This window comes from Hippocampus guttulatus, chromosome 4, assembly GCF_054856545.1.
Source record: "Hippocampus guttulatus isolate MCC_2025c chromosome 4, RoL_Hgut_1.0, whole genome shotgun sequence".
Classification (NCBI taxonomy): domain Eukaryota; kingdom Metazoa; phylum Chordata; class Actinopteri; order Syngnathiformes; family Syngnathidae; genus Hippocampus; species Hippocampus guttulatus.
Genome location: NC_141264.1, coordinates 17042242 through 17101979, shown reverse-complemented (window position 1 = coordinate 17101979; position 59738 = coordinate 17042242). Strand labels below are relative to the sequence as shown.

The following is a 59738-nucleotide window of genomic DNA, read 5'->3' as shown; positions in this document are numbered from 1 at the left end:
GAGGCCGGATGATACGGCTGGATTCACACTGCGGGTCATAGCGGCCACTTCACAGTATTTGGACTGCCTATTTGCATTGATTCAAAAGCATTGTGTCGCACATTTCAGCAGCATTTATTGAAAAACCAAAAGGCTGCGACCGCATTGAAGTAAAGGATAATAAATTAACATTTTCCAAACATGGTGTTGCGTTACGTTGACCCTTCCCCCCTTCGGTTTAAATTGCAAGTTGCAATTTTGAACTGGCCGCACGTTGCAATCATTTTCTTACACTTCTTTCATGCTCTTAGTACAGATGTGCCATTTTGTTTTCGCTCTTTTGACTGACTGTGGGTATTGCGTGCATATTTTGATTATTTCACAGGGTATCAATCTGCCAGTTTACACTGCAGTAGCTTTGGCAGATATCTGTTTTATATCAGACCCCCCCCCCCCCCCACCAACCCTCCCCGTCACACTTGTGGAAGGGAGGAATGATTCGATTGGATGACCGTACTTTATGTTGCCATTTCTGAATATCGGCAGTCATTTCAAGCCACATGTCATTTCCTCCCACAGAGCAACCTCCACAGGTTCCCCTGTCAGGCCCCGGCCTCGAGTTACAGGAAACTGGGCGTCACCAGTGGTAGACAAGGCACAGCGGTAGCCTTCAACACCAACTAGTCACGCCAACTTCGACCAGCATCCGATGTAACTAAACACACTTCATTAGCATCAAAGTGAGCTTTTTTTTTTTTTTTGCCCCTGTGAACACCAATGTGAAAAATAACGGCGAGGACACACTGGTCGAAATGTAATGAGCCGGGTTCTGGTTCAACGCAGGCTCAACGGAGAGGACTCCTGATTCACAGAATCCAACATGCCCCAGACTGAAGGCTAAATCATCGGTCCTGATTGCTAAGTGGAAGAATTCTGTAATGTTTAGGTAACGTGATGACATTAGTGCTGGAGTGCAGGAAGGTGGAGAGTATACATTGCAGGGGTGTGTCTGTGTGTTACCCCCCTGGAATAAGTGTATCCCCAGAGTTTGGGCGCAGGCTGACACCAACTGACTTTTTTTTTTTTTTGCTGAACTCCAAAATATCAAATTTGTGATGTGAATGAAATTCTGTCATGACATCATAATTACCTCAAGCGAGCACTTCTTGATACAGGGATTGTTTTGGGTTACCTATAAAACATGTCGAGTGTGACATTTATCGGCAGGCTTTTCACCACTTTTGCGTTAAGAATAACACATCAAATTACAGTACTTGATTGTAAGAATTAAACAGAACTTTCAGTTTCTGGATTTAAACTCACAGGATGCGTTGGATGAAACTGTAAGTGTGGTTTGCTCGAATTCCTATTTCGGGATGACCGCTTGATTGTCTCGTTGGTCCACCCAGGCGTGCTTTCAACTGCAGCTCTTTCCGTGATGATACTACTGAAAGGTTATTGTGTGTGAATGTGAACGGTATGTATGGTATTGTTCTGTTGCTTGTGCATTTGTTTTACGTATGTGTCCAATAATGGACCTCCAACGGCCAAACCATTGAAGTATTACAGTGATATTGCCAAATAATATTACATTGTGTTCAGCATTATTTCTGAAGAAAATGTTGCTCCGGGCTGTTTAAATTGCTTTCTAATTTTTCTAATGGCTTCAAGCTGTTTTTTTTTCTTTCTATAATAACCAAGTATTTCTACTTATGGTAGCGATTTTATATCATGTGCCATTGCAATAAGTTATTGCACTTACAATTTTGAGAATTGTGTGTTTCTACTTCCACTGGGACAGAAGTCTCAGGTTGTTCTGTGTCGCAAAAAAATTTTGCTTTAAACCCTCCCGATTTCGCGCCGTGACACATCTGCTCAAGGTGCTGGACATTCATTTGTACAGTGGTAACTTGTTTTTCATTTGATGGATTGAAGTGATGATGTAATAAAATCCAATACAGTCCGATCAAGTTTCTTCTTTAAAATACGGCATTCGGTACATCTTTTTTTTTTTTCTTGTACAGGCTACATGATAGAACGTTCACAATGGTAAGAGGCTTACTGTTATGGTTGAACAACATTTTCAAATTGAAGGCAAACAAGAGTTCCATTATTGAATATGTCACTACATAAAAATACGATTGAGTGCATGGCTTCTCCAGAAACTACCGGTATATTCCCTGAAAAAATTAAAATACCACAAATCAAAGCATCCATGATGGTTGAAATTCCATTGACCAAACAAGACAAGTATCAAGTACAACTTTATTTGCTAATAAAGTTGTACTTGATACTTGACTTGATTGAAGACAAAACCTGCCAAGCTCCCCATTGTGAGCAGACAGCCCTTTACCAGAATTGCACAATAGTCTAACTGGAAAGCTTTATTTTATTTCTTGATGTGTTTATTTATTCATTTTTAAATACTTTTTGCACCATATGGATGGAAAAACTCCAATCTGCTGGCGAGATGACATCCGTCAATCATTAATACCCTGTCCGCTGTGCGGTTGATCAACAAATATTACAAAGAGTGTGCCGTGGAGCATCCTAATGTTTCCAAAATACACACACACACACACACACACACACACCTGCCCTAACCCTAACATGACAGAACTTGGCATTGGAAAGCAACAGTTTTTATTTTTGAGTGACATCAACATATAGTCATGGTATACAGTTCCAGTCAAAAGTTTGTGGAAAAAACCCTTCAAATTTAACTGCTCTAAAAACACTCGAAGAGGTCAAGAAAAATGACCTTTGAACTCTTGATAATGTGCAGCTATGAAGTGAAAGTCATTCCATAAAGCATCAACCACATCATCAAGTTGATTGAGAAAATACCGAGATGTGCAAAGCTTTTTCTGTTCTTTGTTTTTTTGTTAAAGAGTCCAGATTATTGGCACATTTATTAATCCTTTTCAAATCAGGAATTTCTTTTTTGTGCATCACCATGACCCTAATTCAAATTTAGCAAACTTAATGAAATTTAGCAAGACTGAGTTCGCCGTGATCAGAGGAAATAAAATCCCAAACCCTAGAGTAATACGCACACAACTTAAAACCCTGAGTACTCCAAAATGCGGGTAGGTGACATAAATAAATAGTCGTAGAGGGCAAGAAGAGCAGCCCGCTGTGCCCTGGACGGCTCTCATTAAAGCTAATGGGTCACACTGCCCCAGCTAGGCTCCACTGACACCCTTAATAGAGGCCTGCACGGTTAAAGGACCGTGCGGACCATTAGGACACTTCAAAGTTTAGTCGATACATTAGGGTTGTACTGATATGGCAAAGAAGGCCAAGATCCAACTGCTCATTCACATGCTTTATTTCTCCATCGATGGACCTGTCAGTCAGCATGCTCCATAAACAAATGGAAACTTGAGCTGCTCATTAAAAGACATCGTTAGCAATGTCAGGGTTGTAAATCGGTGCTAAAATCAAGCATTTCAGCAGACGCTTTTGCTTACTTTGAACACTTCCTTGGTTTGAAAACGGAGCCCGACACGTTGAATCTAATTCCTCCGCTTCCTGTTTGACCAACGAAAAGGCTCCCTATCAACGGCGTTGCGCCCGGGAGTCAAAAATAGACAAGTGAATTCATGTGAACCAATGTTACTGTGAAACTAAAGTCCACTTCTGTCTTAGAGCGTCAAATAACTTCTTGCCATAAATCAAACATATCCAGTTGAAGTTTAAAAGCGCGTATGGTGTCCTAGGGGACATTAAAGATGAATCAGCCTCCTGCGGTGGCTATAAGTCAGCAGCACAAAGGAGCAGGGAGCTGAAGAGGCAGAAACATAACGGACAGTACGTCACAGAATCTGGCAAACCTTTCTTCATTACAAGCTAAGAATGTCATCCAACGGCTCACATTTTGGCCAAGCTGAATGGATCGCTGCTTTAACAGCAGAACTAACATCTGTTGAGCAACTTTACGTAAAGCAACCCATCGAGTGAACAAGATGGGATGGTTCTGCGTGAGCAAAAACGCGAAAGTGGCATTTCTCAGTAGAGATGAACATAACGCACATTTGCATGTACTGTATAAAGAAAGAAGAACTGAGTCAAACTTGGCATTTCTAAATCGGCTGTTTCGTCTGACCAACTGACCATGCTGTGTCGCATTTGGATTCTCTCTCAGACATGCTATTCTCAGAATATTTTTTACTTTTTAAAAATAAACAGTCAACAACGGTTATTTAAACAGCAATTAGTTGCCATATCCTGAAACACTGAACTCGTTTTGCTCAATCTCGATCAGGACAGGCCACTGAATTAGCTTTGCAACAGCTTTAGTTTTTGTTTCAAGCACACATTCGATAAGGTAGTGGAAGTCTGCTTTGTTTTTTTAATTGACACCAATGCAAGTGTGATTTCAAAAAGATATAACGTTCACTTTTTTGTGAAGATAAAAAAATATTCACTCACCTCACCTTAAGAGATGACAAATACTTATTAAGCCCATTAATCAATGTACTGTATATGGATTTAGATGAACTTTCTCAGGTGCTAACTTGATTTTGTGAGTTGGCATCAAAGAAATAATATTAATTACATCAACTTAATTTTGCCTGACATGTACACTCAGGCAACTCATTCAGGGTGTCCCCCGCCTACTGCCCAGAGATGGCTGGGATAGGCTCCAGCACCCCCCGCGACCCTAGTGAGGATCAAGCGGTTCGGAAAATGGATGGATGGATGGATGTACACTCAGATTTCATTGTTGGTGGGCTTTAAACAAACTTGAATTTCGCATAACTTCAAACTTGGCTTATAATAATAATAATACATATTTGTAAGCGCCTTTCATAACACTCAAGGACACTGATAACTGATGACTTGATAACTCAATTGTTCTCAACACGGACTTTCCCATTTTAAGTTCCCTTTTCCTGCAGCAGGCTGAAGCAAACGTTCATAGTTTGGTAAAATGTATTTCCAAATTGTCAACTGAAGTCATGGGTTTCAATTTGTTTCAAGCTATTTAATTTTGATAATACTTCAAATGGAACTTGTTTAACTCTGACTATAGCTAGCCTACAGCGCTGATACCACGTTAGCCGTGTTCTTTCACTGACCTTGTTTTACAATGACTGCTATCAACAGCAGCGTTACCGGAGTACCACAGCCACACTTTTTTTTCCTCGCAAAAATATATTTAGTTCATTCACATGTGTAGCTGTGTTCTTTCTCTAAGCTCGCTTAACTGCGTGACTGCTAGCTAAGTTACAGCACCCGAGTACCAGGGGCATGCTAGCCATCAGGGAAAACGCTGTGATTTTCCCAAATAGCCGGTCCATTTCGCGGGCTTGTCCAACCCATAACCCGTTGATGTACCGGTAATGCGTTATGAATAGTTAGCCAAATACTGTAGATTAGACCCCCGCCAGAAGCAGCCCCACAGGCTAAACATGAGGGCCTTAGCATGTGGTCATGAGGGTACCACTGTTGTGATCACTGTTTTGACAAATAACTACCCTTTATACTGCAAATATTTGAGAGAAATGTTCAGCTTTCATTTCGGATGTTTCAACAAAAACAAAGCATTCGCCATTGAGAAACTACATTTCAGGCTGCGTAAGTCAATTGTTCCATCTGTGCCTCTTCCTGTCTTCACTTTTGTCATCATTGTCAAATACATCTGTAATTGCATATCTGTGGGTGTGCGGTTACTTTTGTAGAATTTGATTTTGAGATTTTTTTTTTAAACCATAATGGGCCAGTGGTTAACACACATGGGTAGCAGTTTTGAGGTTGACGGTGCAAATCCAGTTTCAAGCTCACTTAAAACCCTAGCAAGGATAAGAAGCTGAGAAAAAGAATGATTATTGGTTTGGTCTCTTTTTTTTTTTTGCGCATAATACAGCTTGTTCTCGTTTCATTGTCAAAACCACTGCTTTGACATCAAACGAACAGCAGTATTGCGGACCTTTCGGGATGGACAAGCTTGGAAACAATTGGCTGTCAGTACCAATAGGCGGTGGTGCTCACAAAAACAGAATCGGTATTGAATAGAGAACAGTCCCTCAACAAAATCTCCAGCCTCTGACTGAAGCGGGCTTCTATTCCATTCGATTTGCCCAAACGGGGTAATTGAGCCCACATGTATTGATATATTCATAATCTACTGTTTAGCTTCCCAGTATTATCATATTACTCGTAAACTAGCATATTAGAGTGTATAATATGTATGCTACCCGAATGTTGAGGAACCCATTATTTTAATTCACTCTCCTCTATCAACAATAGAAATGCTAAAACATGTTCGGACAGACTTCTGTTATCCTCCCTTGTTTTACTCCTGCCTGTGTTTCACGATTTAAAATTTAAGAGTTGACAAACTATAACCAGCAGACCGACTGCTGATTCCCTCTTCGCACCAATCAAGTTATTATCGGGATGTGTCCCCCTTGCTGCTCTTCACTCCAGAGCCGCATGGCATCTCTCTCCTGGCCAGTATGTTTTTAATTACGAAGCTTGTGAATACGGGCCCGGTGGAGTATCGCTGTGATTTATTGCTCACTTACGTCTTGCTGTGTTTGGCGCATTTGCTCAAGGAGCCCGCCTGCTGCAGAGCTCAAAAGGTCAAAAATATACAAATAGTCCACGTTTCACAGACTGCGCCGGTGAACAATGCGCATCGATTGACAGGCAGACATGAAAAGTCAGTTGTGAGGAAAAGGTTCCTGACAGGGTAACCCTGGAAGGATTAGAGGAGCCGAAAACAAAGAACTAATGAAGAATCTCTCGCAATGGTGGTCATTTGGAGGACAACTACACGCTAAACATGACTTCTTTGTAACCATGCAACATTATGCGACCGTCACACATGGGATCATTTATTTGTTGTCAACTGAATCCAAAAATGCTTGGCCTGAGAAACGTCTCATCCCAACAGACTAATTTCCTGGCCGACCCTGCTCACTTCCTGTTTTATACCGACTCATGGGCACCACATTGTGCGTCATAACAGCTACCCCGAGGAAGCATGCTTATGGCTGCCGTGGGACTATTTATGCAGAATTGAGCAGTTTTTACGTTTTTGTGTTTAAGTGCCACATTTGATTTTCAAAACAAAACCTGGACAGTGTTTTATTCAAATAATATTTCATTTCTTTTTCCAATTCATTGATGGTTAGCCACATTACATTTGACCAATGATCTCAAACTGTGGATGTAAATCAGTATTACTGCATTATTTAACAAATTCACTCATTTCCAAAAGGGGGATTAAAGAGCATTATTGGTTGCACGTGACCCAAAAGCCCACACTTTGCCCACAACTGATCTTGACGGAGCATTAAGTAGCCCATTTTGTTTCACAACATGTGTGCGACAGCACAAGATTATACTTACATTTTCACATCAGCTTGTAACACTCTCACCAAAGAAGATGGGAATTGCCTGGTCCTCGGGGGGCTTCTATGGCATGGCCAACATCTAACACCTTTCACGCAGGATAAACACAGAGCAAGGAAGAGAGGTAAGTTTTATGTTAAATACATTCAGGAAACAAGACTTGTTCTAGTTCTCGTGGGAGTCCATTCAGTCGTAAATCATCAAGCAATGAAAGCTTCCTCTCTAAAGAGGGGGGCTAAAACCAACTGCCCCTCCTCTGTTGACCCCCTCCCCCACACTTGGAATTTTTATGAGGAAATAAGAGATGTGGTGCTACAAGACTTCTCTGGAGCAAAGTGGTACACAATTTGACATAAAGCCTTTGTGGAAGAAAAAAAATTAAGTACATTTATTTTAAGGGCTTTTATAAAACATTCCTTTCAATAGCAGGAGGTATTCAATCAATTCTGCTGCATGCTTTTACAGTGTGTGGTATACTCCAGCCAGGCGAACAACAGCACATCAACTACGTGCCAACCAACAATTTCGGGTCCCATCGCTAAACCACAAGATTTTCAGAGTACCAAACTTGACCTGTGAGAGACAGCCTAATGAGTAGAAGAAAGAGAAGAAGCTAACTGTTAGCTTGTCCAGTAACTAAATTATGGTTGCAAACTGCCTTGTCATTTTTTATTGTGTTTAATACTTGGGAGACATGTTTTACAAGCACTCAACGGCTTCTCAATTTGCCCAGCAACAACGCAAGATTCAGGCCGCATCCATTTTATGTCACAATCACAGAGTGTGTGGCGATGCCAGCCCCTGTTTTGACTACCAAGCGCGCGCGCGCGCGCACACACACACACACACACACACACGGCTCTGGGCTGTTTTTGACTTCAAGGGACAGAAAATGCCGAAAATTTACCCAATGATGTTACTGTTAGCCGCTAACTATCTAGCTAATGTCACTTCCCATTTAATTGATTTTTATGTTAAAACTTAGTTTTAGCAGTGCTGCATGTTATGTATATTGTCTATATAGTTAATGCAGCCTGTGTGGTTAAATATGTTTTATGGCTGCAAGATATTAACTACATAATTTAACCAGCAGTAGCACCAAGCGGCTGTTAAAGTCTCAGTCACAATTTGACCTCAATCTCTGCAAACACTCCGCACTGAAACACTGATTCTGGTTGGACATTTATTGATCAGCAGGTCAAACAGAAAATACCCTAAAATCCTTGTAAGTAGTTTACATCTGCAGGCTTATGGTCATGTATATTTTGGATAAATAAGACCTGGTCAATGGTTTAAGTCCATGGAAAGGCACAGTGATAAATGCAAACATATATGAGCCATTGCAGAATTGGAGGACATTTTGTCACCCAAATGAAATATCAAGTACAGCGGGAAGATAAAGCCACTGTCGCAATATTTAAAATGTGTTTTGTTTTACAAAGGATGTCTGCAAGAGTTCTCACAGAGATTTAACTTTTGTCTGTAGACAACACTCATTTAAAAACAAAACTTTAGTTATCGCACCATATGAGGGAAGTCCAGTTCCCAGTTTTCTGGGTGATGTCATGTGACATTTCACATACAGCGGATGAGTTTCTTTCAGCATGCAACTGCAGCTGTATTAAAAGCAATTCCAAAATAAATACCATTTAATGTAATCACTGGAATTGCTGTGATTAATCAACAGCTAATCAATTATCAAATTTTAGGATTCTATTTTTGAATCAATAGATCATTTACGTCTTTTTTAAACGTATCCAAATGCTCAGGATTTTAGGTTCTCAACAGTATATAGCCAATTTCTATACTTTTCAATGAGATTCGAACCACTATCTTTGTGTGGAATCACAATGAAACATTTGCTTTTACTTTGGCAAACAACAATCAACATTTTTGCCTCTTCCGACATGTGGTGGAACCAGAAAATGAATTGTTTTTGTTTGCGCATTTACTGCCCGGGATAAGCTCCAGCACACGCGTAACCCACATGAGGACAAGCGGCTCGAATAATGGATGGATGGATGATTTTTTAATCCACTGAATCGATACTAAAAAGCAATAAATTATTTTTTTAAAAATCATTCGTTGCAGCCCAAGATCCAATTGCTCGAGTGTCCTTTAAAATGGCTTCTCCTCCACTACAACCAAGATGCATATCATGAAATACAAAATAAATATTTTTTAGCACAGTTGTTGACATTTGTCTTAAATAGATGTAATTGTTCTCTCAAATGGTCTCTTATCATTTAAGCACACTTTCTTTTCCAACTAAAAAAATGTCCTAATCTACACAAGATTAGCAGGGAATTTGAGGGAAAATACTTACATTCGCCAACGGCGAATTAATATTTGCACAAAGAATTAAACGAACAGCTACAAAATAAGTGCAATCAAGTTGACCTGGCCACCTGCAACAATACACGACTTGATCCTACTGATCCTATCTGATTATTATCAGACTTCCGTGTTCTGCTGGAAACTCCGCCCACCAACGACCAGGAAGGAGATTCACCTGAACCGATTGCCAACCAATGGCAGGGCACACATAGACGAACCACCATCCGCACTCACAATCATAATCATCGGCGATGTGGGAGGAAAACGGATAACCCGGAGAAAACCCATGCAGGCACGGGGAGAACATGCAAATGCCACACTGGAAGGCCGCAGCCGGAATCGAAACCCGCACCCCTGCACTGAAGTGGACGTGCGAGACAGATTCAGACTAAATTTCATTTAAAATCAAATGTAACTAATTGCAGGTGATTTATTCAGTAATAGTTTTTATAAGTATATATTTCACGTGCCGATACGTAGGTGATATGAAACGGGGTCGTGCTGAAGTATACTTTCCGTTCATTGTTGCTGGATCAAACACAATATGCGTTGATTGATGACGTTTTATTTATTTTTTTTAAAGTGTATGGTGCCTGAATTGCCGATTCTAAAACGACCCGCCGGAGAATTACCTTGTGAAATTAATCATAGTAAACACCTTTTGAACCATAACAAATTGGCTATGTGAAAAACTTGCTTGGCAACCACTTACTTTTAAAACATGAATTACGCAGTGCTGGGCTGTGCTTTTGAACAGGAGGAAGTTGTGACGTAGCAAGAGGGGAGATGCTGCCCCCAAGTGTTGAGACAAGTTTTTCTCACGTTGTCATGATTGAGGGTTTGTGTTTTTGCAAGTCGCTTCGAATCATAATGGTGCCATTTTTTCTTTAATGGAAGTCAACTGGTGGGCTCGTATAGCTCAACAACATAAACCAATATCAGCAATGCCTGCAAATCCTATCTAACAATAAACAATAAAAGCCAGTTAAATTAATTTGCTCTGACAATTTGTGTTTTTTTCAGTGGTCAATGTGTGAATGAGTTCATTCCAAGCCGGTCAAGCCCTAATGCTTGTCATTTTTACTGGCCACCTCTGCTCAAATTGCCTACTCCCTCAGCTGAACAGTTCACACAATTCTACACATATTAATATATTGTATTTAGAATTTGCCCAAAAGACAGAATGTGACGATACAATATAGAGGATGTGAAATTTACTCTGATCGCTAGTACCTCACTGACTTGTCGTTTCCATTTAGAAACGTCATCAGCCTTGTTGCATAAACACATTTGATCACAGCCGCTTTGGGCCAATTAAAAGCTCCATTTTAAAATCAGACATCCCTTCCTGAAGTCATTTTCTAACAGAGTACGAGGCAAGTACTGTATACAGTTGCGTGACATACAAATATATTCCAAGTTATCTATTTGCAGTCAAGTACTCATTCACAGAAAAACAAATAATGCGGGCCTGCGTATAAGGAGACAATAGGTTATTTCGAAAAGCCATTTATTAAGAATCGAATGCATACACAAGCATTGTAACATCTAAAACCACAGCAGTAAAATAACAATATCAACATAAATTTAAAAATAGCACAGCCACCTTATACCAGTTGCATATATGATGTCTATATTTATATTGCACTTATATTGAACTGTGTACAGCTCTCTTCTGAAACATTTATTTTTGTGCATGCAAACACTTTGTTTTTCTTCTTTCGACCCCCCAATTTTGCTGCTGTAGACTGGAAATCATGTTTACGCTCAAATCTGGAAGGGTCTTTAAAGACCTACAACTTAGTTTACCAAATACTGTAGTTCATACACATTTGAAAACTGCATTCGGGATGTAAACACTCACTTTCAGAGCGCTTACAGTAAAATATAGCGTCATTAAAAAAAAAAGTAAAAAACGGTGGCTGTGAAAAGAGCATTTCGAAGGACTATGTTACTATATACACAGTAATAAAGGGAAAGGACAGCTGGCAAAGTGTACAAAATTCAGACACATCCTTAACAATTGGCAAAAGGAATCCCTTCATTAATCCTGTAAAGGAAAATAAAATACTAGATATCGTAACACCTCAAACAAATACAAATAAAACACTGTTGTGATGTTGACATGCTATTAGTAAGGGTGTTGTCGAAACTATAAAACAACCATTTGCATATATTTGGAACCTGTTTTTTCAAACTGGTATTTTCCCCTCAAAAGTGAAAAATGAAAATTATTCCCATCTATAAAAGTGGATTAAGACATCAATGTACAAGTTGAACAAAATGAACAAAAATCCCAACTCCCACAATTGACAAATATTCCTACAAAAGTATACAGACTTGTGAGTCATTGAAAAACAATCCTTCAAGCGACAAAACATTTTTAGGGGGAAAAAAAACACAACCTCAATTGAAAAAATGAAATTTGTGGACAGGATATTCATCAGTACTCTAAATTGTCCCTCGATGTGACTGTGTGCATGGTTGTTCGTCTTTTGTGTGCCCCTGCAATTGGCTGGCAACCAGTTCAGTTTACCCTGCCTCCTGCCCAAAGACACATGGGATAGGCACAACTGTGACAGTCGTGAGGATAAAGCGGTTCAGAAAATGGATGGATAGATGGTATCTATCCATCCACTAATATAGATGGGAAATATGCAGTTGGTGTCTTTATAGATCTTAAAAAAAACTCCGATTATGGCCTAAGAGGGAATGCACATAAATGGGATGAGTTAGTGATTACCGAAAGCAATGTTCAATTTAATAACAAAATCCAAGCTATTAAACGTGACTTATGGGGTACCAAAAGGGTATCTTAACATACCCTGAATTATTCACATTATATATATTTATATATGAGACGTTTCTAGAATACTCGTGTTACTGGTTTATTTGTGGCTGATAGTACTATGTGTACCATGAGCAGTTTACGAAAACTGCTGTAGGTGAAGTGAAAACAGTGAACAACCCCCTCCCCCCGCCAAAAAAAAAGAAAAAAAAACTAAATTTCTTGGAAGAATTGATGCCAAGCTTTGTTGAAGCCACATACTGTTTTGATGACATTAAAACAAATTTCAGAAGTTCCAGCTGTTCTTTGTGAAACTAAGCACGTCCAGAACAAAAGACCATTGTATAGAATTTATAGCTCACTATTACTTCCATATATGACCAATGGAATTGAGTTTTGGGGCAATACATATACATTTTTGTTTAAGAAGCATTCATAAAGCTGAATATACAACCAACAATTCCGTGATGTATTCATTTAAATACTTTGAAAGTTTGTGGCTTTTGTCAAATTCCACTCTTGCCCAAATAATGTACACGATTGACTGTGTCGCAGTTTCCAGTAGCTTTTGGAAAAGAGAGACTTATTTGTAAGGAACTGGCAACCTCAAAAACACAAAACAATAACAAATATAAAGCAAAGTCATGTGTCTGTCAAAGGTGAAAATTTGTGGAAAAATGATAAAAATGAATCAAAAATGTGTGGTTTAATTAGTTTTCATAATTTTTAATTATGAAAACCATTATGTGTGTATTACCTCATAACTCAGCGCCTCAAAAGTCCAGCTGTGAAGTACAGCCATTTTAACAATTGATTGGTTTTTTTTGTTTTCTTTTTTACATTCAACCAAACAATTGAAATGACTTCAACGTATTTACAGGTCTTGATTTTCGTCATTCCTCACATATTCATTATTTTTCTTGGGGGGGGGGGGGGTCCAAAAGAGACTAATGAGGCCGGAGTCCCCTGAAGAGGCACATCGAAATGGACAAGGTTACGAGCTGAAAGAACAGAACAGATGGATTTTAACATGTGGGTCATTTCAGACACAACCCCATCCCAAAAAAAAAAAAAGACATGGCAGCCGGACTTGAACAAGTGAGACAAGTTGTGAGACGTAACGACCACCACTAGATGGTGCGCTTCGGACATAAAAGACCGATGACGTTGACATTTTCCCACTTCCACGGCCAAAATGCAAACTTCTATTTGACAGAAGTGTCAAATTGAGTTCCAGAAATTCAAACCTGCCACAGGTTGTCTTTACTCACAATTGCTTTCATTCAAGAGCTCGTTTACCTGCCGGTTGAGTCTTGAGGATTTGTACTTTGGCCGTCGATTTGGGACTTTTCTGGTCAGTACATAGCAAAAGACAAGGCTGAAATACAACCTAAAATATCTCCGTACCTCAAAGATCATCACTATAATGACCAATGCTCCCGCGGTATACATGTAAATGGCGTAGGAATTGTAGAGTGCTTCGAAACAACCCTGTGGAGAAACAAAGAACGACAGTGCAGTCAAGGATAAATAAGCCGTGACCTTGCGGAACTGCCTCGACCAGGGGTCACCAATCTGGTGACTGTGGGCACCAGGTAGCACATCCATGTACCACAAGAGTCGCCTGTTCTAAAAATACCACATCAGTGATGGTCAAATGTGTGAGCTAGTTGCGCATTTGTTTCCAAAATATTGTAAGACAACATGAACATAATAACGTAACTTGAATCGGGGCGGTCGCTGTACAATATGCCCAAGTACACCATGCTTGATATTGCAGAAAAATAGAAACAGAGTTGTTCGAAGTGTGTGCATGACATTGGTGGGTACACTGAAAGATCCCCTTTGAAGATCATGTGATGTGGGCAATTGCGAGACCAATGTACCATCACTATAAATGCCCATTTAATGTTTGTTTCAAAGGGGATCAAATTAAAGTGGAATATCAAGGAAATCTATTTTGTTACTCTAAACTACTTTGCAGATGCACGGACGATACTACTCCCCTGCCCTCTGGTAACATATTGTTCAGATGTGTATAGATGAGTGCGAGTTGAGCATTCACAGTTCAGATGCATTGGATTGAAATCCCATTGACGGTCCCCCCGCCCCCCACCACCACCACCACAAGTATTCGAAAAGCACGGTCAATTCTTGTCTTTGTTGCATACCCTACTTGTTGCATACATTCGATTTTTAATCAGAACATATTACATCAGAAGATGAAAGAGACAAAAGTTCCGAATTCAAGCTTTCATTTCATGGTACAATATTTTTATTAAATGTGTTAATTTGGGATACAGTACAGCACTTATTGTTTGAAGCCACCTACTTTAAGTTCGCAAAAGTATTGGAACAGACTTTTTTTTTTAAAAATTAATTTAGGTGAATACCATTAATATTTGTGGCATGACTGCATGGCAATGACTGCAACAGGCCTCGGACCCGTTGACTTCATCAGACCGTTGCATTCTTCATTTGAAATGCTCTTCCAGGCCTTAACTGCAGCCTGTTTTAGTTCTTGTTTGTTTTAGGGGATTCTCCCTTCATGAGGTAAATTGCATACTCTTTTGGGTTAAGGCTCAAGGGCCAGACTTGGCTGGTCTAAGGCCTTCCACTTTTTATCCCATATAAAGTCCTTTGTTATGTTGGCAGTTGGCATTGTCTTGTTGCAGGATGAAACATCTCGACAAAATGGTTTTGTAGACTCCAGAATTCTGTTTCTACCATCATCTATCCATCCATCAATCCATCATCCGAACCTCTATATCGTCACAAGGGTCGTAAGCGTGCTGGAGCCTATCCCAGCTGTCTTTAGGTAGTAGGCGGGGTACGCCCTGAACCGGTTGCCAGCCAATCGCAGGGACAAAGAAACATCCCATCCATCACACCTAAAGACGATTTGGAGTGTTCCGTCAACTTACCGTGCATACCTATGGAATGGGAGGGAAAAAAACAGAGTACCCGGCGAAAACCCACGCAGGCACTGGGAGAACATGCAAACTCCACACACGAGCCCGGATTCCATCAAGATGAGTTACATAAACAATAAAAAGAGAAGCAGTCATGCAAGCCCAAGCCATGACATTACCCCCACCATGCTTTACAAATCAGCTTGCGTGTTTTGGATCACAAGTGGATCCTTTCTTTCTCCAAACTTTGGGCTGCTAGAGTCTGATCAAGTCAACGAGTTGTAGCATTTGAAGCAGTGATGGCAAGTCAGGGTTATGCCACCAAATATTAAACTTTATTCACTAAGTGAATTTCATCTTGTCTGTTTCAGTACTTTTGCTCACTGGAAAAGTGGATCGTCCCGAGTTGTTGAAAACATTGAGATGTAAATAACATGAAATAAAAGCTGGAATTCTGAACTTTTGTCTCATACTCATCTTTTGATCTGAAACCCAAACGTCTTCATTATACAACAAAAACAAAGCAATTGACCTTGCAGTTTCAATACCTTCGGGGGGATCGGAAAGAGGCCAGGAAGGGTCGGATTTGGAGGGGGGGGACCCTGATTTGATCCATTCACTTTGCAAGAAAAAAAATCTGATATATGCTGCATATGGGCAAACAAAAAATTGGAATTGACCTGCAGTGTGTTTATTTAACAAGTACCGATTCATATGCGGTCTTGCTGTCACACGTGGCGGCTCCTCTCCTGCAGCAGGCGAGGGGAACCTTGTCTTTAAAATCTGAGGGGCCTTTTATGCCACAACAGCTGAACTGAAATGAGACAAGAAGAGTACAACAGAAGCATTTATTACTGCGCTGGCCAGGAATCTATGAAATATGAGTCATCGTGACTGTTTTTTGTGTATGGGGTGCACATGTTCGCATGTGCTCGACGCTTACATCATGCATAATTTTCCTCCACACCGATGTGTAATGGTCTTTCATGTTTCCGTGTTTGTAATCAGAGATTAAGCTCGCACTTAACGACTCTTGAGATAACTGAAAGAGACAAAGAATATTCACAGTACAGTCAAAGGAAAAGTATCACCGTTTTACAAAACGAGTCACAATCACCAGAATTGGAGCTTACCATTCCCCACTGTGTGAAGGCAAAAATCCCAAAACCTAGCTGTGCTAGGAAGATGGAGGTGATGAACGCGAAGTACTGCAACGAGACCGAAGGACACGGCAGCGAGTCAAGACAGTATTTGCTTAAAAATCAAATGAAAGAAGTGCTTTTCCAACCATCCCAAAAATGCCATTCAAAAAAAGATAGACACTGAATATCGAATGGCACATTTGAACGATGCTCTTCAACCAGTCAGAGTGTGCGCTCAGAGACTATTTCAGGAAGGCAGCCACTCTCGGGAGTGGCTTTAGGGCACCGGAATGAATTTCAGAACTCACCCAAGTGGACAAGAATTTTTGGTTCGAGTCAAAGCTGTAATTTTAATAAATACAACTCGTGCCCGAGTATAAATTGGAGGACCATACAAACTATGAAAAAAGGTGTGATTGATAGCCACCCCCCACCCCCCCAAAAAAAATCTAAATACAGTAATTAAAGGAACCAGGTAAACAAACATTATCATGAAAATCTCAGGAGCAAAGAATAAGATAAGATAAGATATCCTTTATTTGTCCCACACTGGGACAAATAGAGGACAGCAAAATAAGATAATATTCATGGATAAAGTTCGGTCATGAAAACTACTTACTTCTCCCAAAATAATCAATTTATCATTTGAAATACACGAAGGAACCTTGAAAAATAATTGCCACTGTGGCAGTATATAAAACCCTACTCTTTCACAGAAAAACTGTTCAAATCTTTCAGCATAAAAGGGAAACAGATCGTACATTCGACATTACCTAGCAGCCAAAGATGACACATTTCAGAAAAAAATAAAATCCATACGGAATCCGATAACTAAAAAAATAAAACAAACAATTCAATTGCTTTTCAAAATCATTGAGGCCTAGCACAATGTCATGTACTTACGAGAAGGAGCACACATCTATTTTCACGTAGGGCTCCGCACCAGCCCAGGAAGCCCAGAAGGAAGAGCAAGGATCCGACGGCCATCACAAAGTGGAGGATTTTTGAGAGCAATGGGTGTGTCTCTATCAGGTCACCTACAATTCTCGTGCCCAACACCACCAGCAATCCTACACCCAAGAGTAATATCCCTGCCACCTGACAAAGGGATGTGGGGTGAGGCCAGATGAAGGAGCCACAAAATTATTGCATTAGAAATGTAAGGAACCATCGGATGAAAGGCACACTAGAACAACTCAATGCAAGTAGTGCAAAACAACAATGGGGGTTTGTCTTATCATCTTGGCAGTCATTCTTTATGTACAGTACCAGAAGAATTATGAATAAGACTGCAGTGCATAGTTTTAGGCAGAGGCGATTGCTCGAAGACTGCAAGGGAAGCTCAGCTTCCCCTAAAATGTCAAAAAAATAAGTGATCAAATATATGTGTGTACATACAACTGTGTGTACATGTCATTGACTAAATATGCGCTACAACGCGCTCAACCTTTGTTCCGAATCAGCTTCTTATGACTGGTTACGACGCGACTCCCTTCTCATTCATTCCCGCAGCTTCACCGTGCTCGCTGAGCGTCGACCGCGCGGACGCTGGGCGTCTAGAGAGTTCAGTGTAGGTTGCCCCAATGCATTGAAATGAAACAAGTCATTGGATAAGTGCTGCTTTTCTCCCGCCCATCGGACGCTCAGCGTATGGGCTGGCCCGGACGCTCAGCTTTTCTGCATGATGATTGGATGATCTGTCTGAGGCTGAATCTCTTTTTGATTGACAGCAAAATGAGCCAATCACCGATCTTATGGTGAAGGCATCCTTTTCATTGTTTTGAAAAGGAACGGAGAGTAGAATTCACGTATAAATAAACGGACACATTTTATGAGGAAGGCCGAAATTGCGCTTCCCCTCCCCGACAGACCAGCATCCGCCACTGGTCGAAACGCAAGGCCGATTAGGCTTTAAATGTGCCGCTCAGTTGCAGAGAAGAGGAACACATTTTTGAAAGTTGACAGACCTCATATGGTCACCGAGTGTGAAAGAGCCACAGAGAAAACACACAGGGAGGGTCATCACCGCTACTTTCGGGATGTTAGCTTGACGCTTTGCTCTGCTGGTTGCATGTTGCCTTCAGCAAGCAAGTCACAAAGAGCTTTGGTTGTGCCAAATAAATCAATCATAAAAGCAGAAAACCTTCTTGCTGTGCCCCCCCACCCACCCACACACACCCAGGCTCACAGTTTGTCACCCTTGATTGTTTGATCAAGTTTGTTAAACTCAAGGTACCAGTCATAGACTCCATACGGCACAAAGTGCCTTGGATATTTCACCACACTGGAATCTAATGAAAGATGGACTTTAATAAAATAAATATTGGCCCCATTTCATAAAATGCAAAAGTGGCTACTGTCGGGTCAGTCACAGGGTCTTAATTCACTTGACTGACACAACCTTACTCAAGGCCACAGGAAGAGAGATTAGGAATACTTACAAAAAAGAAGGTATTGAGGATTAACATGATATACTTGACGCTTTTCAGACAGTCACCCGTCATGACTGTTTTCTGTCGCGATGGATTCACGACAATCGCCTGTCAAAACAAAAACGCCACTTAATGAAACAAGCAAAAACCTCCCAGGCACAGTGAATTGTGTTGTTTTGTGCACCCGGGCGCAGTGAATCGTGTTGTTTTGTGCGCTCCAAGTTGCCGCCGCTGAAATGAGACGGCTGCCAAGTAAATATTTGAAAAAATACATACAGCAAAAACTGTTTTACAATTAACTGTACAGCAAAAATTACTAGCAAATGAACAAAACATTTTCCTCAGATGTGATAATTTGCCATACTTTCAGTGCACATACAGAGGGATGTTTTTTTTTTGGCAGTGGCGGTTCGAGCTTGAACAGTGCAAGACGCCCTTTTGTTTTGTCCCATTTTTTGAGGAATGCTGAGGTTGCGTGCCCCCCACCAAAAATGCATTGAAACATGTTTTACATAGTTATGAAAGTTATTAGAGGTGTCAAATTATCGCGTTAATTGCGAATAATTATAGTCCTATTATAGTCGCGTTAATCTAAATTTTAATCGCTAACTTTATTATTTCTGTATCTGGGTTGCCTTTTTATAATATCGCTTGTTGTGTGTTGTCTTCCTGTGTTCGAGTTGTTGAGTGTGGGGAAACAATGGTCAGTCACAGTCTGAAGCGGACATTGATTGCTGTCATTATGTTTGGGCGTGTTTAGCAGAAGCTGATAGGCTCCCATTGGAGTTGGGAGGGCCAGCTAAGCAGCAGTGAGGAGGCCCAAGGAATGGAACATTTACATTCGAAAAACGCCTGATGTTCTACTATACTTTTATTTTGTAATTCCTTGGAGATTTACAAAAACAAACAAAACATTGATATTCCCCCTCATGGTCGAAACTTAAGGTTGCAGGTCGGACTTTGGACAAGTTTCAAATACAGCTGAAAGTAAATGGCTAGGATTGCATCTGTCCAAGTCTGTTGAAAAACAATAACATACATTATAATGCAATTTTGATCTGCCTCAATAATGTAATGAATTTAAAATGAAAATAGGGCTTTTCTCAGCAATTTTTAGATGAGATTAAAATATAGATTTATTAGATCAATTACAGATTATAATTAATTAATCTCATAATTTTTTAATCGCTTGACAGCATTAATAATTATGTCGAATTTTTAGATGTGCCCCCCCCATTGTGACAGTACTTGGATGTGTTTTACTTACATGATGGTAGTGCCGCGAGGGTGGAAACTGTTCTGTGCGGAGTGACTCTGGCCGGCTTCCATAAGAAGCAGGCTCTACGCGAGTGCGCATCTTCCGTTGTTGAATGGAAAGAGCTTCTTCCTCAGCGAGCTCAGTGCACTCTACTTTTCCTAATGTGAAAGGAGCAATGGTTATTTTCTTTTTGGTTCTTCAAAATTGTATTATTTTACTGTGCGTACAGCAGTTGTGCAAACACCATATAAATTAATTTGAGTATGATTTTGTCACTGGAGTGCATACGCAGCCATGCCATTCCCAGTTTACCATAAACGAGCTAACTTTAGCAGCTCCCCAGGAATAGAGACTCTTTGAACAACAAGGACGTCATACCTCATTTACATTGAAAATCTCTCACTTCGATGCAAATTCCGCCAATGAATGGCAATGATTTACATTTCACGATGCTATTAGAACACCCTTGACACACCAGAAACCGTTGTGGGGATTTCATTGTACATGGAAACGCAGCCAGTCATCAAAAACATTAACATGCAGCATAAATAGGAACAAGCCTGCTCCACAGCGGCTGTGTCCAAATACAGGCTGGGTCCTCCAAGGCCACATTTTCAACGGCAAGACGCCACTTCCGGTGTGACTCCACTAGACATACCTGTCAACTTTTCGGAGCGCCAACGTGTATAAACTACCAAGAAAATCCGTATAAAGAGCAAAAAATCCTTATAACATACCAAAGCATTTTATGTCCAAATAACGGCACAGAAAAAAACCCACGAAATTTTCAATGATATTTATTGTAGATCTCCATAATACAATGTCTGGTTAATGTCTAATCATCATTCTACTTAGTGGCATTACTGTGTTCAGAGTTGTATTCCGGAAATGAAAGCATACGAGTAGACGAGCACCGTTCTGGGCAAAAGCAAACGGAACTACCTGTCAGGGGGGGGGGGGGGGGGGGGGGGGACAAAAAACGGAAATTTTCAGAATCCGTATGATTTGTGCGATACGGCCATATACGTAAGATTCGCCACAAAATCCGTATGAACTATGGCTAAACCGTATGAGTTGACAGGTATGACTACACATGGTGTCCAAATTCACATTAAGCCTGTCCAAATTCGCCAGGTTAATCCACAGAGGTTGCATGAGGAGGAGACTTTGAAGGCGTTGAAGGACTCAGCCTTTGAATTATAGTATTTCTCTCGAATGTGGAAAGCACGTGGGGTCGTGTTCCGCTGAAAGTGACGTCACGTAGTCGAAAAAAATGCGGCTTGTGTGGACGCAGCCTGTGAATTACGACACAGCCAGAGACTTTCTTAGCAAATAATGCTGCTGCCTTACATCTCACAATGTCAGTGACAGCCTTTGCATTGAGGTATACAATAATCGCAGAGCCTGTTTACAGCCTTTCAGATGGGAAGAAATGCCTAAATTCCATTGTTTACTCATTTATGTTGTGAACTGCAAAAAAGTTATGTTTCCTTAGGCTCAGAGGTGCCCCATGACTGAGACGATATAAATCTCATCAGATTTTTTTCATATTAAGGCTGCATGATTGTGGCTACAACAATCATCACAATTATTTCTATGAAAATTGGAATCATTTTGCACGTTCCGCCAAAGTTACCGTCAAGCTATGTGTTGAATCAACTGCACGCAACTAATATACTATCGACGTTATTTCGTAGACATGCTGTTTGTGATACTTACGAAGTTATCCAACCTCCGTCTGCAAACGTGTTTTCTGCGAAACACAATGTAGTAACAGCTTACAAAAACTTTCAACCCTACACAAGACGTTTTACGCAAAGTTATCTCAGGGCAGCAGCAACAGGTGATGTCAACTCCATAAGTACTGGCTACCAGTGCTAAAGGCCAGGGGACGCAAGAACGTGTGCGAAAACGTCAGTTTCTGTGCTCACCTTTGTCGGCTTGAGGGCACTGAAAAAAACGTTCAACGTGCGTGACAACATCGTCCATTCATCCGTTTGACGTTCACAGCCCGCGTGGGCTTTGCTGGACTGAATAATCGAGGAAAACACAGGCAGCACGCGTGCGCGTTTTTTGGGCGGGGGCGCAAACGTGTCGATTGCGTCACCAGAACGCCCGTTTGTTTGCATCTTGGTTTGTATTGAGTTTAGGTTTTTTTTTTTTTTTGGACCGGAACACATAAATGTGACTTGGAACGTTCCGCACTAGGGCCGTGTCTTTTAGGTCCGATTGTGCATTTTCAGTGCGCACAGTATTTGTTAAGTAAAAGTAAATTATTATTTTGATATTCGACTCCTGATGGGCTCAACAACTGAGGAGTTAATAAGACTTTCTAAGAAGAAATACTGCATGATGCATTTAGGAGGACTACTGTGTACCCAACTGAAGATCAGCACGTCGAGATAGACCCTCCCTTTGGGTAATTTGCATGTTCTCAACATACAAATCCTGCCCCCCCCCCCCAAATGCCCGTTTAGCTAATTATAACTGAAGAATATTAATTATATGTAGTCGCAGCTTTTTGGGGATAGTGTAACCCCTTTTTAAACACTGCATCCCTCCCAATCGTAACATCAATTAAAATGACTGCTGAGTACCTGTATAACTAAGTGCCTTACTTAACTCAAATTCAGATTATGAGCAAATTGCCCCCCCCCCTCCCCGAGGATGAAATGGTTCAGAAAACAGATGGATGGACGGAAAAACACATATTGCCGCAAGAATATATGTAGGGATGTCAAATTTTTGTGACATCACAATCATAACATACCTTTTAAATCGGCCAAAGTTAATCTAGGGAGAAGTAATTGCTTTACAATGTTTGTTTTATTGACACTCCTGTCCCCATATGAACAGTGTTTTTTTTTAATTTGATATAATTTTTTTCCTATTTTTTAATGTACTCCAAAACAACAGCTCACAAATCCCCAGGAAGAGAATCGCTGCTCTAAACTGCGCATAAATGTGAATGTCGAAATGTGCTCTACGATTGGGTGCTGACCAGTGAGACTCACGTCGCAAGTGTGGATAAATGGTATGGATCGCATGTCTTGTCTTGATGGATGAGCTGCACCGCGCCAAGGCGTAAGTGGTTGTTTTCTTTCTGCGCCCTTCAATTGACTGGTGACTAACCCAGTGTCCGCCTCTTGCCCAAAGTCAGCTGGCCTCGGCTCCTGTTCACCTGCCACCCTAATGAAGACGCTTACTCTGGAAAACGGTAGGATGGATATCTTGACTGAAACACACACGTGGAATCACAACAGAAATCCATTCACATAGCCCACATGCATTCACATTTTCAACACTCAATTTACCATACTTGTATCATGATTCATAGTACCGGTGGAATGTAAAAACAAATGATCACAAACCAGCTTCACATTACCACCAGAAGCCAGAGCTCAATATTGAGGGCAAACCTACATTCCTCCCCGGATGAGGAAAAGCATTTGGCATTGTTGCTAAGGCATCCCCATGCTCAACAATGAAAACCAGATCTGGCATCTACAACACTCGACCGGCCATGACGGTGGCTTCAACTGGCTGAAATTGTAAGATAAGGAAGAACTAGTATGCTGAAAATTGCACAGCCCGAGCTGGTTATCCTTTGAGGATGACACTCAGCATGATTAATGAAGTTAGTCCGTACTCGCTTGCTCCAGTCTCCACCACACGGACAAATGGATGAAAAGAATCAGGGCACTGTGTCACCCCTTTTACCAGCAACAACCAATCAACTTCATCTTGAGCATGATGCTGAATAACAATTAATCATCAGTGCTGAGACCATGCTGAGATTGTGCAAGGAAAAAGCACTTAAAGTCATCTCTTTCAATTTGACCCTTGGGACAAATCAAATATGATTTAACATTGCAGTGTTTGTCACTCTCACCGCTCCAGAGTGGGCAAACAATGTCCAAGGAAGCTGACAAGTGCCACGTTATCCTTCAGTTCAATTAAAAGCCGATTGTTGTCATTTAGACACAGCAAGTAAACACCCCAAAACCTGGAAAGAAGATGGACTCATGTCTGGGTAAGAAAGGCTCCCCGGAGGCATACCGTGCTGCTTACTGAAACTCTAATTACGAGAGAATGAGCTTTGGACTTTGCTGTCACAATGAGAAGCTTTTAAGCCGGTGTACCGAAGGCAAAGCAGCAATAGCACTGTATGCTCCTTCAGAGGTCACACAACTTGAGGATAACAGAAAACTTCATCAGGAGCAACATGTACAGAAGAGTGCAGATTGAATTGAAATCAACAGAATCCAACAATGAAACAAGAAGCAGTAAACGGAAAGTAATAGAAACAAATTGACGAAATGTATAGCTACAGTAGCTAAACGCGAAGGTGATGGACAGGCATGACTTCCGAAGATGAAACTATTTGGACAAGAGAAGTTCCTCCCCTGCCGACAATGGAGGAGGAAGCTTCCATCTCCACATTGCCACGGGGTAGGGGCCTCATATGTTGTCAAAAACAAGGCAATGAAAGAAAACCGTTGAATCATTTCAACAAGTAGCATCTAATTGGTCAAGTGGAAAGCATGAAAAAAAGAGCAGCGTTTTCACAGCTACCCTATGTAAACGTGAGTATTTTTGCCGCTTATAACTAGCCGGCAGCCACCGTATAAAAGCAGCTCTCAATTATATCATCTTTTGATCAGTCACATTTGCACCTAACAATGACGCTAAGGCCGTATCGTAACTTAACGTAAAAAAATAATATTTACATTATAAGAAGTATTCATTTTTCCTGATTAATTTTTGTTTAGTTCACTGTTATTTTACTCTACATTTGTTGTACACTAGAATAGCATTGTTTGAAATGAATGAAAAAAAAATCTGTTAAAAAATGATAGTTTAGTCTGTCATTATCTTTGTTTTCAGTCCCAGCGCTTTAAAACCGGCAATTTAAAAGCAATAGAAAAATGGTTGCCGGCCCATGAACAGCATGTAGTTGTCTCAACTGGTCCGTGACACAAAAAAAGGTTGGGGACCACTGGGGTAGATCACTCCAGGGGCCACCGAAGACCCACGTCCGAAACTCACCGCGCATCTCTGGCGAGAACTATACTGAATCTGCCAAGGTTGCTCTCATGATCAATTTTAAACCAAATAAACACACACACACGCAGCATTTTTTTTCTCCATAAGAACCATTGACAGTTCACTCTAAGGGCATGAGGATCACATGTTTATTAGCTTCACGTGTGACTTGAATCTAATCCATCAGATATTGGATTACAGAATATACACCGACTGCACATCAGCCAAACGCAAGGCAAGTTTGAATTTATTCACATTAAAATCATCAGAACAAGATAACAAAGAGACACAACAGGCTATTTCGAATGCCATTTACTAAAGATCAAATGCATACACAAACATTTCAACACTTAAATCACATAACAATAAAAGAGTAGCCATATAAACAGAAATTTAAATCACGTTGACGTTCAAGTCCGGGAAGGTCTTTAACTTTAACATCACATGCTCACAAAATAGTTCATACACGTTTGAAAAATGCATCCATTTTACGCACGCACGCACGCACGCACGCACACACACACACACACACACACACACGCACTTACAGAGTTTATCCAATATAATACATACAGCATGATAGAAATATGGCTGTGAAAAGGGCATGTGGAAGGATTGTGTTACTATGTACAGTAATAAAGGGAAAGAGTAACAGCCAAAGTGTACATAAAAAAATCAAAACAAAAAACATCTGTAACAACTAAGCCAAATTTACTTAATATAAATATTCTTTATCCAAAAGTCAGTGCAGTGCCTTCTGCTTTGGGTTCATCTGATTCTCATGTCCGGTCTACTTTGCACCCAGTCTGTGCAAGACCTAGTCCACAACAGACACTTTTCACTGACCACACAAAATCTTTTTACATCATTTTTGTCTCTGATATCCCACTATTCTGTTAAGTGGAAGTACGTCTATTACTGTGTTACCCAGTACCTCCAAAGTCCAGCTGAGAAGTACAACAATTGAAGGAATGGAATTTTTTTAAACCCCAACCAAACAATTCCAAATAGAAAACGAGTTCAATAACAATTTCAAAGTATTGGTTTTCTTCTTTCTTCACATATTCCCTATTTTTCCTTGGAAAACAAAAAGTCCAAACAGACTACAGAGATTGAAGTCCCCTGAAGAGGCACATAGCCACGGACATGGCAAGAAGCTGAAGAAAAGAACAGAAGTCCTTTACCATGGACAAATGGATCATTTCATGCACAAACATGCAGTCTAACAAAATCGAATTAAACAGAAACTCAAATGAAACAAGTGAGCACTACATTTGTGTTTATGTACCACAACCACCAAGAGGTGGCGAGCTTTCCACAGTAAAGACTTCGATGATGTAAACAGTTTGCCATTATTATAAGTTTTCTTGAAAAATCATCAGCATATGGCAAAAAAACGTATTAAAGAAAAATATTACAAGTATTTAAAAATATAAATATATTTTAGTTTGTCTAAAAGACAAACTAAGATATTTCCATACCTCAAAGGTCAGCACCAGAATGAACAACGCTCCCGCTAAATAGAGGTAAACGTCATAGGTTTTGAAGCCTGCTTTATAACAACCCTGTGAACGCACACACAACAAAGGATCAATAAGTTATAAACTGACAGAATTGCATTTGACAACGACAAATTGTTATCTCAAACGAATGGAACATCTCTGGACAAAGGCGTGGCAGGTTGAGATGATTTTTCGAAACGCGTTGATGATTTTTCACATTGTTCGTCAGCTTTGCTCGAGTAGCTTTCATTGTGTCAACCCATTATTGACTAGTCAATCATTTAATCGTATCATTGGATAAAAATGTATTTTTCTTTCAAGTTAATTGCACAATATTTTTCCCACTGACTGTTTTTTATTTGGGATCGTTTGATGAATGAACAAAACCAACTAAACAAAAATGAAATATCACATGGGATGGTGCGCTATAGTGCTGACCAACATTTTTCAAACCCAGCGACTTGGGTACTGATTAATATGAAGTGCTACTAGATTGATATTCATGTAAACCTCTGAGGCTGCTTCAGGTTGTCAATTGTGGATTTTTCAATGGATTTTTCTTTGCAATATATGAAACTTTTTCCATATGGCTCACTTTACCACTTTCAGAGACAGTGGTTACTACAGTGGATAGCTACCCATGTTATCAGGTTTCAGGATGCATGAAGGATTCAATCACAAACCCGGTGTGACATCATTCACAGTGATATAATTAATAATAATAATAATAATACATTTTATTTATAAGCGCCTTTCAAGACACCCAAGGACACTTTACAATAACAAAAAACACAAAACAATACGGGTTGAGCAGCGGCAGCCAAAACGCGCCAGCGTTCACTCAACCCGAAGGTCAGAAAGAAACCACAGGGGAGGGAGAGAGGGAGAAAAAAAACCCACGCTCGATGTTGATATTGATATGTCAATAGTAAAACAGATCATAGAATTTGTAGTGCGACCCTAATTGTCACTGACTCGACCATGGAGAGTCATCAGAAAGTACCTGTACGTTGATATGATCTTGCGAGCCATTCAGGCATTTATCCCGATCAGCATGCTCCAAATTCCCGGTCGGGCTCCGCTGCAGGCAGCAGGCGGGTGGAACTGTGTGATTGTATTTTCTACGAAACAGACTGCCCTCAAAATCTTCTAAACCATTTATGCCACAGCACTCATGCTGAAACGAGACAACAAAAGTACAATAAAAGCATTTATTACTGTGTTGGGCCGGGGTGTAATTTATGAACTATGAATCGTAGTGACTGGTTGCTGGGTACAGTGTGCAAGGACGCTGCATACTATACACATGTGGTGGGTTACTTACTTGAACCATCCATTTATTCCATATTGTCGTGTACTTATCGTCAGGGGCGTAGCCCTGGTACTTTTCCCGCATCTCTTTTTGTAAATCTTCAACAAAGAACTAAGGCAAGCAGAGAACAAGTACGAGATTGACCAAAGAATAAAATATCATTTTATAAAGAAAAACAAACGTGAAACCATAGGGTGAAAGAGACACTGTATGTTACCTTTTGACGCTGTGTGTAGGCCCAAACTCCAGCGGCCAGCTCTGCTATGAAGACGATGAAGATGAGCATGAAGAACTGCAACAAGATGAGAGAACCCAGCGGTGAGTCAAATCAGTGGAGGAAAAATTTGGATTGAAATCCTGTTCTGACCAAATCGCCTTCACTCAATATTCACGATCGGTGGCCTCACGCAAAACCTCTGATCTGAAATCGCAGCACGTGCGATGCTTCAAATTTCCCAGCGAACCTGATTGGAGCTTAAGGTCGGGGGACTTTTTTGTCATACCCGCGGGTACACACGAATTGGCGGTGACTTGAATTGCGATGCCAACTGGCTGAAAAACAAACACTGAAACAGAATTTTCGGATTCGAATCACAACAGAATATTGTTGCAATGTCCCAGACTATCAGGCAACTCAGTATGTGCGACGCACTCTACAGTATTGCACTATGACGTTCATCTTGTCTACTCATGGTTAAATTAGGTCGAAGGTGTCTTTTTTCCAGACAATTCCATACTGTCGACATTGTAATACTGTACACTAAGTATGTGGCAAGTGCGCATGCGTCATGTGAAGGCAAGCAGGCTCCTTGAGCGAGCTAACCAGAAGTGCGTGGGAATAGTTAGCCAGCTAATGACTATTATATTAAAGTGTTCGGCAGTCAGTCAATTAAGTTTTGCGGTTGATCTTTCAGGCCGTTAGAGTAACAAATGGAACAGTTTGCTAACCTGGACCCCGGAAAGACAAACTCCAGATCACTTAGCGCTAGCTAGGACGATGCTGGTACAACATCACACGAACAAGATTCTACCATTGGCCAGGGTACGGAAAGGTATCCTTGTGGTTAAAATAAGCTATTTTAAACGAAAAAGGAAAACCTGTTGAGAGATTGAAGCGGCTACGGCAGTGGGGTGTTGTAATCTCGGCTTTAAGACATTCAAATATGAGATGAGGCTTTGTTAAGTGCTTTGGACATTGGACACTCGATTAGCCACGATGATTACATTTTAATTTGTCGGACTATGATTTGGTTTTCTCGAAAAGTATAATGAGTTTTCGATTTGAGTCAGCTCAAAAGTTATTTGTTGCATTCAACATTAATACTGAATCGGAATTTAGGTGAAGAGTCCGAGCCCCGAGTCGCAACAGGAGGCGGGGTTATCTTGCAGACAGACTGAATTGGGCCTTTTGCTCATCCGGCTTTGTTTGTAGGCCAGACATTTTCAAAACTGAAATGTGAAACGAGCACACAGCAGCACATCCAAAATGTCAATATCATTTACTTACGAAGAAGAGCAGACACCTATTTTCACGGAGGGCTCCGCAGCAGCCCACGAAGCCCAGAAGGAAGAGCAAGGATCCAATACCCAGCACGGCGAAGACGGTTTTTGAGAGAACGGGGTGTTGCATTAACATTTCACTCAACACTGCTGTGCCAAACAACACCAACAATCCCACACCGAGGAGGAAACACCCTGCCATCTGACAAAGGGACATAAGGGTGGGGGCAGTTGAAGGAGCCAGAAAAATGGTACATTATAAATTCATGGAAACACTGGATAAAATGCAGACGAGAGCAATTTGATGTGGGGAGTGCAGATGAGAACAACAATGGAGGATATATATTAGCATCTGGTCTTTCATTTTGGCACAGTCATTCATCTGTACCAGAGAAATTACTAATCAGATCCAATGTGATTAGCTCTCGTGCGATACTGTGATGAGATCGCTAGTCGGCCTCCACACTCCCGCTCAGGGTTCAATTGTTCCGCTCTGTCGCAGAGACCTTGAAAACGGCTCTCATGGCCGCCGAGTGTGAAAGGTCCGTTGAGAAAACACAAAGAGATAGCAGTCGCTGTTACGGAGAGATGTTAACTCGACTATTTGCTCTGCTGGTTGTGCATTCCCTTAAACAAGCGCATCTGAGTGGAGTCATTAAGAGCTTTGGTTGTGCCTAATAAATCAGGGAAGGCGATAACGTCCTTACTCAGCCCCTGGACTCACACTTAACAGGATTACCCTTGATTGTTTGATCGAGACTGATAAACTCAGGTGCCTGCCACAAACTCCTCATGGCACAACGCGAGTCGGATGTGTGTCCGCACGCGAATCTAATCAACGGGAATCTAATCAAAGTGGTGTTTAATAAAATCCACATTGTTCCAGTGTAATAAAATGCAAATGTGGCTACAATCAGTCACTCGGTTGCCATGGTCTTCATTCACTAGCCTGACACCAGTTTCACTGAAGGCCACATGAAGCGAGATGAGAAATACTTACAACGAGGAAGGTGTTGAAGATCAACATGAGATACTTGACGCATGTTAGACAGTCCCCCGTCATGACTGTTGTCCCTCGCGCTGAAGCCTCTCCATGTCCCTGTACAAACAAACAAACACGCCACTTCAGCAATACGGCACAGCCAAAATCTCCCCGGCACAGTATTGCGCGTTGTCTTGAGCACTCCAAGTAGGCACTGAAACGTGACGGCCAAGAAAATCACATTCTATCCAAATAAGCACACACCTTCCAGTTCACTTGTTTTCAGTCAAGTGAAGAACACGTTTGGACTACACACGCCAAATACGAGGTTGCTTACCTTGGCGAACGGGACAATTCACAAATCACACATTTTACTCAAAGACCCGATTGCTCCTCAGTGCAGCCTTTCGCAGGAGAAATGATGACTCTTGGTTTAGAGGGAACCAAAGGATTGTCTATCAGGAAACATTTCAAAGATATGACAATTCTCTCTTGTTAGGGCAGTGGTCCGAAACCCCCAGGCCGCGGACCATTTGGTACCGGGCCACACAGAAAGAATAAATAACTAAAATTACTTGAGTTGTATTCATATTGGAATCTGAAAGATATTCTATTTTGAAAAATGACCGGATTCTCTGTTACATCGGTCTACGGTATGTCACTCTTGACGCAGGTGAAGGTGCGCTTCTCAGTCACGTGATCGGTTACCGCTAAAATGAAATCCAGGGGCTAGCAAAATGAGTAAAAAACAAACGTCTCCGAAAAGTTTTTTAACAAAAAATAAAAGAGCCACTGTTGGGACGGGGAAAAGGGCCAGCCAGGAGACAGAAGAGAAGCCTACAACTTTCAAGACAAAGAAGGCTACATTTAGTAGACAGTATCAGGAGTCCGACTTAAAATACGGATTTAGGTCAATGGCAGATTTCCACGCACCAAGCCCACTCTGCATAATATGCGGCAATGGTGAGTCGTTTTTTTTTTTCATGCTCTTTGTATTTGTGGTGTATCTTATTTTGAAGGCACGTTTCACTCATTCAGTACCAGCCAATTCTGGACCAAGTCTTAAAAAGACAAACGTCTTTGGGAGTGAATGAATTAAACGTTACTCTTGCGACCAGAGAGGGTTGCGGCCTGATAGGACACACTCTCGAAGCCTCTTCTAAATGTAATGAGCAATGTGAGCCCCGTTGAGCTTCAAGCACAATTTCCCTGTTGACAGACGGCCCCGGAAGGACTTGTAGAAAATAAAAGAATATCCTTTTAGCATGAAGATATACCGGCTTCTCAGTATTAACCAATCTACGCAACTCCATCTCAACTCACTGGGCCAACCGAGCCTTCACCAAAACATAAGTTTTCTCCTCAGGCAAGTGGGATGATCGGATGATATTATGTGATGAAACAAGCAAGTCGACACTTTGACAATAACCTTCACATATTCCCTGGACATGTTTGCATCTAAGACTATTAGTAAACATGGTTCCACTGGTGCAGTAACCTTTAATCAGTTTGCAGTAACCTTTAGCTCACTTTTATATTTCACTTGTGTTGTGAGTTTTTTTTTTTTTTTAATAGTGAGCTATATCGTCTTTATTCCTCATCATCACAGTCAATATTGCAGATGTGATGGGAGCCTCTGTGCTCTGTACAGATTGCGAGCAGCTTGAAGGCTTACTGGGAAATTGATTTAGAGCAGCAGCTTAACACCTCCTAGAAATCATAATGATATGCTCAGGTATTGATCACCTTCTGGGCGCTTCTCGGAGAGCAACCAACAGCCTCATTGCATGAGATGGGTTTTTAACTAATCCCTCTCTGTACTAAGCTCTGCTGAAAAGCGTAATGAGGGCACATGGGGGCTAAATTGAGTTTTGCATACATTACACTCACGGAAAAAAAAAGGTGTCAAGAAGGGGGCTTCTTTTATCCTTCCTGCAGTGCACTGTCGAAGCGTGACTGTGTTCATTGTAGCGGGGGATAAGGAAAGAGGAGGGGCTTTACATTCTCATTACAATCTCTACACAAAATGGCACCTTGGTGCTCTTCACAACAGAGAGAAAAAACATTTTTCTGGAGGTGGGGAGTGTTTGCCATTGTCTGTCTTGCATATTGTAATGCGTTTAAAAAAAAAGATTAGTCAAGAAAAGAAATTAAATAAAAGAAAAAGAAAGAAAAAAATAGAAACATTGAAAAAAAGTCTACACATTTTTGGACATGTTAAAAGAACTAGTACTAGCCACTTTATCCGTCGGGCCCTAATGCATATTATAGCATTTATTTATTTAAAATTTTGCACTGTGGTTATAATTTGTAAACTCTTACAAGTACTGTAAGCATCGACTGGAGTGATGACAGTGTACTTTAACATCCTTCCAAGAGATGATAGAACTCACGGCTCGACAATTTCAAAGACTCGCTCTGTGTCATCCACCGCACTTCAGAGTCGACCACATCCTCTACATGCCTGGTGGGTAAACGTTGAGCTGCTAGTTCATTATAAACGGGAGCTCGTACTCCTCCGCAGAAATCGATGCCGACTCTCCTGACATGGAACGTTTGGGAGGGGGAGAGTCTCTGATGGCATCCTGCCTAACTAATGCAGAGGACATGTGATAAAGATGAATAGATGCTTAAGCGGTACGATTCAGCTGTATACGAGTACAGTATTTGCCGGATTTTATTGAGCCAAGGCACATTACTTACATTCAGAAAATGTCACAATGCGTCATCAAAACAAAACTAAACGGGCCGTACCGATATGTATTTTATTTGAGGTTGATTACGATATTTGGCACAATAAAGTTCTAAACTATTATATATGATGAATAATATATTTGTTTGAGTTTATAGACAAAAATCATCGTGTGTGTTGAGGGGGGTGGGGGGTTAAATGTTGAATCTTGGTCTTGTTTTGTAATGACTCAATGCGTAAAAAAATTGTTAGGGTGGTTCTGTTCGTGACCAACAGGTGGCACTGTAAGGCTCTTCCTGCCGTGGCACACCTGTTGGTCATTGTGTCATTAGTTCATGTTTCTGTTAAAAACTCATTCAGTACCAGCCAATTCTAGACCGAGTCTGAAAAGACGTTTAAAAACGTCTTTGGGAGTGAAAGAGTTAAAAGGACCCCCTGCCCGACCAGTTGGTGTCGGGTCATTGTGTTTGTCATTGTTTATGTCTGCCTTAGTTTGTATTTTTGTTAAATACATCTTGTTAAGTCCACCCTGCTCCTCCCTGCTTTTTTTGGGGGGTCTTCCAACTTCCATCACGCAAAACCTAACAAAAAATAAAAGAGCCACTGTTGGGTGATTCAAGTGACTGGCTGATTTATTGATTAAAAAGTATAAAGCGGATACTGTCACGATCTCCTCTCACTGTACCCACCAAATCATTAATCTGAGCCTATTTAGTTGAACACAAAGCGATGATTCTCAACGGGTTAATCGTACCTTCTGCCACCCAGCGGGAGAGCATTTCATCGCGCTGCCTGTCACGATACATCGGTGACACAAACAGATGAACAAAGATACATGACTTGCAAAGAAATCATTTTCACTCCAATGAAATGAAATTGGATCCTTTTTATCGCAACCCACCGGATGATCTCTCGGTACACTCATGCGCTGTCGGGGAAATCAACGCACTAATGTGTGCGCATGAGTGTGTTGTCTGTGTGTGTGTGTGAGATCATGACATTTTATAATTTTGTAGAAACGGTCTCTCAATTGCGTCAACGTCATGATTGGCTTGATGACAGATAACAAATAACGCGTGAGGACTTGGGACAACAGCAAGTCACATGCTCACTGATACAGTGATCGCCTGGAGCTCCTGCTCTCAATCTGCTGCGTGTCCACCGAGTGAGGGCATGTTGTGCTACAAGCGGACAATGAACACATAAACGCTTGTGCCATGCGGCCTGGCTCGACTCAAATCGAGCATTTCCCACGGCCTCTTGCGAGGGCGCGCTGCACTTGGGGCTTTCCCGGTAATTTAGCTGTTAACTAGATTGAAAATAAACGCTGAACGATGTGATGTGTCATGACAACAAGGGGAATATTTGTCTGCACTTTGGCTTCTGACAGTACAGCAGAGCTTCTGGAATCTGGAACACCTTCAAGGATGTATCATTTAAAGTTAAAAAAAAATAAAATAAAAGGTTTTCGGTAGAAAGTACAAGTCAGCGTATCCTCATTTTTTCCTGAATGAATGAATGACCATTCTCAACAAGTGCTGAGACCAGTGGTGGTCTGTTAGGCTCAACTCGTCCTTCTCCACGGCCTTAAACACTATTAGAAACACTGACCTACAATTAGCCTATATTTAGCAACATGAAAAGATTTCCCGACCATCTGCCAATGCTGAGTCTGGTTGGACGGACCACTTCAACTTCAAGGCACCCCAAAAAAAAAATGGATTCCAGGAAATGATGTTTGTTTGTGTTGGGGGAAAATAAAGCTTTTTGTGGAACGTGCTTGTGTAATATTGCAAGAAGGAAATCTAAAAACAGCATAACTTGCTTGTTTCTAAACACATCTTCCTCTCCCTGACCCTTTAATTTCGCCTGCTACTCAAGGAATCCCTTCTCCCATTGGCTGACAAGTTACAGTTAATCCACCAATAAGATCGTATGGGCCAAACTTCCAAGAGGTGTGCAACATTATTGTGATGTTTTTCAAATGCTATCACTTGCCCTGAAAATTTTACGTCAATAGCGCAAACGGAACATTATTTGTCTTTGGTGTGCAATGAAGATGGATGGTGGGCAGGGGAGGAAAAAAAAGACGACAAATTTGGAGCCTGAACATGCTCCCGAGTGCAAAGTACACACAAGTGTCACGAAAGCCGAACAGAGGCCAATTGCAGACAACACAATGTGATCGCGGTCTTGGACTCTAATACAATTTTGTGAATTCCATCTGGGGCTATTTTTAGGACATGTGAGAAACTATCCAGTTCTCCGTTAAAGAGGCCGGTCTCCACGGCAACCCGGATCCGGCGTGAGAGTGGCCTTTGTCTGCAGCGCAGCGTTTGGCATCTCTACTTAAGCTCAAGTTCCTGTTAGAAAACAAAAGGAGAGCCGAGCGAAACACGTTCCGACAGCTTGGGCAGCCGCAAGGCCAAGGCCATTTGGTCACCTTCCCCTGGAGTAGAAGCACTTTTAAAAAAGGTCATAAAACATCTGAAACTTCAGCCATACGACTGAAGCCGTAGACAAGAAAATGGAGCCGGATTTGTTTTCAACGATCCAAACAAACGGAGGAAAGATTTAAATGTCTATCTGTCTGTGCCTCCGATGAAAGAGTTTAAAAGTATCATGACGCTGCGTACAGTGTAAGAGGGGCCCCACTGCAAATCATTGTACATTACAAAGAAACAAACCAAGAAAACAACAAGTACGTTTTAGCGATGAAAAAAAGTATTTATGATTTGCTCCATCAAAAGAAGAAACATGAACATGAATGAGTTGATGAAGACCGCTGACTGATTGCACACACTTTGGGGCATATCATCGGATGCTGCTACACTATCGGAAATTATTTTCTCAGGGAGTAAAATCTTCTGAAAATCTTGTGGGTGCATGTAATGCAGGGGTGTGAAACTCGTTTTTGTTGCGGGCCACATTGTAGTTACGGTTCCCCTTGGAGGGCCGTTATGAATTTTGGGGAACCATATCAATGTTTAATCCCGTTCAGATATTACATACACGGCGCACAACAAATTGATCAATTTCTAGTTTTACAATCAGAAGTCAAGAATAATGACTCTTATTGTGGATTACATATGGCAATTTGAAATTTTGGTTCAGACTTAAGCAAGCATTCTGGAACCTGACATGCTTGATTTGCTTTTGCGGGCCACAGAAAATGATGTGGCGGGCCCGATCTGGACCCCGGGCCTTGACTTTGACACATGTGATGTAATGGATGCCCTTTTGACCCCCTTATAAGTCCATATTTTCTTACTCTGATAGCCATTGACAGTCTTGCTATCATGAATAAACAGAAGGAACAATAAGAGTAAATGACTATGAACAGCTTTCGGTCAGTCTGTGGAAAAGCAAACAATGATTGATCATCTCGGAACTTGAACAAACGTTTGGTCCGCTTGGTTTACCTTCGTGCTGGTGGTTATATGCGAGAACTGATTGATTGATTACAGCCAATGTATCTCGGTCTGAACTGCCCTCTCACCTCTCGATCTATACATGTCTGCTTCTCAAACATGGTTGGAATATTAATGTTCCAAAAGTCAATGCAAATCAGAAACAAGCAAAGAGCAGCGGGTTTTTTTTTTTGATGGCCGGGGAAAAAAAAAATCTAGCCAGTGTGGTCTTTGTGCTGTTTTTCTCAATGTAACTTGTACACAAAATGGACACAATATGATCCAATAATATATCGCATTTTGCACAGCAGCCACAATAATAAACACTGTCAAGGAAAGAAGTGCATGAAATAGATGAAGACAATGATATAGTACACTCAAACAAAGAAAAAATAAATAAAGAAGGCATTATCGAGGAAATTAGGCTCAGCAAAATGTTTGTTTTTACATGATTGTTTTGCTCTTGCAGTAAAACCAGCCGAATACCGAGATGGTGAAGTCGGACAACAATGGATGTTGCGGCCTTTGGGTACATTTTTAGATTTCAACTTCTAATAGGGCGAGTGGTAAGTGCGTAAACCTCACAGTGCAGAGTTACCGGGGTTCGATTCCAGCTCCGGCATTCCTGTGTGGAGTTTGCATATTCTCCCCGTGTCTGTGTGGGTTTTCTCCGGGTACTCCAGTTTCCTCCCACATCCCAAAAACATGCATGGCAGGCTGATTAAACGCTCAAAAATTATCCCTAGGTGTGAGTGTGCGCGCGGTTGGTTGTTTGTCTCTGTGTGCCCTGCGATTGGCTGCCGACCAGTTCAGGGTGTCCCCCGCCTACTGCCCGAAGACAGCTGGGATAGGCTACAGCACGCCCCCGCGACCCTTGTGAGGATCAAGCGGATCAGAAAACGGATGGATGGATGGAACTTGTCATATTTTGCTTGGTTATAAACGGTTTCAAGCAAGGGGTCTAGGATATGCGACAAAAACTCGGTAGATATATAGCGGCGTACCATGTCTGTCAGTCGGTGCCTTGTCTTTGTTCAGGTGAAGTTGAGGCCTTCTTTTGGGGATCGGTGCCGCTCCTTTTCATGAACTGTTGGACGCACAATGGATAAAGAAGCAGAAGTCAGCAGCAAGATAATGAGATGAACAAAAAAAAGACAAGAAAGAAAAGTGACACATTTGTAGACTGTGTCATTCCTCGGACACGCAGCCGGAATGGAAGCTTTGAGGAAAAAAATTAAAGAACAGTCTAAAATTCTAGGACACTTCAAATGACAGAGAATATATTCATAATAGATGAAGGAACTCACTTCCAGTAGAGAGCTCGTGTGCGACTGCAATGCTGCTTTATCTCGGAGAATAATTCATCCCCCCTCGGCGGAATTGGCTAATTTATAATTAGACATCATGCGAGAAAATGCCTTTTAAGTGCACTTATCCAGATGTGTGCAGGTGGAAGTTTCAGATCGCACCTTAAGGTCTTCTTACTTGGATAATTACAGTTATTAAAAGGACCCAGGACACGTCGCTTCTGGCGTGACCTTGATGAGCGCCTGAGCTCGTGCATTATTCACCACAAGTACTTTCTTCACACACAACTCGAACCGTCACTGTACGCCCGAGCGTCCCTAATGAGCATAAATGCTTTCAACTTTTCCCTGTTTCCAAACGGCGGTGTCACAAGTGTCTCCCAAAAGAAAATAATGACCTAGCGATGATCGTCAACTTGTCTGCTGTTATTCCAGCCTCATTGTGCAAAAAAAAAAGAAAAAAGGTCAGCGCCAGATCCCGCTTTAAATATTCAGCAAAAGCGTTTCTACAGCTGCACGCATCTGTTATCAGATTAGATGCTGAGAACCAGGCAGTGCATACTCATTCTCACTGAGTTTTAGGAGAATATCTCGGCGCAGGGATATCAAAATGCTAGCAGACAACAGATTCACCGAACTGATTGTGGCAGCAGAGTACACAGCTGTGATAACATCAGGGGGGGAAAAAAAAAAAAGCAATCAAAGCTGGAAAAGGAAATATACTCTATCGGAGAAGTGGGGAGACATTGGGGTCAGTTACGCTGATGTATCGCAAAAGCATCACAGGGACACAGAATCATTCATTTCTAAAATATTCCCTCATATCGCATCACGAGTGTACCACTGGCTAGAATAATATGCCCACTTGGACAATCGAATGAGAGCCCATACAAGTACAAATGAAATTAACAATTCATGATAGCTATAAAACAGCAATGTATCCCACCAGGCATTGTCTGATTGTTTATGAGATTGCAGAAGTACCATCCAAGTTGTTCAAAGGTCTGCGAGAACGAAAAGCTCGATATCTCCTGAGAGTGACTTTGCAGTAACTTGATCCAACGTTGCTGTTTGAGATCTGAGAGACTTAAAAAAAAATACACACAACACTTGAACGAGAGCCATATAACCTACCGAAATGTGGACGTCGTTCTGAGCATCAACAAAACAGCAAACATGACTATGAAGACAAAGAATTCCTTGGCTAGACTTCACTTACAATCGGCACCGGAAACTACAAACGGAATAATTACAACTGGGGACGGGCGAGTACAAATACCAGGTATGGGTATCGGGCCTTATTTCAAGGTATCGGTACTCACAACACAGCAATGGCGGCCGACAGTACGGGCTCAGAAAGCGTTTTCCCAAGTGAACTTTATCCACGGCCATCCTCTCATTTGTCCATTCAGATACAATTTCTTGAAGCGGATGTACGTTTATCAGATTTATATTACTGCTTAGAGTGTATTATTAGTTTGCGTTCAGCAAAATTCATTCATTCATTTTCCGATCCGCTTTATCCACAAGGGCCGCGGGGCGTGCTGGAGCCTACAAATGGTACATAAAGGCAAACATTTCAGTTTTTTAGAAAATCCAATTTTTGGGGAAAACAGTTTAAACACTGTAACAACTTGAAGAGCGAGAAAAACAATCAGTGCAACATTCAGTCTAACTGGAGAAAGTATCGTGACGCCATACTGTGAACTGAGATCTGGTATCCTCGATTTTAATATTTCCATCCATCCATCCATTTTCTAATCCGCTCATCTTCACGAGGGTCACGGATGTGCCGGAGCCTACCCCAGCTGTCTTCCGGCAGTAGCGGTGGGACAAGAAAAGTACGAGTGGTATCGGTTACTTGGTACTGGGGTACTTCTACAGTATCGGTCGCCTTCCCGAAAAAGTGGAATTGAACATCCCTCATCAAAACCTTTGCACAGGGCACTGGTTGCACACATTGGGGCATTATTTACCTTTCAAAAAGCATTTATTTTTTGAATACAGCTCTTGTATTGGATCTCCTTTGATTGTGCATCATTGTCATGATGTTGTGGCCGTGGCCGGGCCATTTATTGCGAAACAATACAGCATGGTAATTTGCTCCCATTTTGTGTTGGATTATGAGAAAATCAGAAAGTAGGTAAATAATGATCATGATGTGAGGGTGGCCAAATGGCACCCTGAAGCCTGTTAGTGCGCGTCTCTCCCCCTGCGCCTGTTTAGAGGGCTATTAGCAAGAGGAGAGCAACACTGGAGAGGGTCTGCATTATTTGTTGGTTCCCATGGAAACCATTTTCACGGGAAAGTGGAGCACCAATCGGATGGCGGCGCCTCATTGAATCAGTTATGGGGGCAAGAAGAAAGATCAGCGCAGACGGCTGGAAAAGCACAACAATAGGACGAGCCCCTCGAGGAAGACCATAAAGGCCAAAGCGAGGATGGTCCCGCAAAGCAGCGCGCGAAAAGGCTTCTTCTCTAAATGGCTTTTCTGTTCAATGAATCCCTTTCACCAAAGCGTCGCCTCACATCACAAGCATGTGAGGAATTTAATCATCAAGGCAGCCACTAACTGATTTCACTCTGATGTTATTTCAAGCTCCGACATTACTATTGCATCACCGACATCTGGTTTATGTATAAAACAGCAACACGTTACCCATCAGGATCTGTCGGCGTATGTAAATCATATCATACACTTGGTGTTCGAAGAAAATTCATCTGACATGCAAAGTGCAATGAATGATCAAAGCCACGCGCACGTACACGACATTTTTCCAAGTGCAAATTTAAGCACTTATCAAGCATATTCAAGATTTTTTTAACCTTTTATTTTGCACCAGCTTGACACAACATTCAAATACAGTATTGTAGTAGGCCTGAGTGTTCATCAAAAACAAGGCAGACATTTCATTCCGAATAAGTACAATTAAGAGGCCGCTGTGACATTACGCAGTTTGAACGTCATGCTTAAACCTAGGGGAAATTTAAAAAACGTATTTCAATGAGAATAATAATAATATACATACAGTGAAGCGTCTTTCTCCAATTAAACACTGCATACTGTGCGTATAATGTAGATGTACATCTATATACAAATGGTACATATAAGCAAACATTTCAGTTTTTTTGGAAAATGGTGTTAACACTGCAACAACGATCACTACAGCATTTAGTCTAATTGGAGAAAGTATCGTGACGCCATACTGTGAACTGAGATCCGGTATTCTCGCTTTTAATTTTTTAGGGAGAAAAATGTTGGGACACATAAGCAATGACACTTATACAAGCGTGCCTCCTTGGACTGTGCTTTTTGCAAATGGGGCTCAGTCCTGCTGGAACAGAAAAAAGGCTCTTTCACAAGCTGTTCCCACAAAGTTTGAAGCATACAATTGTCTGAACAGTCACGATAAAATCCAGAATTAAGATTCTGGCGGAAATAAGTGGTGTCACATAACCCGTGATTGATGAATCCATTTATTAAGAGGAGCATAGCGAGACTTGGGGCCAAAAAGTGTATTTGCCGTTCCCTTCCAGAGGAAGTTAAACAAGACTTTTATGAGACACAGCACCACATTGTATATGTCACTTGGCAGTCCGATCGGGTCACCAGTGCTTCCCTTTATCTTCATTGGACGTGGCATCCCAATCCGGCAGTTAACTTTGATGACAATGACAGAGGTCAAAAGACAGCAAAGAAGTTGGACCCTTGCACCTCTTCCTCTGTGGAAAGGATGCGGTCAAAATGTAGAGGATGCGAAAAGGAAGTTCATTTTCCCATGAATGCCTAACACATGACCTCACCAGCAGTGTTGACAAATCTTTCAAATACGAGCAGTAATGACTTATACTCAACCTCTGTTTCATGTACCGTTTTCTGCACAAAAGGCGCTTTGGATTATAAGGCGGTACCTTCAATGAACTGGTTTTATATTTAGGGTGCAGAGCATTATAAGGCACATAGAATAGAAGCTAGCATACAAATTATGTATGCTAGCATACATATGGTATCATACAAATTATGTATGCTAGCATACAAATTATGTATGCTTGTTTTGAGCGCACATTTTTATCCTGTGTTTTAAGCTCTTGTAAAGTGTCTTTGAGTATGATGAAAAGCGCTTTCAAATCAAATGTATTGATTATTATATTATTACAGTAGTGGCTGCGGTTGCACTATGGATCCACTAGATGGTTCTACTCCAGAGGGAATACAATACAAGACACGACAGCTTTATTGATGCAGAGCCTTTACAACCGCTGCAGCTGTAACAAAGCCATGAGAACGGGTCACAAATATGGACGTGAAACATATAAATACGCATGGCATTCCAAAACAATAAATGAAAGACAAAAGTTATGAAGACAATTGATTCAACAAAAAGGCGCACATACCTTGTGGGCTCACATTCACAAGTGGCTATATATCCTGAGAAGTCTTGCTTCCTTCGTTTAATCAGTAGTTAACTATGCTTTTGCTATTATCTTTGCTTCATAATGGCTGCCCAAAAGTCATTGTCTGTCTGAGTGTGTGTTGAAGAAAGCACAAGTCAATTAGCGTTGGGCAGAACCCTTTTACATTACAATTGGTTCCTGCTAATAATCATCATTAGACAGCATAGGAACACTAACAGTGAAACAACTCAATGGGGAGTAGAAAGAGACTGTTGACACCATATACAAGGCGCATCGGATTATAGGGTGCACTGTCGGCTTTTGAGAAAATTGAATGCTTTTAGGTGCCTTATAGTGCGGAAAATACGGTCATTTCAAGCAATAGTACAAAGAAGAAGTGTCACCTCTTCAAGATGATCCTCTGTGACCGCCTGACATAGTTTGATATAAATCATGCTCTCACCACAGGAATAAAGAGGGCACACGCCAGCAGCCGTATATCTTCAGAACCCTTGCTTTAACAAGACTGATGATGAGGCCGAATTATTGTCCTTACCGAGAGAGAGAGTCAACCACTGGGGAGAAAGATAAACCGCCAAGCTATAGAAACAATTATAGCTCACTGTTAAGTCCGCAGACACAGTTTAATTGAGTTTATTAGTTCTTCCTGTATCAGGAGCCTGCTGTGGTGGTTCAGCAATGGACAAACGTTTCATTGGAGCAGAGCGCCGGGCCTATTCATGAACATGGGGTGAGGCTGTTCATCATCTCTTCTTTATTCTTACCCATGTAATTACTTGTAGTCAACCACTTCTTGACGGTTACGTTTATTTTTTTACTTTTTATGTTTGGGTCTAAGGTGATAAAGTACAATGTTGTGTATGTGCAGCCTCAAAAGCCTCTGCAGGTTTAATGTCGCCAGTGTTGCCAAATCACAACCCCTCTCATGCATAATGCACATTTATTTCAATGCTGAGTCTGAATCACATTCCCTATCTACATGGTAGACAGTTTAGAATAAAATAGGATATCAAGCACAGGCAGTGTTTATTCCCAAAGTGACGTCACGAACGACTGACCAAAAAAATGTATCTATACGATATACAGTATGCTGTATATGTAATATAGTATTTTGAGTCATTTTTGCAAGTCGGGAACAAGACACGTTGACAATTAACAATGGGAGAGAATGAGGATCTCTACATACCTTTCCGCGCGTCACTTTTTAATGCATTTAACACAAGAGAGGACTGAGGTCATTCAGAAAGTGGACTGCTGCAGCAAAGTGGAGACTGTGGAGTGCAACATGACAGAATTCGGAGCACAGAAACAAGGTATGCTCACTTAAGCAGTTACCGTATTTTCCACACTAAAATGCGTACTGGATTATGAGGCGCACCTTCAATGAATGGCCTATTTTGTAATTTTTTTTCATATATTAAATGCACCGCATTATAAGACGCAATCTACAATGCATCCACTAGATGGAGCGACGCTCAATGAAATGCCAACAGAACGGTCAGTAAAATGTGGGAGACTGGACTGTCTCAGAAGTGTTTGTTATTTATTCCTTTGTTTTGTATTCGCAAACGAGGAAATCACAAAATAAATTCTGTAGGGCGGCGATAGATTTTATTTTGTGATTTCCTCGCTTGATTTTCTTTTTTGATGCATTATTTTCAATTTTCGTAGTTTCTTTGAAGGAATCGTCAATTTACGTTTTTCGAAGAAGTCTATGAACGCCTGTATTTGTTGAGACTGTGAAAATCATTAATAAAGTGTGCGTTTTAAAAAAACAACACCACAGCTCTCCTTTTTTCGGAGCTGCAACAAAAACTTATTGAATAAAGCAGTGACACAGGTCACTGAACCAAGTTATAATATTGTAAGCATGTCTCCAGCAAGGAGCCATTTTGGGGTCGACATGTTACCGTAATGACCATACACAAGGCGCAGCTGATTTTAATGCGCGCTGTGAGCTTTTAAGAAAATGGAAGGATTTTATGTGCACCTTTTAGTGCGGAAAATACGGTAGTGTGTTTCGTGATTTTCTAGTACCTCTTGTATAACTTACCTAACCACTTCCAACTTTCACCGAACTTGTCGAGCCCTCAAGATTAGCTTCTTATCTGAGTGGAGCCAGGGGCCAGGGGCCAGCCAGGGAATGAAAACTACACACCGAAGCTGAGTAATTCACGAGAAAAAGACCTGTCGAATCGGCAGGGGGGATGGGGTTAAGGCTAAAGGAGCGGGACGGAAAAGGTTGTGAATACTGCAAGCTCTGGGCCCTTGGGACACAATTAAGAGCAAGGCTTTTTAGTGAGGGTTACAAAAACACTGCAAGGATACCAGCAGTGCAGCCTTGCAAACCAAAATAGGAGTTGGTTCGTGCATACCCAGAGGGGCCTGGGGGGGTGGGGGGTGTAAACTCCCAACAGTTTGTTCACGGACTTCCCCCGCTGGCAGGCCTGCCAGCTGACATGCAGCCACGACAGCAACTATTTCCATTAGCATTACATCCTAAAGCCTTGGAAAGCTCAAGACTCAGGCCGACGCGCACCCCAGTTCACTGCATAATGACGTTAGCAGACGAGCTTCCCTCAGGATGTTTTCCACTGCCAGCGTAGAGAAAATAGCACAGCGGTTGTGTAGCGCTTTGAAATAAGGTGACTCATCGTCATTGTTGTGTAGCGAAAAGGAAGAAGCCAAAACATTGAGCTGATACAGAGAAGCCAAGCATCACAATGCACCAAAAAATATCCTTAAATAAACTGTGTAGTGGCATTGTTAGTCAAAGCTAAGCATTTTTTTGCTACAGCTTTTGCGTTGAATCCTGCGAGTGGTCTTCTTGTACATACTGGAAAAAAATGGCCGCTCACTTCACATTTGATATTAAAAAAAGTCACTCTCAAAGTCAACGCGTCAAACTAAGAGCATTTCCACAACTAACCCTGTGAACATCTCAATGCGGAGGAAAGGTGTAGAGTATTCGGAAATGGAAATATCAAAAGTACATTCACAGAAATGAAACGACATTTGGAAGCTATGTTTTCAAGATGAAACACTTTCAAGTCAGACTCAACGGTCCCATAAGTATGTAATGTCGGTGTGTTTTTGTTTTTATGCATACACAAACTGGAACTTATCATGAAAATATAAATGACTACATGTAGCACAAGAGCTGGGCAATTATATGACAGCAATTAGTAACCACACATAATTTTTTCCTCAGACGCTCCACCCTATTTCGCGATAATTCTTTTTTCCCCCCTTCAGTGTGTTATAAAATATATTTTTACACTTGTTTTTATGTTGAGTAATACGCCATACTGTGGGCCACTGGAATATGCAATACCGGCCAATAAAAGCTGAGTTGAAGCCAGTTATTCACACACATTGACATCATCTGGTCTTTATCGGATCATGAATCCAGAAAAAGTACTAGTACGAGAAGGCAATCGTGCAGACATGATGAATCTCTTGCGTGCGGTGAAATGTTGTGTGCATCGTGCAGTGGGGTGTAGGCAGTTAGTGGGGGCTGCACAGGAGCGGCAAACAGGTGTCCCATTGGGTTATGAAAGCCAGACGCTTCGCATCAGGATCATTTCCTCAACCCAGAGTTGGGGGGCCGGGGTGGGGGCACAGACAGCCACCTCCCCATAAAACAAAACAAACCAGAACCACTTTTGTCAGCTTGTTTGCGGCGTCAATGGTGATCGCAGGTAACGAAGTGTGACAAAACTCACCACATCAGACGCAGCAGTGCAAAATGAGTCACCAGCGTTGTCAAATATGTGACCTGGTAGAGCAAAACTAGCACCGAGCCACACTTCAGAAATGTGCTCTTGGCATAATCGAACCAAAAAAAAAGATCTGAGCTTTCCAATGACATATCAAACATTGTGCGCTACACGACGCATGACATCATTCGTAATCGTGACAGTATTTGCACAGATATGAATCGGTAGATATGATACGGCTACAGCGACGCTAAGCTAGTTGGGTCAGTTGTTAGCGAAGCGTCAGCTTTGTACTGATGCCTGCGTACTGGCGATTCCTTGCATGAATTTCGGCAACAGCAAGGTTAATGAGCAATAGTTTGGGAAAATTTTGAGATAGTTACTGATTTTTTTGTTGAGTGCCAATTAAAAAAACACACCACATAATGTGTATTTCTTCAAGATGAAAATTTTAACATTCCGAGCAATTATTGCCTCGTGTCTCGGAATTTACCGATGCAACTTCCGACTCATTTTGCTTTGCTCTGTCAAATATGTTTGGATTTTAAGGAAAACAGGCATACAACAGTTTGAATTTCGAACCGGGGACATGCATGACGTTACATGAGCGACACAGGCGAGACCTCAGTTTGGCTTGCTCTTGAATTGGAAATAATTGTTCTCAGGATCTGAACAGATTGTGTGAAATACCAAAAAAAAAAAAAAAGCCTGAGAATGGTATCTCCCTGTGTTAATTCTCTTTAGGCAGGGTTATTAGTGGCCCTCAACAACCTCTAAATCCTTCGTAATGAGCTGCTCACACTCCCCCCCAAAAAACTCAGTTGCAATGCAGCCTCTCAAAATGAAGTGCATCCTGGACAAAGAGCTAAAAGATATTCTATAACGAGACGTCTTGGGCAAAAGGAGAGTCCCAGGAGAAAGCCAGGATGCAAAGAAACGCCGTTGGACATTTTCCACAGCACAAAGTTGCGAAAACGCAGTGCATCGGGCGCACCGGGAGAGGCGTCAATGGTGGAAGTCGTCGGGAGGAATCATGCTTGGCTCGACATAAAAGCACTCAAAGAAATTAGATCTCATCTGCTGATCTTTAGATCTCTAGATCTATTAGTCAGATGTAAACAGGGGAGCAGCAACTGTGAGAACCTCGATTGCCCCTTGGCTTGAAAAAGAATCCATCTAACGCCGCCAAATGAAAGAGTTTGTCAAGATGGATATTGGAGGCGTCTGAAGAAAACCATCGGAAGTGGGAGTTTGGTCTCGGGAATCTGAGGGGGAGGGGGTGGGGGTGGGGGTGAAGGTTCACAGGCCACACTGAGATATTCTCATCTCGAGATTCCCTTGCCTCTGGACTCCGAGCTGTGGGAAAGGGACTTCATGCAATTATGTCACATTGATTGATGCGAGAGGCTGCAGAAAGATGGAAACTGAACCGCTTGGAAGCCATCCAGGATCTTGTCCCCAAAGAAACACAAGTCAATCGAGGTTCATGCCACAAAACATGACGGATCGGTGAAAACGGTGTCACGATGGACGCGGTCGGAGAAACCCCACGGGCCAGGTGAGGCAAACCTCAGCAAATAAATCATTCACTTTGATTGACAGCAGCCCGTATGTGAAATGGAAATGCTGAACACGGACGCCGATAACACATTGCGAATCGTAATATCGCATCCTCGAGGGTAGGTGTCTTGCTTGACTCGATGCCGTCCCGAATATCAGTCGGAGTTAGCGATGAAATTATGAGCCGGGCGCCCGACTGCCGCAGCTGTAAACAAACTGCGCATTTCAGGATTGCAAACAGGACCGCAGGACTGACCGCAGACGAGTTATTTATGATGAAATGCATGACTGCTCCTATGCTTATTTAATCATTCGCAGGTGTCTCATGTGCCCCCCCCCCCAAAAAAAGCTTATGTTACTTCAATTATGGGGGAAATCCAAATCCAAATGCAGTAGCCCTGTCAGCTGAAATGTGCGGTAGGAAAACTGCAACTTGTGATTTTATTTATTTATTTTTATGATTAGAAGTTCCCCACAACAAAGAAAATATACAATAGTGCGTGTTGATATTCGCAGCATGACGCTTGCTTGGGTTATCGACAAACAAGAGGAGGAGTGAGAAAATAACAATTCCAATAAAATGCTGTGTGGACGAATCGGAACAATGAAATGCTTTTGATTTTTTAACTTTCACAACTCTCCATCTGTCCGCAATCTGTCAAACCTTTTGGAGGAACAACAGACCTGAGGTTGACGCCAAAAGCAACAGAACAAATATGTACGTACAGAGAGCCAGCGAATCCTCTGAAGAAGTTTTCTGAAAGCTTGCACTATGGACGGGAAGGGTGGGTGGGCGGGCGGGGGCGGCTTGCTCTAGATGTGGTGAATGTAACGAAAGCTTACTTGAAAAAAAAATTGGTTTGAAGGAGAACATCTGTTCCTTGTTTAAAAAAAAAAAAAAAAGTCTGTCCAATTCCAAAGCGCCTGCAGAGATAAGCAAATGTGCTTTTGGTAATGGATCACATTTCCTCATTGTTTCTTTTATGCTTTGTTTTCGTCAGGCGAGACCCAAAGGGATCATGGCCGCTTCAAGCTAACTGCAGTTATTTGATAAACAATGTGAGAATTAATTGATTCTGTGTTAATCCAAGTGACACACGAGATTTTCTTTGGATTCTTCTGACGCATTACTATTGCCGCTCTTTCTCACGGCGTACCTGGTCAGCCAGTGCGCCGAGCGAATAGCATATGAAAAAAGGTATTCGATAATATCCAATTCACATTGAAGCTATCGCTTTGATTGATCAAGAGTGAATTCTTAGAGTAGATTCTTGTATATATCCTTAACGGGCAATTTTGAGAATGTTAAGCTCACAATGACGGTGGTCCATCTAACCACATTACACAACAGTCACTTTAAAAACATTTTTGAGTCCGACTTTTATCGGCAGGGGATTCTCGCCCGATGACGATAGGATGATGTGATTAGGCTTACAACTGCCTTGATGTCGATCCAGACACAATCATGTGGGAGATAAAAGCGGAAACTCGCTCTCTTGGCCCATGTCGTCGAAAATCAAGCCGAGGTTACTGGCTCGAGCTCAGTGGAATGATGGAAGGTGATGGCAGCCCCTTTTTCTTTGTATTCACCTCTTGGAGCGATGCCTGAGCAGTTCAAAGGTTGCTGGAAATGAACGAGGATGACTTTGCGGCAGACTCCTCGTCCTCAACCGGGACACATAAATTACTGGAAGACATCCAGGAGCACCTGAAAGCATCCGTCCTTCCAAAATGACGTTTCATGGTCAGAACACTTCCAATTCTTCCGCTATCTAAACAAACAAGCCTTCCCGCTGATAAATGCATTGAGTACATCGAGCTGACTTTATGAGCATCAAAGGGTTACACATTGGCTCGCTTTCCACTGCAGCATATTCTCATTTGCCAAAGCTTCAAAGACCGTAAGGTGCGGGGAGGTAAGAATTGAAAGCAACAACTCATCCTCGTCTTTGTTTGTTGTGATAAACAGGAAAGACATTTTGCGGTAACTAACTTGTCTTCTTGCGCTTGCCTTCGAGGAAAATCAAGCCTTTTCACAATTGCTTTTGGAAATGATGCACGGCCTTTATTAAATGCCGCAAGACACACACACACACACACACACACACACACACAATGAACGACTGCTCGCCCAGAGGACAGGTCTTGTTTTAGCGCAGTGACCCGTGAATGTTGTCTTGACTGGCAAGCTTTTAAAGCAGCGCCGCGTTGAAATTTTCATAAAGAAATATGAAAGAATGATGAGGCAGTGGGGTGGGTGGGTGGGGGGGGGCTTGGTCTCGGCCAGTTAATTGTTTCCTCTTTTGAGGAAGATGACAACGGAATGTCCACAGCATGTACTTTTTGGCCGGAGCAAATGTGTCAGACACGCGTGGTGCAACAGCAGCTTTAGAGAATCATCAAAAACGGCGCTAACTCATTAAAAAGATAGCAGGGCCGCTTCAAATATATACAGCTGGGGTAACAGTTCGGCTTCAAATATTAACAGCACGTTTGGTCAAATGATGTGGTTGTGCATAGGCAGTAAAAGGAGGCGGGGGGGAGGGGTGTGATCTTTTTACAGCCACTGCTTAAAGGGTCCATCTTTGAGCTGCGTGTTTGTTTCTGCAAAGAGCGTAAAGGCGTAACAGGAGTAGAACAGCCAAGGCCACAAACAACTCTATGATGTGGATTATTGTATGGAGGGACATTCAATTCATTGTTGAAAACGTTTACTGTCCAAAGCAATTTTAAGTTAAAGTAACAGTGTTCACCGCTAGATGGAGGGTGTCGCTCGAACTACAAGAGTAGACTTGTGCATCAGAGCAGAAGAGAGGGTATCCAGGACAAAAGCCGGGGCTAAATCGGGGGCAGAATATTGTGTCTTTTGGGTAAAATAGCGAGCAAATTATATGTGTGCAAATTTCAACATAAACCCGTTTTCCTAGCTTGCTTAGAGACACTAACAGCCATGAAAGATTTATATCTAAGTCACCACAACGACACCAATCTCAAAAGTAAGCAACCTACGATTTTTTTTTTCACGACAACCGCTGACAGTTCGTTTGAAGTTTATGAGGAGTTACAAAATTTGAAGAAGCCTTGTGAAAAAAATTGTGGCTCCCGCTAATGTTTGAATTGTCGTTTTAGGTTTGTTTTTTGGAGAGTAGACGTTCACTCACGTCGGTCACTCACCCGTCTCGAATCTGGCCTTGTTACTTCTCTCCTTTAAAAGTCATGCCACGCCGACAACTGGCTGTCAGTTTATTAAACCTTGCTCACGACTCTGTCCTCAAGTGCTTCATTTCTCGAGACATTCTCAGTATTTTTTCCCCTCATAGCCTTTGCCTGTTCTTGTTATGTATTCTCGGTTTATGCTCTGAACATTTTCATAAAGCCAACATCATTTCCTACGGGACCACAAGAGTTTTTGCGCAAATTCACCGATGTTGATCTTTGCATCATTAGGACCTTTTTCTCCTTTCTTGTTCTTTAACAAGGTGGGCGAAAAGAACAAGTTGCTCGCTTCCAGGCTTGTGATCCATGGAGGAGTGAGCTCATTAGTTGGCGTCTCCACTAAGATACCACAGGGATTATTATTGGATCACGCTGTGGATTTCTGCCAAAAATCAAACCCCGATCGTCTCCGTGGCTGCTGACAATGAACCCCCATTATATGTGAGGTGAGTCTCTTCCTGTGGGAGGCACCGTTACATTTCTGGAATCTCACCGGAGCTGCAGGAAGTTACACCGGAGACGTGCGTATGGGGTCGCAAAGGGGGCACAAAGCAGCAGACTCGGACTGGTATAGAAAATTTACCGTACTGCGGGTGTGCATCTCTCTTGATACAATGTACGGGGCGCGATATGATTCAAGGACAGTTAGTGCTGATCAATGTTGAAAACCAATGTAATTGCGACCCCCCCCCCATTCCGATTGTGATTGAAAATGTGATTTTTTTTTCCAAGGTCCTTATTGTTCAACAAACACAACCAATTTTACTACAATATTTCATAACAATAAACAACATCATATTTATCAGATCAGGTCAGCCCAGTTGTGTCCATTCAAGTCCAAAAAGATTATTTGTGCTTTACTGGCTTAATGCATATACTCATCTCTTTAACATACCATAGGACACTAAAGTATAGAAAATATACATATGGACATAAATACATATATACTAGGGCTGTTGATTGATTCCCTTTTTTTACCAACATCGATAACACTATCTCGTATTTCAAGACACCACAATATATACTGTTTTGACACACATAGAGTACACACACACACACACACACACACACACACACACACACACACACACACACACACACACACACACACACACACACACACACACACACACACACACACACACACACACACACACACAGGCACACGCAGGCAACGTCACGTATCCGAGGTTTGTATGGTTATCACAGACTGGAAGGGCAGCGTGTTATAAGCAGACTGGGTTGAAAACCCATATCATGCTCAAAATAAATCTTTTTGAGGCACTCTGTAATTCAGCCAGGCTGCAAATGCAGCTATGGCAAACAAGTTTGTGTCACACGTACCGACAAACACACTACTCTGCGGCCATATATCACGGCGCAATCAGCAGCTCGAAATGATTCACGACCTACCGCTCACTTCAAACATATGACACTGCATTTCATTTAGTTTGTTGCGAATGACAATAATCCCGTACTGCCCGTTGAATGTCATCTGAATTACAGCGACAGTGTAAAGCAAGCGAAATTGGGTCTTCAAGACGTGAGTGCATCCAACTGAACCAAATGGTTACACTTTAAAGGGAGCGTTGCTTGAATCGTATCGCGCCCCAAGTATCTAGCTAAATATTAAATTATCTTTAATGGGAGAGATGCAACCCTTAACAGCGATACTCTGCAATTACGGTCATTTGCAAAGAAGAAACAACCAAGCACACTGGGGTGGAATTAAAAGACGCGGATGGTTGGAAGCTACTGAAAATGAGAAAAAGACCAGAAAGCAACAGAGTTTCTGATTTCATGAAAGAAATGCCTGAGTCAGGAAAGGAGAAAGCCATCATGGGCCAGTGAGTCACGGGGAGAGGCTGTAAAAACACACTCGGGCCTCAGTTTCATCAATAAAAATGTCTGAGACAAAGAAGGTGGTGCAACAACTGAAAGGACCCGGCAGTATGTGTCTACATTCTCCTAATATGCAAATAGGGACGTTGCATCTGACACTTTCTTCATCCAAATTCATAATTCACCAACAATGTCCCGCACGGCTTCAAAAAACAACATCATCGCCATCATGATTAGAAGGATGCTCTTTCACTAACGCGATCAAGCAACCCGGAGAGCAACTCACAGCAAAAAGTCTGACAGCCATGTTTTTGAAGTACCGCTAGTCGGAAGAAACTTTGACACTAAAAAGATGCTTTTTTCTTTAAACAATTAGTTGTTTTTTTAACTAACAGTCCACCCCGGAATCTGTCGAACCAAAATTAAAAAGTGATCAAAACCTAATCCAAAAGGAAATTATCTTGAAACATTTATTTTTGTTTGTTTGCACGTTCGCCAGAGGTGTCGAATCTCAACACAAAGAATGCGCACAATAAGTTTCAAAAATGAAAAAAAAAAAAGGAGTTCCTCGTGTTAGAAATGTTTTCAATGGCACCACGCATTAAGAGTGTGCTTCCTCCCCAATATGATTTGATGAGCTTTTACCCAGCGTCCTCTTTGTTGGCACGCCAGCCTCATGTGGCAGAGCGCAGTTATGTGGTGCGAACATGTCACGAGATCCCGTTGTCCACATTGCGGCCTTTTCCACATGACGACAACAACGGCAGCAAAAAAAAGCCACGTGAGGAGGCCGAGTGTGCTTCATCTTCACCGGCTTGACCAAAACGATCAGTTCCTCTCCCACCGATGGATATCGGGGGAGGGGGGGGGCTCATCTCACGCCGCACTGGATCATTGCCAAGCGCAAAGGCCACACAAAGCCTCCATCTGAGCTCTGGTCGCATCAGAAGGAAGGAGGAGCACGTTGTAGTATCCCTACTCTGTCCTCGGTGATGACCAAGACAACATCCCTTACTGCCTTGAGCACTTATTTGATGGAAATATGAACCCGTACAATACATCCTGAGTTGAGGTGGAATGCGGCCTCCAGTAAAATCCCGCTGGAGGAGTTGTTATCTGCGAGGACCAGCTTGTCGAAAACCTACCTTCTACCACATTACCTGCTAAGCTTAGCCAGTATTGAGGGGAAATAGGGCACAGGCGAGATAAGCCCAAAGAATTCACAGGTCGAGCTCAAACAGGAGACCTGTTTCCTTGTGATAAAGAGGAAGCGGCAGCAGAGAGGGTTGCTCAGCTTCCTGCTCCGTGTCAACTCGGGGGTCTGTCAGCTGCCCTCCGCCGAGGTCATCCGACGCTTCCTGGTTCATAAAGCTGACACGCAATCATGCAGCAGTGTGTCAATATCCTTCGATTATGTTGCTCTTGGTGTCACAGAAATGACCAAGCGAGTTCAATGATACTTGCTAGTTTACGAGCAGACAAGACTTCAATGTTCACCTTTGCATGGCTTACAGCTTTGTTCAGCTGAAAATCACAAATCCCCATCAAAATCCTTTTAAATAACATGCTTAAGTGCAAGGTATGTAAACCTCGAACTACCACGGAGCTGTATTAACACTTTTTAAACACATTGAAAGCTTTGAACATACACACCAAGCATAAAATGTATAGAAATACTGTACATGCAGGTGCCTTCAAGAGGCGGGGCTTAGCGGGGTGGCATGCCACCGGCACTAAAGTGGTGACCCCTGGATTATAACGTCAAGGACAGTGTAACTAATATTGCACCTAACGTGTTTTTTATACTTTCTACATATTCTTCGGCAAAATACAAGATAACTCACACAGAAGAAGGTCAACCATTCGGGTCAGCTCTTTATTGAACCCAACTTTTGCTGCCACCACTGCGGTATGGATGTTCGAAACCACTTTATTTATTCAGCTACCAGTACAAATACTCATTCTTGAGTACTCACCAATACCAAGTAACCAATCGCAGTCGTAATTCTTCGACATAAAATAACAAAAGTGTGAAGTAAAATTGAGAACTGTTAAGCATGAAACTATGTCATTGGAAAATAGGGCTGTAAAAAATGACTGCAATGTATTTCCTAACGATTGATAAATATTGATTTTTTTTAAACTTCTTCAGAAATGAGGAAAAAAAATACTCAAGGGGTCAAAGATATAATACAATAAAATGCAAACAACCAGATGGAAAAAAAAACATTCATACGACAAAATATTGGGACATTGGTACCAAAAAGTAGGCAACAGGTGAGTATAGCACTCTATATAATACACACGTAATGAGAAAAAAAACACTATATTGCCTGTACTGCAGTCAGATGGAAAAAAAAATACATTATTAATGAACCGATTCAGGCGCCATCAGTGTCCATGACTAGTATAGGCAGTATTTGTGAGTCTTGATACCTAGTATCGGTACTCACACATCCCTATTCACAAGTACAGCATTTTGTGAACTTGGGTTACGAAAATAGCCAGATGCAGTCAGTCAAGATTTTTTTTTTTTGGGCCATTAAATGCGTTTCAAGCCAGCAATGGAAATTTCACCCTGCCCTACAGTAAATTATTTCTGCCAGCTAGAAAGCAAATTTCATTTACTCATCTCTGCAAACAACAAAGATGCTGGAGCCATTACTGGTTGTGGCTTGTGTCTCGCACACATGAAATGAAGGGTCCTCTAGCAATCGAGAAAAGCAATTTTCTCATTGAGCCCATAGATACTCCATTTAGGGCCACGCTCTCTGCGGGTGACCGGCTGATGCCGGCGAGGGCAAGCTCAGCGTGACGGACCCTGGCCGCCATACTGCTCAAAACATGTGCTCCCAGCCAGGGCGCGGACGCGACATGAGGACAAATAGCAGGAAAGAACAATAGATGACTTCATCCAGGAGGAGAGGATGATGGATGTGGTGAAATCAATGCCACTGATCAGAGGACTTGCCAAGTCTGCAAGCTCATTAGCAAGCAAATCAGACAAAAAAAACAAAAAAAAAAAATCAGGATGAGGAAAGTGCAAGACTTCATCATAGTCATGCAAACACGTGGAGCTGCAGATGGATTCATTTCAGGCCTTTTTGTGAAGATGATTCACTGAACCGACAGTCAGCGGGCTGAAAACCACACAGACAATTTCTGTCGATGGCAGTCGGAGCAGCGAAGGCGCGCTTCACTCGCCATGCGTTTGTTTTCACTCCGAGTGACTTTCCACACTTGTGCTGGTGAACGTGTGAAGGAGAGCAACGCAAACGCACAAAAAGACTCACACCGCGTGATCGATGTCTGTCTGTGGGCTCAACAAATACCACGTGATGGGTGCTAACAATGTGTTTTTCTTTATTTTAAAGAAAAGGTTGCTTCTTTTTCTTCGTCTCGTTGCCCTCAAAACTTGTTGGTGTTCTTCTGATGAACCTACAAATTGTCTGGAGGCTGTGGATGTTCTTTGAGGTTCCCTGAGCTCATTTCTCTCCTTGCACTCTACAGCGGGACAGCCAATGATGGATTGTTGCTGCTCTCCGTGTTTCTTCATATGAATGACAACGCAGCTTTACAAACGCCATCCTTTGTATGTGGACGGCTTGTGAATCGAGCGCTGGAGGAAACAAACAAACAAAAAAGCTTCAGGCAGAGCTTATTCATCTGCGTTGGCGGCGGCTGTCGCAGCAGCATCAATACGGCTGCTTCTTTCGCATTTTCCTTCTGACAACGCGAATGTTCTCGTGAACAAGCACGCATGTGTGTGCGGGCTTTGAGTTTCTTTCTCCACATTGACGCCACGGTTGTCTCCCTGTCATTGAGGAAACAACGGCCACCAACACTGAGACAGAAAGCAACTCAGCACATTAATTAATGGTGACAGGAACCAGTTGGTCCAATCTGTTGAGCCATGTTATGATGGTTGCATTCACGCACGTCCACACACACACACACACACACACACACACCTGGACACTACTTTGCGGTAATGGCTCCCATGGTGCTAATCTCCTCGGCTGAAATGCGATCTGATTTCCAGCTGTTACTGCAAGTTAGTCGAGAAGAAACATTTCGACTGTGATTTTGCAACATTTCAATCACTACATATCATCCACTTTATTCAATACACCTTCACAAGCTTGCGATTTCAAAATATAGCATGATCAACTTTGGTGAAGACGGAATTTGCCATTGCATTGCGCAGGCTGGTCAATGCATGCAACCACAAGCATGAGGATGAAGCCTCCAGAAACGTAAACACATGTCCGAGCAACTTAAACCATAACAGCTACAATGAAGTGATTTGTAGCCTTAAAGTTCCCCCAATGCGTTGAAAACTCCCTCTGGTCTCACTTTGTGGCTTTTTCAATAAGCAGTTCGGTCCAACCCCAAAAACAATCACTTAAAGTACTTTGATGTCCGTAGTGCATAAAGGACAAACAACTTCTTCACATTTTGCTCGAGAGTGAATTTTCCAAAGCTCCCATTTGAGGTTATAATGAATCAGCTCGACCAATAAGCGACCGGCAGTGGTCTCCATCCTTCATACAGCATTAGGTCAGCATGCATGGATCCTTGCATGACCAGATACTAGAAGTAGTACCTTGTAGTACTTGTATTTCACTCGAGGAAAAGTCTACACTCGAGCTATAAGCATCTCACTTTTCACACGCAATTTCTGAAGGAATCATTCATTGGTTTCCATCACTTGGACAAAAACTATCCATAAAGAGTTTATGTCATTATTTTTTTGGAGGGGTGGGGGCGGGGTATAATCCTTCCCTGATGGATGCAAAGAGACACGCCCTCCAGCGAAGCCAGCGCATCGCAATCATGCATGCGATGACCCCGAAGATGTCGGCAGACAGCACTGGTCAGGCGAAAGCCCGTGGGAAGGATGCCAGCTTGACGGGGACGGACGGACGGACCGACGCACAACTACAATTCTACATCACACAATTACAACAGCCAATACAAAAATATTGTGCCTTGAAAAAAAATACTCCTGCTTAGTTTTGACCAACACTGCCAACAAGGAATTAATTGAACAGTATGTTGTGGTTGGAGTATACAGTGGTGGAGAATTTTTCTGAGAGCTGTTTCTAAAATTTTTGCCAAATTGAGGGATTGAAATGAGGAACAGCTTACAGTGCAGTCCCAGCACCGTAAACTATAAACGTCGAAAGAAATATATGGGGCTGCAACTCATGATTATTTTAAGAATCGATTAATCGGTGGATTATTTTGTCAATTTAATCGATGAATCGGAGTGTCAAAAACATTTCAATTTCTATCCCTTCATGATAAAAAACTGACATTATTTCAATTCGATGTTGCACAAACTCTTAATATAAATCATTCACGTTGAATTTACTGGTTTAATCCAAAAAATGTCAGAAAATAGGCAACAAAAAGTTGTTCATGTTTTCTACAGTAGCCGATGATTTATTTTGATTCAACACAAAGCCTGCTTTCATGGCGGACTATAAAAATTGGATAATAGTGACTGTTGAGGAGCTGAAATTCCGAGCATTTGGACATTTTCATCAAAAAAATGATAATCGATTAACTTGATTAATCGTTATGCCTCTAAAACGTATGGTTGAATTACAAATCTAACAAACATTATTTTCTTTATGAAGGCAGAATATGTGATACAGGTCTTTAATTGGATGTCATCTGTTTTATAAATGTGGATGGCTGGTGCATTCATCACAATTATCTACACGCTGTTTTGTGGATTCTGACAGAAATGATTCAATACAAGTCTTTCAACAGGTGAAGCTCAGACTAAACCAAAAAAAAGCACCTTGTATTTCGTCCTAACACTTTCCCCAAAAGAAAGGTTCGTGGGGTTTATAGGATTTAAAGGAAAAAGTAAACAAGGCAAACGCACGATGCGAGTGAGTCCGCCCACAAGAACCACTTTTAAATCAAGAATTTGACATTTAAGAGCACAAGTTGAGAGTCACGATCCAAAACACATTTCTTACCTTTCGAGCCGAAAGCGTTGAGAGCTGCGGATCTCTTTTCTCGCGAAAATATCACACAACCAACAGCCTCCTGTTTGGACGTAGCTGGATGAGATGTCGATTTAAACAAAAAGTACGACACGTAGCAACAAGTACAAATGTCCAACGGACCGCTCAAGACTAGTCCAACACCACGCTGCGAGATCTGTTGCGTACACGGCAGAAGCTGCAGGCGCGGCGTGGAGAAGCGGAGTGTCGCTATGTAAAGTGTTGCGTGAAGTCACGGCGAGCTGAGAGGCTCACAGGATCATCTAGCACGCCCCAGCCTCTCCTACACAGTCCCCGCCCCTGGGGCCCACCTTCCTCCGCACAGGGGTGGGTGGGTGTGGAAGATCGACGCCCACCGGACACTTCCTTGGGTTCCCCCCCTTCAGCACTCTAATCGCACCCAGTAGCTTCTACTGATCGAGAGCCCGATCGAGAATTCTCCCCATGAGCGATGAGTATACAAGTGCTTCGCACATCTGCCTCACAGAAGACAGGTTCTGGGTTTGAATCTCAGTTCAAGACCTACTGTGTGGAGTTTGCATGCTGTGCCCATGACTGCATGGCTTTTTCGACACATTCCCAAAACTTGCAACTAAGGTTAATTGAAGACTATTATTTTTTTCCCACAAAAATCAACTCACTCAAAATTGTCATGTTATTGAAAACATACTGTCAAACCTCTGTTTTCAAACGTCTCTGTTCTCGACCAAATCGGTTTTCAACCGAAAAATTTCGAGTTTTTTATGCCTCGGATGACGATCGAATTTCGGTTCTCGAACAAACTGAGCGCACTTGAATGTGTCACTTGACTCCTCTCGCCTTCCGAGCGTGGTTTCGGTTTTCGAACAATTCGGTTTTCGAACAGTCTTCTGGAACGGATTATGGTCAAAAACCGAGGTTTGACTGTAAATGTTTTTGTAATGGTTCTTTTCTTCCAAAGAACCATTACAAGAGCAAATACGACATGCCTGCCATCTAGTGGTACTTGGAAATATTAC

General features: G+C 41.9%; 2 protein-coding genes across 2 annotated transcripts; both read right to left on the bottom strand.

The window, feature by feature from the left end:
* Window positions 1–13393: 13393 nt before the first annotated feature.
* On the bottom strand, window positions 13394–17615 carry LOC147206247 (tetraspanin-18-like). Its single transcript, XM_086109347.1, has 6 exons — window positions 17427–17615; window positions 16515–16589; window positions 16325–16423; window positions 16088–16195; window positions 13877–13960; window positions 13394–13470 (listed from the first exon to the last, which is right to left on the bottom strand). Exons 1-6 carry the CDS (start codon window positions 17508–17510, stop codon window positions 13417–13419), a joined length of 504 nt encoding a protein of 167 aa, XP_085965473.1. The 5' UTR covers window positions 17511–17615; the 3' UTR covers window positions 13394–13416.
* Window positions 17616–25394: 7779 nt separating this feature from the next.
* Window positions 25395–59007, bottom strand: LOC147206246 (tetraspanin-18B-like). The gene is made up of 9 exons (XM_086110042.1): window positions 58714–59007; window positions 37662–37744; window positions 30574–30672; window positions 29581–29775; window positions 28291–28365; window positions 28086–28184; window positions 27765–27938; window positions 26741–26824; window positions 25395–26416 (listed from the first exon to the last, which is right to left on the bottom strand). Exons 2-9 carry the CDS (start codon window positions 37662–37664, stop codon window positions 26363–26365), a joined length of 783 nt encoding a protein of 260 aa, XP_085966168.1. The 5' UTR covers window positions 37665–37744; window positions 58714–59007; the 3' UTR covers window positions 25395–26362.
* Between the last annotated feature and the right edge of the window lie 731 nt (window positions 59008–59738).

Excerpts from the sequence above, each read along its gene's own strand:
- LOC147206247 (XM_086109347.1), bottom strand. The coding sequence starts at position 17,510 with ATGGCCGTCGGATCCTTGCTCTTCCTTCTGGGCTTCCTGGGCTGGTGC. Across the intron at positions 16,196-16,324 it reads GGAGGAAAATTATGCATGAT|TTCAGCTGTTGTGGCATAAA; the intron begins GTAAGCGTCGAG and ends GTCTCATTTCAG. Across the intron at positions 13,471-13,876 it reads TTATAGTGATGATCTTTGAG|CTCGTAACCTTGTCCATTTC; the intron begins GTACGGAGATAT and ends CTGTTCTTTCAG.
- LOC147206246 (XM_086110042.1), bottom strand. Across the intron at positions 28,185-28,290 it reads CCTACACACAGCGTCAAAAG|TTCTTTGTTGAAGATTTACA; the intron begins GTAACATACAGT and ends TGCTTGCCTTAG. Across the intron at positions 26,825-27,764 it reads AAGATCATATCAACGTACAG|GGTTGTTATAAAGCAGGCTT; the intron begins GTACTTTCTGAT and ends GTGCGTTCACAG.